The sequence below is a fragment of the Hetaerina americana genome, unplaced genomic scaffold, assembly GCF_022747635.1.
Source record: "Hetaerina americana unplaced genomic scaffold, ioHetAmer1.1.p SCAF_4, whole genome shotgun sequence".
NCBI classification, from domain to species: Eukaryota; Metazoa; Arthropoda; class Insecta; order Odonata; family Calopterygidae; genus Hetaerina; species Hetaerina americana.
Window position 1 is genome coordinate 66,700,575 of NW_027286985.1, and position 72,089 is coordinate 66,772,663.

A 72,089-nucleotide genomic window follows, 5' to 3' on the forward strand; every position below is an offset into this window, starting at 1 on the left:
TAGCCCAACAAATCGAATGCGTGAAAAATATATTTGCAATTACATAATTAAAAATTCCAAGAAGCGATATTACCATACATCAGTGAAATTTAATGAATTTCGATTGATGTATGTGCACTTCAGCTTAGAGATTTTTACGTATCCACGAAAATACGAGGGTTCTTTCACTAAGTTTTACAATTAAAACTCATTTTCAAATTTAAAGAAAAGAACCCCCGATTCAACCTTAAAAATATTCTTTAGCCCTTGCTTCGAATAATCTATTGGTGAAAAATAAAAGAAACACAATTGACTCTCTAGTAATTATGGTGTTCTAGGTTTACTGGTTTTAATCTGAATAATTTTGAATTTCGTATTTGAATATATTCACCTGTTCGTATTGGCTGTTTTTCAAGTGCTTGAAGTTTAGGGCGCTGGTGGTGTCTAAAAAGAGAACTAAGCCACCGACAGACGAAGTGTCAATATTGTCAGGATGAATGTGTAATGCGACGGAAATATTGAAATGTGGAATTTACACGAGGGTTATTCTCGTGATAATTCTACAGATATGTTGCCAAACAAGTATTATTCTAAGTCAATTTGGTAAATAATTTAAAACCTAGACGTCAAAATTGTGTTCATTAAGAAAGAAGTAGCAAAATGGCTAGCAGGTGATGTTTTTACATTCCATTTACATCTGTCTTACAGTAAAAAAGTTTTATTCGATGACTTATATGTGAAATGTTTTCGAAGGTATTATCTGATTTGGTAGATTCATACTCAAGCTGTGACAGTCTTCGGGTTCACATATTTCTGAATTCAGTTTGATAGCAATTTTTTAGCTCTTTGAGCAGCTGAATTGTTTCTTTTAAGTCGTCATGCAATGAAACGTAATGAAGAACCGGAAGATGGTGTCTAAATATTATTTCTTCTTGTTAAATTCTTTGCTGTAGATGTTCGTTGTTTTGTGGTGTGTTGCAGGAAAAACAGGGTCCTGTAGGTGGAATATGTTTGGAGAGCAGACTGATTAATTATTTTAATTTTTCATTTCAAGGTATCCATACCATCACCAAAACTTCCAGTCCAGAACAAGCAACATGGGAATGCCTCCAGTAACAATGGGATTGACAACTCAGCAGCCTCATGCTGACATTGGGAATATGGCAAGATTTCCAGGTCTCGTGCCTGGATTGTGGAATCAACAAGTTAGTTAATATTTATGCGTGAATAATTTTTCATATTAAATGTAGTGATACCTTACAGTCGCCTAGCCATATCGTCTTTCGGTAGTGAAAGAAAACTTTGGCAGAAACCATAGACATAAGAAAGCAGCGTTCGTTAGTAGAAAGATGTCAGGCTTAGTTATCATCATACTTTTCACCATGCTAACCATGTCTGAACTAAAATAAAACTAATTGAATTGAAATCGTGAAAATGCCCAGTGTGTGACGGAAAGTGGTTTGTAAGCCCGCGATTCATTCGTGTAATGACCAATAAATGAATCACTTATAATGAAAATATGACTATATCTAAAAATATAGTCAGTCTGATGCTAAACTGCCATCTGTCTATTCTCGTGCATAGGGCTACGTATGATATAACTTCTTTTCACCCAGGGAAATCAGGGAAAGTGTCTTATGTCTATTTTTCAGGATTGAACCAAGACCTTCACAACCAGTATGTGTAGGTCGCTGTCTGCTTGATCTAGTCTGTGTAGGTTATTGCATATGTAGTGAATTAATAATACCCGAAGATATTCATTGCCATAAAATCTGGAAATTAATTAGTACATTCTTAAGTGCGGGTCACACTAAACATTAAAAAGGTATGTTAGCATTCATAGTGAATGATATTTTTACTGATTCAACTATGGAATAAATACGGTGTATTTTAGCGTTGATTCATCTTTGAATGTAATTGATTGTGTATTCATTGACTTTATAAACTCACACTTTAAAAATCTTTTTTGCATATTGGATGAAACTGCTAAAGTGATTACGTTTTCCTGAAATTATTTAGGACAATACCAAAATTTTAAAATTATAAGTGATCTTGAAACAGTTAAGGTTATGTAATAGGTCTTGGAAGCATTTCAATTTTGGCAATTTCTTCTCTTAATCTCAGTCTCATTTTACGATGGATGATCTTATATTTAATGATAAAAATTGGTATAGCTTTGATGAAATTTGTGCAAAACAATAATACAAGCCTTTTTAAATATATCTATTGTTAATCATTCATCAATCCTTTTTTATGGCAATAGTCCAGGTGCCGTTAACGAAAACTTACATTTTAATTTATCCTCTAAAAAGGGAGATGAAATTGTGCAAATACATGTATGTTTTTGGATAAAGCACCACCAAACAAAATTTTAAATACTTTTTACTCCAGGAATTATTATTTTCAGTTCAAATCCCTCATTTGTATTCTGTACTGGAATGAATGCATGGTCACAGTTAAAATAGTATACAAGATTATTTTGATATTAAATATTTTTTATAAAGCTTTGACTATATTAACTTGCCCAGAAGGTAGCATTCTTTAAAAACACTAGTTTTCATTTTCAGTCAAAGCGTACAGGCACTAGTTGAATGGATTAGTTTTAGTCTCAAAAAAAAAAGAAATCAAGTCATCCATTTTTTGCAATATGTGTGTTTGGAGAGTGTAAAACAGGAACTGAGGCCAAGCACAATAATCCCTGGAGGAAAAGATACACTAGAAAAAGATTCACCTCAAGTTACTAGTGGTGTAGAGTTAACAAATAAGTACCTGAATAAATGAGAATCAAGAGATGTAAGGGTCACTCCACCTGAGATTGTAAAAGAAGTGCATAAAAGAGAAGGGATTTAATGGCTCTTACATTAAGCAATTAGAATAAGATTTATAAATATTTGAATATGGAGCACATTTGTGTGGTTCAGAAACATGATCTTTGAAGCGAAAGATGGGAGTGGATTATAGGTTTTTGAGATGCATTTATGAGGAAATTTTGGGGAAGTAATCAGGGCACTGAGGGAGACTAGTGGGTAAGTTTTAATTAAGTTGGGAAAAGAGGTAGTTGTTTGGTGAAAGCTGACGGAAAGGAATTGAATGGAGGAATATTGAGAAGCATTGGGGTTCTGGAAGCCATGATTGGATGGAGAATATTAATTTGGTATGTGGGGGAGAGGAAGGTAGAAAATGAGCTAGTAGATTTTTGAATTCCATGAAGGCTGGTGGAAACTGTGAAGAATTGAAAATGGAAGGAATGTTGTTGAATGAGCAAAAACCTTTCAGAATATGGAAAGTAATATTTGTTAGGAACCTTTCACAATCTCTACCACTTTGATTGGTTGGTTGACCGCCTATGATGATTATGTACTTAAAAACAGAATGTAAAATAAATATTAATAACAGGGAGCCACATATCTGGATAAGTTTCATTATAATTGCATAATAATTTATTTTGATACATTTATTTAGTTTATTATAATCATTATTTTTGTTTATTAGGATATGTTTTGCTTTTTTGTCAACAAAACAGCTTTTTACAGGGACTAACTTACCTTCCTTGAGAAATTCATGAAAAAATAGTTTAAACCTGTTTGCTTTTGACCTCTGGTAAAGAGCAATACCTATTAGAGTTGTTCCCATAGATAAGATGGTTGATAGTTGCTCCATTGCCACAAATGCATGAGAAAATAATTTTGAGGTTCATCAGCTATTAAAATATGTTTAGGAGCATGAGGTATGCAGAATTAAGGTTACTTCCTACCTCTCGTCATTCCATCCAATATCCACTTGCTATTCCTACCTGTTTTTTGCTCACGTAACATTCTCCCCTCAATCACAATCTTCATCATCCCATTGCCAATCGAAATGTTCTGCATCTATCTTTCTCATCTTCTTTGGAATCTCTTCCTCTGCCAATAATGCACTGCCTCGTTTATTGTTTAATTACCATATTGTTCATTATAATTTAGGTAATGTTAAGATATTATGTAAATGCAGCTTACTAATATTTCACTAAGTGTTTTCAATGCATAATTGCTGTTACTGTGCTTAGTCTATACCATTTCTCTGATTTTCAGGGTCCTGTTCAAGGTTGGATTCCACCTCAGCCACAAAGGGCTGCTTGGAATGACCAGCAACAAAAAGAAAGAGAATATCTGAAACAACAGCAGAAGTTACGTGCTATGTCATATTCCAGCAAGGTTAGTTTGAAAATAATAATAACACAGTCTATTATGTTATGGAATAACCTTTGCCATTTGGTTTGCTGCTCCAGTTCTGATGAATTAAATTGCGTTGCTTTTGCTGACATCTTCAGTTTGGTGTAGTATATAGTAAGCATTTTCAATATGATTGAAAGTGGATATTGCTAGTAGTTTGCCTGAGCCATTCTGAATCATCATCGCTAGTATCAATTCAAAGATTGGTTTGTAATATCTATCTAAAGTATCTTGTTCCATGCCATCCTCTCTTTCCCTCATAGCTCTTTGAATTAGCATTTTCCATTACCTGCCATTCTTGTGTGTGGCCATCCTTTGTAATTCTTCCCCGTATATTTTTCCTTAATTTATGGCCATAGTTAGCTATTTTGCCTCATGATATGCCAAATTATTTTTCCCCTTCTTCTTGTGAGTGTCCTCCACAAGCTTCTCTCTCCTCCTCATTTTCAAAGTACCGTATTTTCCCATCAATAACGCACACCTTATGTATAACGCGCACCCAGAACTTAGTTATCGTGGACTTGTGCAGATGCCGCATGCCCAGGGCTTCATAGTTATCTTGAACGTGTATAGATGCCATGCATCAATGAAGCTAAATTAGAATTGCCTGTGGCTATATCTACCACAAGTATACAGAAGATTAGAGCCAGGTGATTGAAATTAATTCAAAACAGCAGAATGATAAAAAAATAAACAATATTTACTAGCCAATGCAATATGCTGCATAATTGCTTTTTCGCTATGGTTCGTAAGTCGAAACGAGACATAGGTTTGATTGCCCTTTTATTTGCTATATAAATCAACTTTCAGAAAATCAAATATAAAAAAATAAGAGAATGAATGAAATGGAATTTTCTTGTCTTGTTTGCTTTACTTTGCTTTGTTAGTATCACCACTCAGCTTATTTAGACACTGTCCAAGTTCTATGAAAGTGCCGCCTTCATGGTTATTGTTTCAAACCTGAATTGAGTCAAGCTTTTGTAAATTAGAATTTTTTCAAGAAAATTACCCATGGATAAGAAAATCGTATACAGCAATGTTTAAACTAGAAGTTGTCAATTTTGCAAAAGAAAAAGGAAATCACGTGGCTGCCAGAATTTATCCATTAATAAATCTTTTGAATCAAAGTTACGTTCTAGTCGGGAAAAGTGGATGATGTCTGGTATGAAAGACACAGAATCAGAAAGGATTAAAAGAGTGTCTTATGAAGAAATAAGCCGGTGGATCCTGGAAAGTTAGCAGGGTGTCAGAGTGATGTGTGTAAAAAATGGATTTGAAAAAGCTTTAGGCAATATTTCAACGCCAGTGCTAGAAGATGAGGAAGAGTTAACTTTGGAGAGTGAACTTGCTGATGTGCCTGAAGAAATAATAAATGCACTTAATTCATTTAATTGTGATTCAGATGATGAATTTCTTAGATTCAAGTAATCCACCTATCCTATCATATATTTGGATGCACGTGTATATAATACGACGTACTCTATGATTACATGAAGTACTACGTATTAGAATAAATGAAGTATAGAAATTTTATGTTTCTTCTTTTTCTCATGGAGTTATGAGATGAATAACTGTAACAGTGGCAGATCTATATAAAATAGAATGCTTCTGGACTAATTTATTTTTGTGAGATTCTTCCTGAAATTATTGTGTACGTAGGTATGTAAATGCTTGGATTTTTTCAATTTTTATAACTTAATGTGCATTGTCATTTTTCTTGATCCTCTGAACATTTCATTTGTAGGCATAATGCGTGTTATCGGTGGGAAAATACAGTAATTCTTCATTTTTTATTTTGATTATCTATTTTATTTTCCCCATTTTTTGTTAACGCCACATTTCCTTTCTCCCCTATCTTCTTTTCTCTGCTATCACTATCATCCACATCTCAAATCCACGGAAAGAGACCCAACAAAACACATATTTTTTCTAATATGTGGTTTAAGTACATCGTTGAGTGATGCTAATATATTTTTGGTTTTCCTTTTCCAATGATAAATGAGTACATGTATGGATGTTTGCACTTAGCTGGCAGTTTAGATGGAACAAAATGAATATTCTGGATAGGACATGAGGATAAATTAGAAAGGATTTTTTAGTGTTGTTCCAGATTAGATTCATTAGATTGAAGGCTATACTTTGTTCAACTTAAAAAATTCTTTTCTGTTAGTGCTTTCACCTTCTGCCAACTGGTAGGTTGATTTCTGTGTTGATTTAGGGGTGTCAATGATGAGTGTGACTTTGAAAGGGAACATGTTCTAATTTGGAGAACGAGGATTTAAAAACTATATGTATAAATCTGAGTTCCAAACTTTCACAGCAATTTGGATCCAGAATCATCTGGTATTAATAGGCTACATTGTAATTTGACCTTACCATGCTAGTTGTTGGCATGTTAGTTACCTTGTTTTTGCCTTGTGCAACGTACGTATCATCTTAACTGAAAAATCACCCAAAAAGGACATCGACTATCATTTTCGCTGAAATTCTCTTAACACTGCTGGTAGTGTACTTGGTGCAGGTGATTCTGTTGGCTTAAAATAGTTAGGCACATACAGTAAAATCTCTTCATTTGCACTTTTCTAGGAACCCCAGTAAAAAGTATATAATGCAGGAAAATGCAAATAGCAGGATAAGGAGAATTTTCACTTTTACTTGCATAATTACTGAAGTCATTGTCTATAGTATCGTCATCATTATAAATAACTTCAGTGGGATTTTTTTCATCACAATCAACATAAAATCCTGTGCTCCTAAAACAGTTACATCTTGTAGAAAATCATTCTGAAATAAGTGGGAGCTCTACCTTTCACATTATATTGCTATTTTCTCAGACTTAGTAAGTGCTTAGTCATTTTACAGGATAAGCAATATCCAAGCTCCTTATATGAGATGTGTTGCACTGAAGATGGTAATAAAAAGGCATCACATCTTTGTTCTTTCCTTGTGGCCCACAAGGTTTCTTCTTGGCGTAGGGTCTACTACCATTTAATTATGTGAGTCAGTGGTGAAGATAATGATGTACTACTGGTCTTCCTATTTCATCTTAATTGAATGAGGTCTTTATTTCTTTTGTGAAGAAATTCTAAAAAAACCCTCGCTAATCTGGATTATATGGGACCGGTGTTTGTCCGGATTAGGTGAAATCTGGATTATCTAGGGTTTTGATGCATATAACCCCATGGGACATTTTCTACCCCTAAATCTCTTTGCGCCATTAATTGCTGAATACTTTAAATAATGCCATGTGACAAATTTAAGTTCCAATGTGTAAGACCATCCCATGTTAATATGAAGTAAATTTGCATTAATGAAATATATCACCGATTTTCTTCTAAAAATAATTTAGTAGTCAATCATAAGTATTTAAAAAAACAATGTGATAAGTGCTTAAAGGAAATATGTCATTTATCAAATTATTAAGATAACTAACCAATCAGGTTTTGAAGTTTACCATCTGCAAGCGAAATATATTCAGTCATGTACAAGTAATTGATTGTTTTTGATAAAATATTTAAGAATATTACAGCTAATGTTTTGTAGTTATGTGATAAACACATTGAGTTAAATATATGTTCTTAATTAATTATATTTTGATTCATAATTAAATTTATCACCTACTTAATTTATTAATTCCATTATATTTTAGTGACTTCTGTGGATAAATGTTATTAATGGAGTTTATCAGTCATTGGCTGGTGAGCATCCCCGCTAGAGTGTTTGTTTGCTATTTTCATGATGTATTATTTCCATGGAAATGAATGATTTGTGATTTTCACATGGTAATTATAAAAGAACACTTTTATTACTTCCCTAGAAGTTCTCAAAACATCAATTTGATATTTCCTAACACAGGGAATGAAATGATTATGAAGTCAGTCTATTGTGATAACCATGGCAAACTGCATTTATCAACATAATTGAAGGTGGAGATAAGTCATTGTTAATTGTTTTAAGAGTTTGAGGCTGTAGGTTTTATTCAATGGCAGCACTCCTCAACTCATGGCTTTGATTAGTATTGCCACTCAGGACTATGTACACCCTTTCTTCACCAATATTTAACTGGGCAATCTTGGCTTCAAATCTTAAATCTTGCTAATTTTCTGTCAAAGTTCTTCGTTATGCATCCATTTTGTTTGTATTATAATTCTGAGGTTACTGTAAATTTATTCATTCATCAGCATTTGAAAATCTTCAGTAAATTGTTCAATGGTGTTTCTACCAGAACTTATGATCTGCCTTAATCTGAAATAACCTGCCACCTTAACAGTAATGGGTGTTACTGACATAGTTTCTGCATGTAAATATTTGGTAATTTTTTATGCAGTACTTTGTATGTCAGTGGCATGCACATGTACTCACTCGATGTGATGTTTTATGCATGCATACAAACTGTTCACAGGCTCTTGCTATCTTTCAACTTACAGTAACATAATTTCCTGAACACACCTTTCTATTTTACAGAAATATAAGTCAAATTTAGGGGTAAATAGATAAGGACCTTAGTTTCCTTTACCTTGGATAGAGTATAGAGTGATACCAGATTCCCATCAGAAATCTCCACATCCATTTTCACAAGAAGTTTCACCTTGCTTAATGCTCAAAGTTACATTTTCTTTAACTGCCACTTTTCTATGGTGCTATTGTCAATAAGTTACCCTAGTTTTTCTGCCACAAGATCTCATAATCATTGAATATTTTGGGACATGAAGATTTTACAATGGAATGATGTTTTTTTCCATTTGTTGCACTTGTTTGTAAAAAAAGTATTGGTGGGTGTATTCTTTATTTGATTATGATTCTGTCTGATTCAATTAGTAAAACATGTAAGTACGCTTAAAGATTATTTTTACCTCCAAAATGAATTTTGCATAAACCACCTTTACATTATTTTTTTGTTTCCTCAGAAAACATTGAGGTTTCACTGTTGTGATATGACAAATGGCATTCATTAATAATGCATCCTTCAATAATGCTACTAAAGTAATAGTTAATGTATGCTAATGATAAACATTCTCTTTCAGAAGTCACCTGTAACAGCAGATGCTCTTATAGAAAACTTGCTCGGCCAGAAAGATACTTTTGTGCTGAAGAAGAATGACGAATCTCTGGCTGAAAAGAAGGTATCATTTTAATTTTAAGAATTCTCATCATAAGTCTCAATTGACCTACTGGCTACTTATCATTAAAAATATTTTGGTAAGCGTTTTTATTGTTCAGTTTCTTTTACTGTTTTATAATGATTACATTTTATAATTAATCATCATATTCATTTTCATCACCATATCGAGTCTAAAAACACTATAAAACTCTGTTAAGTATTTGATGATTTTTATGTCAGAATGCTTAGTAAATCTGGCATTGTAGATGAGTGACAATTAATTTTGAGGGGAGAATTATTTTGGTATTCATCAATCTTAAATTTTGGTGTTCACAGTTTTAATAATTTTGCACACTCTTGGTTAAATTTTGAAATGTAATAATGCTCCTACAGGTGCTAATGATAGAATTTAGTTTTGAGTTTTTGATAAGGAATGAGTTCATTTGTGCGTATTAGTTTAGGTTCACGACTCCATTGCTGGTAGTGGCATAGTAGTAAGGTCACTACGTGCATGTAGTAATAGTATTTGTTGGAGGCACAGAACTGAAACATTATTTGCACCATGTAGAAAAGGTGGAAACTTGAGAGTATGTAAGAAGAGGAGTGGAGAGAAATTTGTATGCTCTGCTACTAGGTAACCTGCTTATAATGAATAGTGACCAAATGGCTGCATTTTATTGTTGAATGACTCCATAAAACACTCGAGAAATTTATTTTTTCTGGGATTCAAACAGGAGAGAGAAAAGAACTCTCCTTGTACTGAGGCATACGACAAGTGAAATCATGTACATCACTGCACCAATTCTTTCCTGTGCCCTGATGGTGGGCTCTTAGATGGCCAGAATAGGTTTTTCAAAGGCTTGTTGCATTTCTATAATTAGACATTTGAATTGAAGCTCTCTTAAACTGCAGTTACATACCTATTAGATGACTGAATCAATTTTCAATTTCAAAATTACGTATTTAGTTAATTATTCTTCCCGTACTTCATAGTGTATACTAATAGCAAGGTATGAAACTAATTGGAGGGAGAGTATGGCTGCTTTATAGAAATGCCTACTCAGTTCATATGAATCAATTTTATTGGCATTAGACTATTGCAAAAATCAAACTTTAAGTCTTTTAAAACTCCCAAAATGGCTGCTTCTAGGCAGATTCCATTTTTTGGCATTTAGTTGTCTCATCGGAATAGTGATTGTGTAAGTAAATTTATAAATTGCTTGAATTCATTAAGAAACAATATCAAAATGCTTGTTATCTGTAGAGGAAGAAGATTTTTTAAAGGAGTAGTTTATGCTGAATTTCATATATTGAATGCTATAAAAATTAATTTTGGCCTGTTTTATTTTAAAGTATTAGGAATTTTAAGGTAGTGTGACTTCATTATAGTTGATTTATTTTACTGCATATATTCAAATATATATGAGTTGTATTTCAAAGCAACATGTATGCATAAAATTTTATCCTATGGAATATTATTTGGCAAACTTATTATTTGGAAGACATTGTCTTTTGTTGCTTTCTTCTCGCTTCAAGTTTTGGTTAATGTTTGTGTTGCTCATTTCATTGCGTATATACTTGGTTCTACCAGATCATCCCTGATGGAACTATTGCAAATGGTTCCACTGAGATCAAAATGCCAGGTAGAAAAACTCAGGCGTCTAACCAAACTACAGCTTCTCATCATAGAATATCACAACCCAAAGATTCAACAGCTGTAAACTCCAATGACAGTGATAAAGAGGTGAGATTGTTTTATATTTTTTTTAAGGTTTATTTATAAAAGATAGCATATCTGTTCCTTTGGCATTGCAGTAATTTTGAACTCTTTATCTATAACTAGTGAGATGTAAGACTAAACATTTGGAGCTGAGTTTCCTGAAAGTGCCTGAACTTTCAATTTGCTCCAGTTAAAAATATTATGCCTAATGCTGTTGGCCACATCATATTTACTTTTTTGGGAAGTGTTCGTCCATTCAAGAAAAATAAATTTGGTTGCATTTTTTTTCAGTGCTGACCTACTAATCAACATATATCTAAGGGTAGAATAATCATAAAGAGACAAATTATGGCTAACTTGTAATATCAAATTTAGTAATGACCCCTAAATGTTTTTAATCAATTCTTTAATAATTATAATGCTAGACCATATAATACGTAAATTTGTATACTGCCGAAAATTTTATTGTGCTTATGATAATAGAATAAAAACATATGTCCCTTGACTGCTGAGTTTTCAGAAATTTGGAATAACTATGAAGAATAATTATGTGAAATTTTATGACAGCTGTCAAAATGGCCATTGTTGGCTCTTTCATGGAAGACAGCCTGAATTTCAAAAACATGACCACTTCAGTGCTTCTAGTGTTAACCCTCAATGCCTTATCCATGAATTATGAAATATTGTGACATTTTTAATCCTCCTCCTCAGAGATAAAAAAATGTCTTCATGATTAACTTTTTAAGATTCATTGATTTCATATGTGAGTATTAAATTGTGATTATATTTTATCTTTCAAATGCCAAAGAAATTCATCGATAAGCTAGGCATTTAATTTTTCAAGCTATTTTTAGGAAGGGAGCACTGTTTAATAACTGTAGATTGTGTCAAATTGTGAGAACATTTTAGGCATATGATAGTAGGTAGACATTTTAGATCATGCAATAGGTAAATTTGAATGAGTCAATGATTTCAGGGAAATAATGTCTAGGTTGGCTAAAAATATATTCTTAGATATATGTGACATGTTGATCAATTGACAAGATCAGATGAATTGAAAATAATAGGTTTGGAGTGACTTGTTATCATAGTTCATTTCCATTTTATGCTTTAAATCTGTATGCTATAAGTTATGAAAGTATTATTATCCTGATCTGCTTTTATTATTCATCAACTTTTAACTAGTTTGATAAGTATTGTAACCAGTGACTTTTCAAACAATCTATTGTATCTAAATAAAAGAAGTAAGGAATGAAGAATTTAAAATAATTGATGAAACTAATGGGTATCCTGTGAGAAATCTTCCATTTTTGAAATAAGATAATTAGTCAAGAGTGGCCTCAAATTTAAGATAAAACACGGTGAAAGATCTTTGTTTGGTAGAAAAAATCATTATTCTGGAGAAAATCCCCAATATGAATGCTCATAATTTTTCTTTTTGACTTCACCTCTCATTTTGATAAAAAACCAATGATTGAAACTTTTCAGTGAACTAGTCATTAAATACAAACCCACCGGTATGTTTTCACAGAAAGCATATGTATTCTTAAAATATCCCAATTAATTGAAGACATGAGAGATGTGGTGGCACTGAGACCTTTTTTCATAACCAGAGGGCTAGGATCTGGATGAGGCTCCAGCTTAGAGTTCAGTATTACTTAGCCTTTGGAGGTGTCTATTAGCTCAAACAGGAATGATATGTAGGCTCTTTGGAGTACATGCAGTTTTTAATGTGTACTGGAATATGAAGAACATGTTCTTACTTTGTTTCCTCCATTTGGGAAACATGGCAGCTGTCCTATTCCCTCCCCTCCACTTTTAATTATAAGGAGATAATACATGGATACTTTGAAATAAAGAAATTGCTGACTCTCATTCTCTGACTGCATGCGGAAGCATTAATATTGAGGTCTCAATATGGTGTTGGAACTAGATGACATAAACAGTTTTCCTTCACTATTCCTGTTCTGTCAGGAGGCTACCAATTCTTCCTCCACCATTTTTATTCCTGCTGTAAGCGTTGTGCATACAGTGTAGTTCTTCAATTCTTTTTTATCAACCTTATGAGCAAAGCAAGGAACTAATTGACTAAAATAAGGAGTAAAATGAAATGCTTTTTAACCCAGGTAGTTAATAGTTGACTTGTGTGAGTCTATGATCTCTATTCACTCCCATTGACTGAGCCTAACATTCATGTGGACGATGGATAGCATTCAGCACTATGCACTAAAAGCATAAACAAAAATAATGTCTAATGATTCAAGGTTAATATGCTGCTTCATATTGTATCATATTTAATATTAATTCACTTAGTAGGTGAATTTATGAAGGTTGATTAAGTTTTATTTGCCCCTAACACAACTTTAGCTTCCGCTCTTACCCCTGTTGTTATCCAAAGAAAATATTTTGAAATATGAAGCATTCTATATTTGCCAAATATAAGATGCACTTTTAAATAAAGTTAATGCTCAGAAAATAAACCCTGAGGCTTACCTGAGAAGTGTGGCCTTAAGCAGACTAATGTTATCCCTGCTGCTCACTTCTTTAGCTTATTTGCTTAATTTGTCCCAGGCTGTCTACCTAGCTCAACTCCACAATGTTATGTGCTTATAAATTTGTTATTATTATTATTGTCAGTATTACTGTTTTGACTTGTGACAGGGTAAAGGTAAAGTACATTGCTGAAAACCTCTTTCCTAAATATTCCCTTCTTATATGCAGACAGTTGCCATAATCATGGCCTTTCAAGATTTCATATGGTAGGTCATCCATGCTCAAAAATGTAATTTAGCATCAAAACCGTTTCTCAAACATTCCTTTTATAAAAGTAACTAAAATTATCGATATTTATCCATTATCAAGTCTTTTAAAAGCACATGTGGAAAATGTAATCTCATTATACCGAACTAAATTTGTACATAGTTGTAATTACCTCTGGATAAACTGATAATGGAAGGCTTTCCAGAAAGGATTTCATTTGTGATCTTTTATTTAATAAATCCTAAAGAGAATAAAATATCTGTGCAAAAATGCACTCACTATACCCCAAGGTCAGAAGTTCTATTGGTCCTGTGATATTTGTCTCTTCATGGTCCTGACACATTCATTCTCACTCCTAAAAGCCAGGCAAAAGAGCTTTTTGAATTATAGCATATAACACATCTGGTTTGAACTTACAATTAAATAAAAGTAAAAAAAGTAAATGACCACCATGATATGCCATCTGATGTTATAACTTGTAGTTTAAATACTTCATGTTACTCTGTCCTTCACATGTAAAAGCATGTAGATTTATGGAAATTTTATGCATAATATCAATCACTTAAGGTCTAGTATTTCTCAACATGTCTTTGGTAAAGGTGGAAAAACCAAAAGTTGATTAAATATTTGAGTATCGAGGAAAATTTTCAGTGTTTCATATAATACCAGTCATAATTGTGATTTCAATGGGGAAATAGGCTTTATTTATATTGACTCAATTAACATTATGATTTTAAGGAGCACTTTCTAAACATGAAAGATGGTATTACTCTGCCCTCATAATTTTTAGATTGAAATATTATTGGACATGTTTTATACAACAATAACTCATCATCATGCCCATATATCATGAAAGTTAGTTTAATATTGTAATTTTGGAAAATATGGTATCACATTGTTCTTTTATCCCCTGGCAGGGTATGCATCCTGTTGTAGGCTCGATTCTTCCAAGCCATGGTTTCCCAGTATGGGCATCTGGTATGTCCGGGCTGCCTCTTCCTTTGATGTATGATCGTATTTGGGAAGCTGTTGGTTGTCCAATGGGGACTGGTTTGGCAGACACTGGGCTCCTCTTCCCTCTCTTGCTTACCAGTGGTTTGCAAAGAGAAGTGCTGGGACACATTTGGGCTCTGTGTAATCGCACTGTTCCTGGAAGGCTTACACGACCAGAGCTTAATGTTTGTCTTGCACTTATTGCCCTTGCTCAGGTATGACGTGTATTCAATTAGTTAATGTAGTGGTGTGACTTCATGTTTATGACTAGTGACTAGTTTTCTAGTACCATAATCATCCCATAATATATTTTCAAGCAGAAAGTTAATATTGTTCTTAAAAATTATGATCCTGGAGATAGTATTTTTCTTTGGACTTATCATACTGGATTGTAATTGTGTGCTATGTTAATTTTGAGTACTTTTTGATGGATTATGCTTTTCATTTCTTTTGCTTTCAATTTCTGTTTGTGGCTCCATTTCAGAATGGCCATCCATTTTGCAACCTCTCTGTCCTTGAAACTGTATCTCAGCCACCAGTTCCAAATTTGGACCTCTCAACTCTACCAGTTCCAAAAAGAGCTGTGGCACCAGAAGTCACAGCTCCTGTCATGACTCCACCCATTCCAGTATTTCCCGCCATTTCTCGAGCAGATCTGAATGCACCTGTCTTATCTTCTGTTTCTCCTGTGCCGTCATCCCAAATACCTCAGAATTGTTCCAAAGTGACCCAGGAGGATGAATGGGATGATTTTACTGAATTTCAGAGTGCATCAGATACAGTTTTGGACACTCCAGTGGAACCACTAAGTACTCAGCTTACAGAATCTATTGCGAAACAGCCTTCTTCCAATGCATTTACTCCTCCATGTACTTTAAATAATAAGAGTGAGAAGCCCTCTGCCGTGGATTCTGACCAGCAGAACTCAGTCATATCTCCTCCAGCCCCTTTGTCCTTACCAACACAGGGAAACCGTCTGCTCTCTGCAGAGTCTTCTCCAGTTTTGTCTTCAAGGTCTTCAAGTGAAAGGCGAGGAATTGGCAGTAGACTAGCCAACCACACGTTAGGGGCTCCGAAAACATTAAGTCAGAGTGCTTCTTCCAAAAGTCCAGAGCCTTCAGAAGATGATGAATATGATGATTTTTGTGAATTCAGGTCAGGTCCTCCTCCTTCAGATGGCAGTGAAGGTGGCTCTGTGAGAAAATTCCCTGAGCAAGAAAATGAGATAGTGGATGATTTGTTCCCAAGGTGCACAGTCCGTCCTCCCTTCAAAACAGAAGTATTGAGAGAAAGCGCAATTAGGTCAGAGGCCCCTGCTGGTGATATATTTTCTATACCAAAGGATAGTAAAAGCAGTGGTAGCCAGGAAGCTCCTTTAAGTGGTCTAGATGGCTGGGCTAATTCACTTCAATTTCCTAATGCCCCATCTACGGTACCAAAGAAGGGAAGTGATGCCAAGATTCCAGCCAAAACAATTTCTGAAGCTAAAGTTACCTCACCCAATGCACCAGTGGAAGAAGATCGTTACAGTGCTTTAAGAGCATTGGCTGCCGAAATCAATCCACCTCAAAATGCACCTGCCAAAGAGGAAGAAGATGAAGAAGAAGAAGATGATGATGATTTTGGTGATTTTCTCTCGGCCCGCGGCACACCTGCTGCTCCAGTCAGTGAGGACTCTTTTGGGGAGATAGCACGAGAGAGTGTGATAAACAAGGAGAATGAGTCAATGGATGATCCTTTCAAGGCTCTCACATCTGCTGTAGCAGACACACAACCTGTTAATTCAACTGAGTGGAGTGCAGACTTCTCAGCCTTTGAGGTGGAGCAGGTCCCCAACCGCGAGATAAACAACAATGAGGCAATTGCTGGAAATGATGATGACTTTGGGGATTTTGTAGGAGGTGACAGGGATGAGGCAATTGATTCTTTGCGGATTGAGGGAGGGTGGCTGGGCAGTGAGAGGAGAGGAGAGGGGAGCATTGGGACTGGGGAAGCCTCTCCTGACTCACGTTCAATCAATGCAGTTGCAATCGAAGGAGAGGGTAATCTGGGAGGTAGGGGCAGGACAGGTTCACTGCCCAGCCTTGATCTGAAGGGATTCTCAATGCTTGGTGTTGGGGAAGGTGAGGGTTCTAGTGGGGAAGAGGGTGAAGGGGGGATCGCTGGTGGGGAGGGCAGAAGAAATTATTGTTCTCCTGTGGGAGGGGACAAATGTGACCTAGAGCAGTGGGAATCCTCAAAGGTAAGGTCTGCTACCAAGTAAGGTTATTATTTTTTCTTAATAGTTTAGATAATTAAGTTTGCTTTATTCGTAACATGATGTTTTATGTCCTAGCATCACCTGATAATGGCAGATAATTCTTCCCAGATGTTCTAAAATTAGGCATCTGAGTGCTTTCTTTCGAGTTTAACCTCTGAGGAGGTGCCACAGATATTATTTTATGATAAATTTTAGTGTAGTTTTTGTTTTTTCTCTAATAATTTTGTTAAAGTTTTCTAATCTCAATCAGCATGTTTTATATTAGAGTATAGTTGCTGTGCATAGGAAAATAAAGGATGAAATTTTCTTCCTTATCAAGTGAATGATTCTAATGTGGAATTTTCACTTCATAAGGTCTGATTTAGCTGCTAGTTAAATATACAAGTATCCCCTTTCTGATCTTTTATTAAATTTGTTTGCATTTTCATTAGTGAAGTATTCACGTTTTATTTTAAAATTAATAAGTTTAAAATAAATGACAATTTCTCTATGGTTGTCGAGGTATTATATTCCCAAATTGCGGACCACCCATAGTTGAGTTAGTTCATGATTAGCATAGATAAGTCCATGACGGAAGCGACAAAGATGATACATAATGTATGAATGAGGTACCAAAATGTTGTAAAGTGTTACATTTTGTTGAGAAAATTTTATATGTAGTTAAGTCCTTCAATTTGTTTGTAGCAATTTTAAATGATGTCTTAAATGTTAAGGATCCCCATAAAATAGAAGTATTTTTCATTCAATTTTACAGTCTGCTGGTCAGCACGCATATGAATGGCGAAGATGCCTGGCAAGTTGTCTCTCTCTTCTTCAGTCTGCGTTATTGATCTTCTCATCAATTTCTTCTGGTGAAGTCATCGAAGAAGTGGTTTCAACTGAGGAGGGTGAAGATTATCTTTCCAGTAAGTATGATGGAGTTTTCAAGGAGACTTGGATTTGATAGCTACTGTGATCTCATTTAATATTTGTTTACACATCATTGACTCATGCATATTGTTAGATTATCCAATGGCCCCTCAGTTAGCTAAGGGAATTCCTTCCCCCTCTACTTTATTTCCCTCCCTCACTTACTTTTTCTAGTCTGCAGTCTACTGCAATGGTTAATCTCTAGAAAGGTTTTTCTGCCTTAAACAGGTAATTACATGCATAATCCACAATTTTGAACGTAGGTGAGTGTATGTACTAAGGCACTGTCATCCATCTTTATGGAATCAAATTGAGTGAAGGCACAAGGAAGTATGTATTGTTAGATATTTCTGTGAAACTTGAATATGACTAGGGATCAAATAAAGTTGACAGTGGTGAATTTACCAGTGGACTGTGGAATTGATGTAATTATATTGTGTGGCTTATTAAGAAGTTAAGATAAACTGATGGATTCCAACATCTCGTCCAAGTGGACTTAAGAATTAAAAAAAACAATCCAGGTGTTGACCTACTGCTGCCAGCTAGCACAGTTTCGATGGATAATTGAAGATGTGCCAAATAATTCATCTCTGCTGTGTAATTAAACAAGTTTTTCATTAAAAGTTAGGAATAAAGGAAGCATTTTTCGGTATCTGCTGGTTAGGTGGAAAGATTAAATTATGTCCATGGCATTGGAGAACTAAAAATGTTTGACGAAAGACTTAGTAGGGACCAGTGTCCTACAAGTAGCTTTAGAGAAGAATTTAAAAAAGATCAAACTCCATATCTGGTGCTCAGTGACAATGAAATTGGTCTTTACTGAAAGTGTCCTCTGATTAGAACATTAACATAAACAGAGAAATCTGCTCTTGGCTATGAGTTAAATAAATAAATAATTAGCCATCTGTGCTATGCCAACACTCATGGGAAGTATTAAATAAAACTAGATTATGTCAGAAATGTACAATATCCCCTCTCATTCAAAGATTATGAAGTTCAATATTTGCCTTACGACTATTGCAGCACCTATTCTCCTTGGGTGATAAGAAATATTTTTATTCCTGGTCCCTCTCTTTGTTAATTTTACAAAGGAAAAATATTTCTAATTTAAAGAGCAAACCTCAAAAAGTGGTCCTTGGCTTAGACAATGCCCTCTTTCACTTAAGAATGAACTAAAAAGTACAGTTGGTCATATATTTTCTTCTCTTTTCCTCAAAATTTACCTTTATTTGACACACATTAAATGTGACACTCAAAATGTAAATGACAGTTTTGTATTCAGGTTCACTATCTCTTTTTAGCCTGTCATGAAACACGTCCCCTAGTGTCAGCCCCAGGGTTTGAAAACAGAATGCCTTGGGAGAAGGTGTGTGTTCTCTCTCAGGGCAAGCCATACCAGATGCCATACCATGCCAGCTGGATGATAATTAAAAACATTAAGGACAGAATTTGCTTAAAGACACATGGAATGCTTCAATATAGTATAATAATAAGGCCTTAATCACCTGAAAATTCATGGCATTAGGATGAGTGGTTACTATAATTTTTGTTTCGTGCCTTTGCCTTTATTATCATGGATAATCATGATTTTTCTGTATTTGAAGATTTAAGATAATTCAAATGGTGTTCTTTCTTTATAGATCTTTTAGAAGTGTATTGGGTTTCAAGGCGTATTGCTGCTTCCTACCAACAGCTTGACCGAAGGGATTCTCAACTAGACAACCTCCTTGATGACATTGGAGCAGTTTGGGAAGGACTAATGCCATTCTATGAGAAAAGTGGCATCATGGTGAGAGTTTACTATTGATAATTTCATAGTGATGTTTGCCCTTTGTCCTTCCTACTGATGAATTGCTATCGTATACAATGCCTGGAAATAGACACAGAGGCTCAGACAATTATGTGGTCAATTGGTTTCTGTCTGTGATGTAATATATTATTTTTAATAATAGTTTAAATGCTCATTATACTTTCCATGACTTGCGTGTTGAAGATGGGCTTCCAGTTGGCATTCCATCCTTTGTATATATTTTTAATGGTAAATGAGACAAATTATTGGTGTTCCCCAAATGCTGTGATAGTTAAATTTTTAGTGCAGTTTATTATGATTGCTTTGGTAAAGTGTATTTAACACTCCTCAAAGTCAGGATAAATGACTGTAAAAGGAAGCTTTGGAAGGTTTTTAATGGGATTTACATTTTTGTCTTATAAAATACTAGGCAAATAACTTCACAGCACTTATTCCTTATGCACTACCAAGTATTTCATTTATAATTTTCTGAATAAAAATAATTTGTAACTGGCCTATCTAGTATGCCTTACAGTTAAAGTCAGGCAATAATTTGAATAAATCCAATGGCATTAAATAATACATATTTGTATTCACCTGGGTGATAAGTGCAGTTCAATCAGATCATAAAGCTTGATCTTTGAAAAGTGAAGTTTATGAATAAAAATACACTGTCTCAAAACTAGAGTGTTTTGGTGCGAGTGAATATTCACTTATATATTTTGTTGTCAGAAGGATAAAACTGAATTGTAGTTTGAAAAACATAGTGATAAACTAAGTCCAAAAGTAGTTGCGTATTGCATTTCCAATGTGTGTAGGGTTTTACTGAAATAGTAATAACTTGGGGCTGCTTTTAAATGAGTACCTAACTGTCAATGTTATTTATCATTCTGGAATGCATGGAAGTACTTAATGTGAGATGATGGGATTATGGACTCCTCGTCCACTTTAAATAATAATTTTTTTTAGGATGTTCAATTTTACTTCTCTTCTATGCTTTAAATGTAATAGTTTCATTCTTCTCTTTGTGGAAGTTTTAAATATCCATAACAGAATTTTCGTGATGAGTTTTTTCATGAAAAATATCATCTAAACTTTTTTAGTCCATATATCACCCTCCTTTTTACCAAGGTGCAAAAAAGTAGCTAATTTCACTGCCAATTTCATAAATTTATTTACAGCATTCTTAGGTTTGGATGCAAACTAACAATTTAATTGTTAAATGCCATTCATCTTTTTTTATTCATATTTTTATTTGTCTTTCAAATAGCTCTGTATGATGTATTAAAAATTTACAGTCATGCAGAACTAATCTCTTTTTTAAGTGAGTGTAGTAAGGATTTTGAGGGAAAAGTTAAGCTATAAACTCCTACCCAAAACCAAAATGCCAGGTAATGTACTCAAGGGCACTAGCGGTCGAACTACCAGTTTATGGAAGATTTTTAGTGTGAACAGCTGATAATTACTAATAAGCTGATAAGTAACTAATGGTCCATAGTCACATGTATATTATAAGCACACTTTACTGTAAAAAAATTGATGTAATTACCATAGGAGTATTTGATAAAGCAAAGCTAACTTCACTATTTTCTAAATGTCGCCAGTGTAAAAATAGTCTACACAATCCTGTGTGTGTGGTATTTTAAGATGATGGCAATATTGTACGCTTCTGAATCAAAGCCATTGTAAATTAATTTATTTTTCACATTTATGCTTATTGTAAATTGTTTGATAGCTTAGGTTCTCTGATTTTATAAGTAAGCAATATTTTATTGTATTATAGATGTGAAATAGATAAATGCAGATGAAATTTGATGTTAGAGAGTAAGATGAAGACAATGAAATCACTGATATTGAGAACTTGGTCATTTGGAAGTTAGCTCTTGAATATCTCAAAATGTTTTCACATCCTTTGGTGGATTTTTCCAATAATGCTAATGCATTTCAATCTTTAAGAATATTTCCTGCTGTTCTGTGGGATATTTCGCATTTCTTGTATGCAGTTGCAAGCATACATTTTTTTAAAGATGTTATATTCCACTGTGGCTTCAAATTACACTTTTCAACACAATCTCACATGTTTCTAAGCTTTCAGTGCGTGAAAGTCACATCTTCAGATTATCGGAGGATAGTTACTTTCCTTGCGTCACCTATGATTTCCTAGGAAGTTAGAATATCCAGAAAATTAAACATAGCTTGGGTTTAGCTGGGTGTGTCCGATGGCATAACCTGGATTTTAACCAGAACCCTTGGTTAATAGGTGACTGGTCTACCCCTTGGGATATCATACCACCTGTCATGCCTTCTGCAATTAGGAAAAGCCAGCTAAAATGTATATCAATGCAATCAAAACCTCAAATGAATGTTCCTGAAAATCTGAATTTTTATAAAATATCACCACCCTAGGGAGAGGAGGAGTTGATTTTCATCGTATTTTTTCTCAGGTTTCATTCATAATATAAATTTGTTTCTTTTATGGGTATTGTTTTATTAAAATTCAATTGCAATAAATTTTGAAAATTATTTTTGTAGTTCTAAACTATTGGGTGATTTGAGTTGTGCAAAATGTTTTACTTGCTTATTCCTGTCTAAGAGGTTTCTTTTAATTGCTTAAAACAGTGTCCCAGCTATTGAATGATGGTAGATGCATGCCATTTAATTTTTATTACTTTTGCTTTATATGTTTGAAAGGCAATAAAAACATCAAGCGGTTGTTGGAAAAATTTGCAAGAAGTGTATGCAAATATAGGAAATCTTATGGCATATAGGAAACCTTTCCATTTGAGAATTCATGCTTGAAATTTTTCCGTGTATGTAATTAGTAGTAGTCTACTGGGCTAGGGTAGGTTTTTGATGGACCCTGACAATAATAAGGTGCTCGGAAACCTTAACAATTATGCTAAAAAAAATCTTCATACTCTATACTGAAAATTACAATAACTAATTCTTTAGCTCTGCATTCTTCTTTCCTACTTCCCTTAATTCCATCCAAAATGCCCATTATTTTCTGCCCTCTACCTCAGTCTCCTATTCCTTTTCCCTCTATTGCTGCCTTCAGTATCTTACAGTATCACGTGCATCTACTTATCTTGCCTTCTTCAAATTTAACCTAGCAGCCATTTCTCATGCACTACAATGTCTTGTACTTCATTTTCTGTTTTCCTTTCATTCCACTTAATTTTCACTATTCTTCACGTCCGCTTTTTCTGTCAATAATTTTTAATTAGGGGTTTGGCATTGTGCAGTGGCTAACGTACAGGCTTCCCACCTAGAGAGCCCGGGTTCAAATCCTGGAGACGACAAATACTTCTCAGTGCTATTCCAATCCCTACTTGAGGTGCTTTGTGGAGAGCACTTTGAATGAGTACGACGTCCATCAGATGGGACGTTAAACTGTGGACCCCTTGGTACCTTTTAACAAGAGTAGGCTAATGCCAACACCAGGTTTCTCTCCACCCTTCCTTTCCCATTCATCCCTAATAGTGCAAATGTCCTAAGCTGTCAGTCGTCTCCCCTAAAACTACCTAATGTTTCACTAATATATATATAGCAGCCAGAATTAAGGAAGACGATAGCAGTTTCCTGATCACCTTTGGCTTGTTTCCAAAAGTTCAGAAACCCATTAAGACGGAATAACAATAATTTAGATTTGTAGTCCCATCCATGGCTACATATTGAACAGATTGCCAAACTATATCTAGTTGTATTGAATTGGCAGTCAGTGGCAATTTTTAAGGCTCGGAGTTATTAGTCCAAAAAGAATAATCCATTAACTTCCTAAGTGAAGGACATCACCTTTGCTCAAACTTCAAAATAAGCCCCATTTTTACTTACTTACCTTGTCTTTGCCAAAATATTCCTGAAAGAAATGCCTTGGCAGTTAATTTTAAGAGTCATTCATGATTTGCACCGAAATGTAGAAATTTCACAATGTAGGATTCACTTGAAGATGGCAGGTTTCCAATGAGGACAGAAGTACAAATTCGAGGAATATTTTGTATAAAATAAATTGCTCTGAGCATGCTGATAATATATGTACATCAGAAACAACTATAAATGTAAAAAGCACTAGAGAAAGTTCCTAAAGTAGGTAAATAATGCATTTCAGCACCAGCTGTCTTAGTAAAAATTGGTGAAAGTTGAAAATTACTTAGATAATAATATCAAGATAGAGAGACCATGCATGCAAGAGATGCCTGCAGGATCAACTTGCATGATTAATTCTATGAAGTTCAAGAACCCCAATGTGTTACTTTTACTGATAAATGTTAAGCAACAATTTAAAATGCCTGATATTGCACTTTATTAATTACTGTTCAACATGTGTAAACTGAGAAGAAAACTAGTTTGATTACTGCTGGCATGGTATTTACATTTAGCTTCACAATATGTAATATAACTTGGCATTTCAGGCAGGCTAGGTCTATTGCATATAAATTTATGCTTAGTGAAATATACTGGTACTGCTACTAGACAATGACTGAAAAGATCAGGAAGAATATTAAAATGTGGGAAGTTTATTAATGATGATCCTGATGGAATGTTATTCATTCGTTGCCATTGTGTAATTCATTAATCAAAATTATTTTTCCTTTTGAAGCTGTCAAGATTAGAGCCATGCAAAGAAGCTGTTGTAAACAAAAGGGATAATTCCTTTGATTGTTTCTCTTTTTATGTTTGCATTGGGACAAATGCAATTAAATTCCAACTTAATGAGTTAGTGGTGGGGGTTGCCGGAAGGATTTCCAAGTTGTCCGTTATTTAAATGCAGAAACACCTTAAGTGGATTGGCTTAGTCTATGATATAACCAGTTTGCAATTTTGTATTAGAAGGAGTATTCTTCTTAATCAGCAAAACTCAGACTTATTTGTGATGTCTTCATTTCACAATAAATTTCATATATTCCCAGTGAAGTATTTAGTCCTCTTGGTATTCTATCCGATCTTCCCAGGAAATGATAGATGGTATAGGGAAAGGAACTGTCCCCTAATTACATTTGAAGTACACATATTGTTGGGCTTAGTATTAGACGAGGTCAAGCTTCATCTATTCTACAAATCATTGGGTTATTTCTGTGTTTGGGGGGGGGGGGATCCATCTGCTATTTATATTAGATTATTCAGATTTAATGTTTATTTACTTTTAACAGATTTAATATAATATTACATACATGGCAGTGAATTTTAGAGTTGATTATTACTCAGTTATGTTACTCCTAGATTTGATAAAAACAACATAAATAACCCTCAACAGTATTAGCTCATCTCACGTTTGATAAGTTTTTCCTCTTCGTGAAACATTGTTTGTATCTTCTTATTGTTCATTAGATGTTGGGTGTTTGTTCTCCTCAGGGAAAAATCAAAGATTGAATTGCAAGACAAAATGTAATTGTGAGACAAAACTAAATACTTGCATTCAAATTTACATTTGATTGTCCAAGTATCAACCTTTGCTTTTGATTTTATTTGTTTTGCATCAAATGTGCTAAAGGATAAAGTAAAAGAAATGCAACATTACATATTCCAAAATGAAATATCTCGGAAACCATGGGCAGAGGGTGTTAGTGTATTGAAAAGGAGAATTTTGCATGTTTTATTAGGAGTAGTAAGGGTAGTACCAAAACACAAAAAAAGTTTTTGCTGACTAAGTGGCAGATAAAACTACTATTTATTTAGATATTCCTCTTATATGAAAGGTTGTCCTAAGATTGTAATGTGCTTATTTGTGATAGTGCGGATAAATTTACAATCTTTTTAACAAATCACAAACTGCATAGGCTTGCAAATTTTTGTTACAGAAGATTAATAACCGAGGATGGGGTCAAAGTAATCCTCGTTTAAATCAAAAGGTGAGGTCATTTCAAAAGTTTTGAAGCACATTGTCTCACACTCTGATATGGTACCTTGTGGTAAGGTAAAAATGAATGTGATAGAACATAATGAAAACATCAAATGCTCAAGATATTGTCTCAGAAGGTTCTACTTTATCTGATCTCACATTTTTGTTTGTAGATGAGTAACCTAAGGTGGCAGTTAATTGTTTGATGATATTTTTTTTAAATATATGTCATTAATTTTAAAATTCAGCCCAGTGTGTGACTTGAACTCTGTGAAGCTTAACATCAGCAGAAATTAGTTGATTCCCATATCATATTTATACTCTAAGGATGCAATTTGTTGATAAATAGATACAAAATGGCTGGAAAATAGGAAATTGCCTAGTAAACCAAGTTCTTTTCTTATAAAAAGCTCTTTTCTACTCAGCCATTAAACTTCTTGCTCGGAAAGTTACTCATGGTGCTGAATATGTGCTGAGCCATCTTTAGGACATACTGGCAAATTATTCTAATGCTGTAAAGAGTTTGAATATGATGTAAAAAAAAGGTGGATAGATTATTGTTATTATCTCCTCAAATATGCCAGCAATTACAGTTTCTTTCCAATGAAAATTATGATATTTTTTGCAAATTTTTCAGTAATATAAAATTTGTGCTGCTTTTGATGCTAGATTGTTATGAATCTCATTGCAGATTTAGATAATATTATATATTTTTATAATGATTCAAAAAAATAATTTTTTCTCTTCAATGCTGTCTAAAGCACTTCATAACTTATGCCTTGACCTAATATGTACATATTATATATTACCTGTCCCCTTTAAAATTTTTGTTAATTTAAAAAAAGATGTTTTAATTTACAATATTTATATGTTTCACCGAGCCAAGTGTAATCTTGATAACATATTTATTTGTAGTAATTCACTGCAGATGATCTTTCAAGTCATAAATGCACTATTTAAGTTTTAAATTGTACATTTGGTTATGTAGTGCTGTTCTAAACAATAGGATTTCAAGAAACCCATAGGTTATAGGAGACCATGTTTTAAAAAACTCAATGCATCCAAAAACCCATAAGTTTTACCAATCCATGCATAAATCGTCAACGCAGTAAGTTAGATACAAAACATGTCTGTGATGCTATTTTTAACCTGAGTTTGGAAATTTTGTATGATATTTAACACAGGAGTAATTGCAATGCATACTTGATTATTTTCTGATGTGGAATCCGGAAGCAATATTAACTCAGATTGCATAGATTGCAAACTTTCCCGAGGGAAGTGTAATCATAATGTTAGTGTTCCATCATAAAGTGAACCATGATCTTCTTTGCAGTGCACATTATGTAGCTTATGTATTATAATGTGAACCCATTGCAATACCAAGACCCCACTGTAGTATTTAATGATTTCTCAAACACTGCCCCTATTTCACCTCTCAAAGTTTACATATGTACACTCCTACATATATACACTCATATAGAAGTGTCTTCTCAAACAAGGTCCGTTCAAGTTTGGCCATAAATTAGAAAAGTGCTGTGAAAAACAGACTTAGCGTACTATTATGAATTATTGTACTATTATAATAGCAATGCAAAACTAAGGTTAAGACTAAGACTCTTGGATTTTTATGTATAGAGTAATGATTTCAAGCTGAATCATGCTAAATAACTGTAAGGTAAAGCATCTTCTAAGTGTTTCAATTATCATATGATTTTCACACATTTTTCTTACAAATATCAAATGAGTGAGGGTCATTGCTTGCTAAATATTTCACCTTGTGCCGTGACGAAGCATGCCTCTGCCTCCAAATATCTCCTTCCAGGATTATTTTCTTCATCCGCATATTACTCTGGTTCAGTCTGCTATATTTACAGGTTATGAATAAGATTCTATTCATCCAGCATTTCTCTTAATTCTGTAATAATTTCATTTCACCTTACATTCCTCGTTCATTAACGGGTTGGTTTATTACATATCTCACAATTTGCATTATCTGCTGTACATTGGCTCCTGGAATTTGATGTTTTGTTGGAGAAGAGGGAAGAATGCTTTTTTTTCAAATGGATATCATAATTTCGAAAAGAATAGTAATACTTGATAATAATGAATTATCAGTTTCCATGAACATAGTTGCAACATAACACAAAGACAATCATTATGAATGAATGGTAATATTTTCATAGCACTTCAATCAGTGTTCAATGATGAATGATCACTCAGCATTATTTGCTATTGCCACAGTCCAATTGTTTTCAGAATTTTATCTCTCAGCATACTGATGTCTGAAAATTGCAGAATGTCACGTATTCTTATGATTGTAGAGCATGTTTATTTTGATTCCAAGTATTAGGAATTATGTCCTAGATTTCTAAATGCAGTGATCATTTTGGTTTTGGGTATTTTATTTCAATTTATTTGGTGTACTTGAAAAAAGTAAACATTCACCTTCCGTCAAAAATGCGATGAAATTATTTCAGTCAACTTGCGGGTGTGAAAATTTTGTGTAAAAGTTATTTTGAAATTCATGTTATGTTAAGATAAGAGTTTCAGGTTTAACTTTGTGGAATTCCTTCATTATGAGGGGAAAAAGAAACTTAACACTTCCACGATAAACTTTGGTTTATCGTGGAAGTTTTAAGTTTCTTTTTACCTTCATGTTACATATTTATGATTAAAATTTCTGATGTTGTGCAATATCCATCATAATCATATGTGTAGTCTGTTCGTGAACTAAAAAGGAAAAATTGGGGTATATTTTTAGAAACCTATCACAAAGAATTGAAATATTATTTGAATTACAGGATTGATTAAATTTTTTCTGCATCAAGGTTCTAGACAGATTTACTTTCTGAGAAACTGTTCCTTAAAACATCATTTCATATGAGAACTAAAAAGATTGTCATTAAAAAGTCAAATGAATCGAAGAATTTCTTAAATCGAAATGTTTAAAAGGACAAATTTGGGAATCTCAAGTTGTAGAAAATTATCTTTTTAATATTTGAGTTTGTTGTCACTTCAAATTTAGAACTGTAGCCAGGAAAAGTTTACCAGAAGTAAGTACTCAGATTGTTAGTTTTGGGTATATTTGTCCTAATATCCAAGTTAGGTATGCACCATATTTTCTGGACCATAAGACTGGTTCCCTGGCTTTCATGGCTCATAATTAGCTCATCTTTTTTGACCTACTACCAGTGAATAAGATGCAACATGCTTTTTCAGGTTAGAATTTATGAAAAATACTTCTATCAAACAGATAAGGATCAAAGTATTTTGATGTTAACATTTAATGCTAAGAAAATTGATTTGTTACATTAAAAAATAAGCAGCCACACATATATCAATATTTATTCATCGTAAAATCCCAGAAATTCAACCTCACTGCTACTGAACCATTTCCAAAGTTATTTTCACTGAGGTTATCTCTCTCCTTTTGCACAATGTGATCTTCAGTTCCATTTAGCACATTGCTAATATCAAATTATTAAAAAGACATTAGTAGAGTCTCGCATTTAACTCTCTACCAGGACTTTTTCTATCACAATTATTAGAAATTGACATCCATTTCATTCTGCCCATTGGTATGACGACATGAGTTGGTGCCTGATAACCTTTATTTCATATTCAAGTGGCAGTTTCCATGGAAGTTTTGACCATTTAGGAGCACATGAATGCAAATGTTTTTACTCATCTGCAGATGCTAAATTCTTCTTCTGCTCCCTATATTCTCATATCATTTTCTCAGTTGGCGATGGGCCAAAATGTCTTTCAGCTGCCATAATGGGTGTCCTAAAGGGTAATTGACTACTTCAAGTTCAAATGCAATACTCTATGACAATTTTTTCTCTTAAGATCCCATGAGGCCGTTATTTGAAGTTTTGAAGTGTTGATATTTCGTTGAATTCAACCAAGTATTGAAGCTATTTTGCTTACTACCGACTCAAAATAGTAATATTATCAAAATTTGGTGTTAAGGCAACCGTTATTTATGCTTGATGCAGGAAAAAATTCTTATTAATGAGTATTCTTTCTGGCGAATCGGCTTGTGCTTATAGGTAAAAGTTAACCCCATACCCAAAGTTATACCTTATAGGCCCATAAGATGTAGGTTGATTTTTGAGCACATTTTGGAGCAAAAGAAGTGCATCTTATGGGCCAGGTAATATGGTATATGCACGCACACATTAGAAGCACGTGTTTTTTTAAAGTTAAATATTTTATGAAGACAACAGAATGTCACATACTTTGCATAGGTTGAAAAATAACATGAGATGGCTGTTATTTAGTCAATAAAATTATAAAAATTTTGTAATTTGCCTCCGCGTACCTGGTATAGAATTCTTAAAAGTTATCTGTTGCTTATGTGAATGAAATTCTAAGCAAAAGAACCTTGTACAAAATTGTTTGGCTCCATGCATGGCAATAACTTCTTAAACTGCTGGGCATATTTTTAGCGTACATTATGTCGCCATGGCTTTTCATTGCAAGTATCAATTTGTTAAAAGTATGTTTATAACTTAACATAAGATTATCTTGCTGTTGAAATGTTCAGCCACTGGAAGAAATCAAAAATGAATATTTATACCACGAATTTGTCATCCCAGGTTGTCAGTTAACACAGTAATAGAGTGAGGTATCATTTGGGTATTTTTTATTGTTTGGATACATGTTTAAATTATGTAAGTTCATGAATTTTCAGCTAAAATACTTGGTGATACAATTGAAACTCCTTATTCCTGAGCCTGGTTTGAAGGTCAATTCGCAGCATTATAGTGACATCAGATGCTATTTTGATTAACTGCCACTTTGCTGGTATCATCTTTACAATCTTCAATAATGCTATGTTTTGTAGATTGATGTAACTTTTACCCTTTCATTATAAAATATATTTATTCATTCATTAGTGAAGTTATCTGTTAAAATTCACTATGCTCTTAAATTTATCATTAAATGTACATGTGATGTATTTTATCAGATATTTTTACTGGGATACATCCATACATGTTCTTATTTTTGCTGACTCATTAAAGGAAATTAACTTGGATAATAATGGAATGCACTGCTCATTGAAGTGAGAATGTTTAAATAGTTACTACCTGATATTCCAAGGTTGTGTTTAGAATTGTGGGAGGCACACAAACATATAGGTAAGACATTTAAGAGCCCAAGAGAGGGGATTATGAGGAAGGAATCTGGTCTTAAATATACTGTATATGAGAGGCTCCGAGGGATCTTCAGCTTATTCTATTATTTTATGTGTAGGAGCCAATGCTGGTGTGTCCTTTGCGTGTAACTTGAATGTAGAGTGAAATATCACTGAAAATGCATGATATATTGGAAGTAAAACTGGGGACTTGGCATTTCAGCCCTCCTTATCAACCTGTTATCCCAGAGCATTAATTTTCTCGCCATAATTAATGCATAATTCATGGTAGAAAAGTCACTTCAGTGGTTTTGTTTATACATTTTAAAATTTAATATTTGTATTTACTCGTGAAGAAGGTGGACTTTTTAAGTTTCTGTATGTAAGACATATAATGCTTCATTTGGATTCATTTTGCTTCATATTTAGAATTTTGATTTTCTCTAATTTTTCCTTATTTACCAAATATATTTGGCAAGTCTGCAAACTATTGTTACTTTTCTTTGTAGTTTAGCGTTTTTATTTGAAAGAAATGCTATTTTCAATATTCTGTGTAATTGATTGCGACTAAACTAATTTTGGTGAATTTTGCAAAAGAGATAAATCCACATAAATACTTATGTTGTCATAAAAAGTTACCATTGTTGTATAAATGCATAGGGATTAGGGAGGAAGATCCAGAGCAATGTATTTTGTTAAGGAAATATTTTTGAAACTAATTTTTAATATAGTTTTTTACCCTAAAAAGTTGCAAAAAGATAGTTTTGAGTTATCACTCTGCATTTTGTTTTCATAAATTAGGTGAAAAATAACCACAATTCATACTTGCAGAACAAGTGTATACATTTTAATAGTTTTTATGATGCTAAATTATAGCCCTTTTTCGTTTGATATTTTATATCTTCAGCAAAGATCTGGGTTACTGTACAAAGTATGCTTCATTAGATCTTTTCGGCAATGCCACCAGTGCTAATGTAAATTTTTATGCCTCGATGGATCTTTTTATACTGATGTAATGTATATGGTTGAAAATATGTCCTTTTTCTGTTTAGATAAGTATTCTATCAAAATAACATACCTCAGCATTTCCATAATTTGCCTTCTGCGTTCATGTGTGAAAACTGCCAGTGTAACATCTTCAAATAATGTGGAGAGTAGCACACATGCAGGATTGAGTAGTAGCTATCATTTCTGTTTGTTAAATCATTATCCTCCCAGGATATGATGAAATATAAGTAGTAGTTGAAGTTAGACCCCCCAGATGTGCACTTGAACCTTTTCCTGTCTTTGAATGTAGGATTTGTAGGTCTCTGTAGGCACATTGATGTTTTTAACCTCTTTGGTGTTTTTTTTTTGTCAAGTGGATATCCTTATTCCACTCTTCTCTTGTCTGTCTCTTTCTTTCTCTTGCCCTCATTATCTTCTTGTGAGCATATTTGGAAATTCCAGAAAGGAGATATTTTTAAGGTAAGAGAGAGGTATTGGTTAGCATTTTCTGATGTAGGGGGTTGTGAGGCTTTGCTTAATTTATCTGTTTCTACTCTGCATTAGCTCTTCAGTGCATAGGGCAGCCTTTTATCTGTCGCCTGCTATTTTGTAATGTTGGCAATGTGAGCATAGTATATGGTGTAAATTATTAGGGAAGTGAAAAAAACAAGACCGCCAGCTCCAAGTAAGCTTCTTTTTTTATAGCTCATGTAAAATTATGTAAGTTGCTGTAACATACCATCTTATGTAGCGTTTTGTTATGAGTAGTAGCATTTCATTTCAACGACTGTGCCGGAAGGTGTGTTGTAGAATAGTGATATTTGGCAGTATTTATTAGTTGCCATAATGTAATATTGTTTTTATGTATTAATCATTGATACGTTAATTTTTTAATGCTAGCACAAAATTTGCGGGGTTTTATACTCAATAATATTAATTTGATGCAACACTAAGCATTTTTGATGTCATCTATATACTTTTGTTTAAATAAGCAAATGTGCTTGTTTTTAAAATTATTTTAACCTTAATAAAAATCTTTATCGTTCTTTGAAAGATTATATAATTTAATAATTTGTTCTTGCTTGTTTTAATTTATGGAGATAGTTTCAATCAGTGATAAAGTTGATGTGCATTCCAACATTAAATATTACAATGCTAGATATAATTTATCCGTGAAAGAAACTTATTGTCATATCAAAAATGGTTTTTAATGTGCCTGTTAAAAGGTATATGTGTTTGAAAATATTTGGAAAATATTTTGACATATTGTTTAAACTTAACACATGCCCAGTAAATGCAAATGTCACGTTTGATAGCTGAAATAAGCACCTTCACGTAGGGGAATGCACCTATGTATGTATCTGCCATTTTCTGCAGTCACATGTGATGGTAACAGCCATACATTGTGCCCCTTCTCATTTTCAATTGACCCAGAATCAGCTCCTAGTAGCTAGGATATTCCCAGTTTCCTGCACACCCCTTGTGAACATCCTGATTTATCTAGAACTGATAGATATTTCCCCCATCCTCCTAGATTTTTTACATTGGTTCAGCTAGTTCATGTATAAAAAAGCAAGTGCTATGCACCTTAAAATGTAATTACAATATTGGGGTGAGCAATGAAGGTTTTAATCAACATAATCAAGCTTGTAATTATAAAATTTTTAATTACTGCATTAATACATGTACTCCCTTTAATTATAACATCCCACGCCAGGTGAATATGTTTTTTGTGCATTAAAAGAGATTGGTTCAGTTATTTTTAATATTAAAGCTAAATTTTTTAAACTTTATTCTACGTACAGGTATCAAATGTGTTGCATGTTGCACTTGCTCCCGTGCAGATGCAGTATGGATAACATTTCACAAATTATTCACTTTTAATGTGATCACCATAAAGATATCTTTATCATCAAATAAAAATTCTATTAATAATTTACCTACTTTCATACCACGATGAAATTCTGTTTGTATATGCCTGCCCAGGAAAATACAAACATTGTTCATTTCCTGCATACTACTAGTGATATCTCCAGATGACATTAAAACTGCCATGTCAAAAATAATTTTTTATGTTTAAATTTTACCAAATTATGGAACTATAAAATTATTATAAAGCTGCAGGGATAAATTTTGCCACTATTGCTGGAACTTATTTCAGTATGATGTTAATTATGTCAGAGTAATCATATTTTTATTCATGTATATAATGATGGAAGTATGTATCAGATGTGTTATCCTGAACCATTGTAGCATCTTCTCGTTCACATTAGATTTTTATTTACCCTGAAGTTTTTAAAAGTGTAACTTGGCAGTACCTTTAAAATGGAGATTCTTGTATTGTTGTTTCCTGGTTGATTAGAAGTTAGACATTATTAAGGGTACAGAGGCCTTCCTATTGCTGCATCTGTATAGCATATAATAGAGGATAGGTCAGGTAGAAATTGTATTTTAATTGCTCTCACCAACCTTTTTTTTGACTGTTTGAAGGTACAAAAATAATTTTAATCTCCATAAAGGTCATTTCAGAATTCATAACAGGCTGGTTCTCAAGCTTTGATCATTAGTTAGAGGTGGTTCTCAATTATTTTAAATTAAGAGGATCAATTTTCATGGAGAGGGCATAACGAGATCCCTCAAATTCATGGCCTTAGACCCATTATTAAGTCTGTTTAAATTTAGTCTCAAATATCATAGCTAATTTTATTTGATAATTATGGTAAATTTTATATGAAGTTATCGAGTTAGTATTGGAGTACACTGTAGTCTAGGGGTAAAGCATTGGGACTAATAATTGGAGGGCCCAGGTTCGACTCCTGGGCAAGTCCCTCTGGGCACTCTTGGGTCCACCCAAGCTGTGTGATTTTTTGGGTAGCAGATCTTTATGGAAACCATAACCAGCGCAGGGAAAGGAACTGGCCCCCCTACCCTGATGTGTGAATTTCACATGGCGTCGGACTTATTACTGGGTGAACTCTACCATTACCTACCCAACCAACCTTCAGGTTGATTACTTAGTTTATGGTTTTTCTTTAAGTATTGCAGAATCTCAGCTATCTGGGTTCATATTTTCTGAAGTTCTGCATTATGTGGGATGAATTTCAAACATTTATCCTTTCTGATCTCCAGTCCTTGTTACCTGCCTCCCCCTCCCCAGTTTCCATATTGGTTTTCCCTTACCCCAGCTACTGCATGAGGGAAAGAAAAAAGTTGTATAGTTGTTGGGCTGATCTGATGAACAATTTTTATGTTATTGCATAAGAGTTTTAGTGAAGGAGGATATGATTGTATGTCCAGTGTTGGTTTGTTGTTGAACTGTTGAAAAAAGGATTTGGAAAATGAAAACGAAATGTCACTGGAGAGATATTATTTGTGTGGAATAAATACTGTTGTTTACCACTAAAGTAGCAAATGTTATAGGGAAGAAGATTTAAGTTTGGGTGGAATTTACAACTAGGATTAAATGGGCTTACATCAGCCAGAACAATAATAGATGATGAAGGAAAAATTAGTTCTAACGTGGGCATTTTAAATATATTCTAGAATATTGCAGGGATATAAATTCATATGCCTTATATACCTGTCTCAAACTTGGCCCATGGTTATTGTATTAAATACTTATATTCCTCTGATATTTTTGGTGCCCTGTTTGTCCCTGGCATCACATTAAGCCTTAACCTATCACATATACCGGAGAGCAGTAGAATTTTATTTTATTAGATTTAGCTATTTTTATTACCTTATATGACAATTGTTATCGCAGGACATAATTTTTATGTCCTCACAAAAATGAATTAATTTGTTTGGTGCATTTACCTTTTTGTTAATTGATTTTTTCCATTTTTCATCTTAGCACTGCAAGATGTTTTTGTTTCTGTTGTTTAATTATTTATTATTATGGCCTTATTTGTCCTGCCATCTGTTGAGAAAGAGATGTTTTTATTGTTTCAAGCTGAAGCTTAATAGAAAATGAAATTATTGAGCCAATGAAGTTATGAAATATGATCCTTGTGCATTGCCTTTGATATTAAATGAATACACATGTTACATTATTTAATTGAGAAGTGCACAAGAAGTAGATGTTTCCCTCAAATGAAAAGATGCAGGAATAGTTTTTAATGACGCGTAATATAATATTAATCATGTTTTGCTGTATTTTGCGATAAATCTTCATTGACTCCATTAAATAAGATTGCTTGTTTGCAGGTAACAATTAGGATGGAAACTGGGTTTGTGTAGTCTTCAATTCTCCTGGCATGCTTTTCTCTTGTTGTAATATAATTTGCCAATAGGATTTCTTTGGTGATAACTATGTGTTGCTGAGTTTTATTGTTCTTCTAATGGCAAATGTATTTTTCTTTCAGGAAGTGGAATATAATTTGGATTTGAGGTCACCTGAGGGTGTTAGGAAGGCAGTTGATAGTGGCGTAAACTGTGGAGTTTGCCTGGCTGTAGTGCCTCAGGATGGAGATGAGGCACTGTCTCAAGGCCTGGTGTATGGGGGGCATCACTACCACACTACCTGTGCCAATCTGTGGGTCAATTGTGTTGACCGTCTACTTCCATCACTGCAACATAATCCCAATGCAGCCTGAGTTAATCTCGGAGTAAACTTTGTCTCTGCTCTCAAAACAAATACTGCCGTTTAGTATCTTGGTAGCTTTTTATCTTCACTTGAGGTGGGCTAATGGTAAACCGTCTTGCGTCTCCATGGAAAGAAGTCTATTCCTGGTGTTAGTAGTAATTTGTTTCTTTAAAATGGAGATTCTTGTATTGTTATTTCCTGGTTGATTAGAAGTTAGACATTATTAAGGGTACAGAGGCCTTCCTATTGCTGCATCTGTATAGCATATAATAGAGGATAGGTCAGGTAGAAATTGTATTTTAATTGCTCTCACCAACCTTTTTTTTTTGACTGTTTGAAGGTACAAAAATATATATATTTGCTGAATCTCGTTGTATTATTTCAATCTTGATGAATCTCATTGGAATTTGAACTATTCATCCTGATGTGTTAATCTATCAGCCAGGGTAGTAGTTGTGATTTTTCAACTGTATGTAAAGTAGTTGGCGTTGATTTTTAAGAGATTTGTGTGTACGAGCTAGGAGAATGCTTGGACAAGATTTTGGTGTTAACATTCCTTAATGTAAAGACTGTCTCAGTTGTGAAGTGACCGAATTATGCAGTTATTTGTACAAATTTACAGATATGTGCTATTTATATGGTGTTGTCTTTTTGTTGTCTGTTGTTTTTGGTGCTTTCAAAATGGCATTTCTTCACTTTTTCACTATCATTATTACATTCTGAACATTTGTATATTTATTTGATGCCTGCACTGTAAAAAAAAAAATTCTTGATTGAATTTTGATAACAATCCTATGACAATGTCTTTCTGGGCATTGCTTTGAGTTGTGTACTTAATTTTTCTGAATGTATTTTTTTCTATTTGTGTTATGATCATAAGGAGCCAATTCTTTTACCCTTAATAAGATAAAAACTGGTATTTTAAAATACATAATAGAAAAGAATGGTAGTGATCATGTAAAGGAATGTGTCTTCATGTGACTTCCATGTAGGATTGCACATCAGTAATTTAACTGGTAGGCGTTGATTTTAATTTGTATACAAAAGATTTGCAGCTAACTGTTTATGCTCACGTGCTGTTAAATATGACATTACCTGAATTGTGAGACTTGGCTCATCAAACTGGTCAATTTTTTTCTGTAAATGTTTTTTTTTCCTCTTTCAGTGTCAAGTTAATTTCATGGGGCCTTGGTGTAATCTAATAATTTATCGCCCCTAATTTCCTTTGCTGGCTGTATCGTTTTGGAGATAATCTGTTTGCAATTTCCTGAAGCTGTAAATAATGAAAATTTGATTACTCTGATATGTATATTTAAATTTGTTATTCATATTCTGTTTTTATTGCTAGGTAAATATAATTTACTTGCAAAAAGACAATAAATTATTCTTTAACATATTGCTACATGTGATGTTTTGTTATATAAATTATTGTGTTCCATTATCAATCAAAGCTTAAGAGTAACAAGAAGATTGATGTTGCATTTCAGGAATTTTTCAGTGTTGGTTATTTACATTCTAATAATGGTACATGTTTTTTTTAAGGAACTCATTTGCTTATTATTAATGATAGTGTATTGGCTAAGTTAGGTTTTAGATGGACACACAGACTAACACCTGCGACATTCGTCTAATCTTATATGATAGCATAACATCCTAGAGTAAGTTAAACTGTTCTATAAATCTGCATACTTTCTGCTGCCTTTCATACATTTCAAAAACATAAATGCTTGCTGCCAAATGAGTTAGAACACTTAAGTCCCGTTATAAAATATTCTAATAAATACTATTTAATTTTATGTTAGAAATGAGTTGGGTGGAATATTTATTGTTGGTCTGAAAAGGATAAGTGACTTTAGTAGAGAATAATGCAGGAAACAGGAATGCCACAGGAATTGATGGAGGTAATGGTGGTGCATGGGACCTGCCACTCAGCAGAACACCTTATGATGATGATGATGATATAATTAATGGTCATTGGCTAATTCAATGGATTCCACAGTTCTGGAATCCCTTGCTAAGGTTCAGAGAATCAAACTCCACTGAAGAGGTTTCAAAGGTCTTTGAGACTGTCCTTTGGATATTATCCACTTTCTCTTTTGCTCTGTGATTGAGTTACAGCGCATAACATGGTCACTTTGTGCACCTAGACATGAACCTCTCTTTTTAGACCCTGGGACTGATATTTTGACCCCAATGTTGTTCTCATACTTAGGTTGGCACTTTGCTCTTTGCATTTACCTGAATGAGCACCAACTTGAATCATGCATTGTATCTTTTCGAATATTTTGGACTCTTTCAAGTGCGGTGCAGGTAATTTGTGTTTTGGTATGATGGGATTTTTTTAATACATGTACATTCATATACATAATTCTAAATTTCTCAATTTTCAAGAAATGCAGACTGCCCGAAGCAAAACCCAGTTTTTGCGAATATGTAAAGAATTTTTATTCAAATATGTATGTATATGGATTTCAAGCATGAAAAATCTTTAATTAATTATTGCATTAAAAGAACATTTAATTTTTTGCATTACGTTTTCTGTCTATTTTACATCCATTCTCATGGATAGTAAACTCATCTTTCTGGAATTAGCTAGTCCGGGCTGCTGGACTTGGAATCATGGCCATTGTTCACTTAACTTTTGGATTTGACCACTTTGTACTCCACTAGGGATTAATGTACTTTTTTGACAAAAATATATTATTACTTCCATAGAGTTGCCATAGAGTTCTCAATGTGGTCTTGCCCTCTTCTACTCTACGATATTCTTGCTAATTCCACACTTTGTTTGTCCATACAATTTTCGTGCAATATTTTTGTCAGTCGGGATTGATAAACATAAACTTCATCCATTAAAAAAATTATTTTTTCAGCATTTTGATCATGCGTCATTTATGCAACGTGACAGTCGTCACGTTGCATAAATGCAAGTTTCGTTGTGTTGAGAATTCAAAGATCTTTTATTTATTACTGTTGTTATGCTTGCAAACTAAAGGCTCTTTTTACGATGCAACTCTTAGCCTAGATATCACATTCCAGAAGGCACAGGCACAGACTGAGAGTTAATAACAGAGACAAAGACTATTATAATATTCCACTAAATAAATTTTACACTTAATATTAAGTTGAAAATTGTAGGAGCCTTCGTCTCTGTTACTATGGAATAGTTCCACCACATCACACCTGAATCTGCAATTTATATTAGACTGAGACTTGATTAGCCAAGTTCTCTTGTTCACACGAAAAATAAAAGAGAAAAAAATATGTGATACGTTAAAACATCAGTTAGTGACGAGGTTACATGCAATTGATTAGTCCCTGAAAAAATGAAAAACATATTCCAATATACCCCATTATTCTAGGCACTGGTACATTGCAAGAATATAAAACCATAAACCACAGTTATCAACCAACAACATAAGGTCAGTTTGATAGTTTAGGGTAGCACTCATGACTGTTGATCCCAATGACATGCAAAATTCACACATTGGTATAGGGGGTTCAGTTCCTTTCCCGGTGCTGCCTATGGTTTTGCAGGAGGGTCTGGTATCCAAAAAACCACACAGTTTGTGTGGAGCTGGGGGGATGCCCAGGAATTGAACCAAGTTCCTCCGGGCCAGTAGCCCAATGCTTTACCCACTGGACTACCATGTCCCCCTATAATAATATATGCATATTAATTTAATAGCACAATTTCATGATTAAGGAGACAGTTTTAACTTTTTCTCAAATTTCTTAGTTTTGAATCCATTGGGCTCCATTTGAATCCAAGGGGCTTGGAGAGAAAATCTGCAAAAATATGTTCTGTTGGAAGATACCCAATTCCAATTTTCTTAGCCTTCACTTTTGCAAGGAATAGTAAGAAACACTTCAATTCCACATTTCACAATTTAATTACACACGACTGTGGTTTTGCTTCCCTAAAGTGTCATCAGGTAAGAAGTAAGTGCAAGGTGGTGTAGTATAAATACTATTCCAATGAGGTTGGAAGGGGATGGGATGGAAAGGAAAGGAACTAGGAGCCAAAACAAAAAAAAATAGTATGCCCTACAATGTCAGCAGTGTCCTACAACTTGCTGACAGTGAATCATCAGCTCTGTAAAGAGCCATCATAGCCTTTACATTCAACAGGTTTTACCCTGAAATTAGCTACCACAAAACAGGAACACTGTTTTTACACATTTGTGCACAAAATACTAACTTACTGCAGTGACTAAATCATCATGGGTCCATAACCTAATGTTAATTTCACATGTTAAGGGTCTTTTTACCATGGAACACATCCTAGAAGGTACTAGAACATACTGGGGCTTGAACTACTTTATTTGCCATGCACTATCATCAATCAAAAGCAATGTATGGACCATATAGATGTAGTCAGTTGTTGACATATTGATACTGCAGCTTACTATTTGTTTTTTATCTTAGAAGGTTATTAGCATTAAAGGCATTCATATAAACTTCTTCCAAAATTTTCCAGAATTGAAGGACATTTGAACACAGAAGGAGCTCTGGGATACAATACAATAGTATTGTATCCCAAAGACTACTTCACTACTTCACTTAAATTTGGGTTTAGAGGAGGTAACCAAAAAAACTAATTAATTGACATTTGGCTCAAATCCAAGTATCAAGGTAGATCATGTACCTTATATCATGTATACCTCAATTTGGATTCTGATCCAAGTTACCAGTTGGACGTCAGTGAAGAGGTCTTTGGGTCCAAGCTTATCTCCTGTAAAGCTGAATATTAACAAATTCATTTTTATGCAACAGATTGAATTCTCAAAGGAGACCCTGAGTTTATTTTATGCAACATTGAGAGGCTAAAAGTAGACAGCAATTCACTGACCATCCATTAAGAACAGATGTGAGCATAAGTCTTTATTTAGATTATGCAGAATTTATGTATGCAATCATTAAATGAAATTTATAATTTTGATTCAATCGGTATCTGATGGAAAATAGGCACTCTTAATGTTATCGTAACATCTCAATTGCATTGAAACTTCTTGAAGTAAAGGATTCAATTTTAGAGAGAGGTTTTGAGAGAACATAGTCTACAAGTTTGCATGGATTAGGGACATATTCAAAAGTTGAGTGATTAAAATGAGAGACTGAGAGAAGTAGTGAGGATGTGGATGAAGTCATTCAAAGAGCTGATTGTAGTGTAACCCACGGAGGAAGCATGCATGTGAAAAGAAAGATTTCTCAAGCCTGAAGTCAGTATATGAGAGATCATTCGAAGGAATTAGAAAGTGCACATTAGAATTTGGAAGTTACTTGGAAGAGCATTTAATAGTGAGATGCATGATTTGGCAGGGGTTGCTCAGATAAATAGTGATGCTCATTGGAATGTTTATGCAAAAACTGCTGTGAATGACTTCTTGTGAAAGAATAATTGAGAACAAAAATGAGATGCAAAGGGAGAAAATGATAGATATGCACAGGAAGAAAATCCTGGGGTGGGTATCATGAGAACAGAATTAGGGATTGCCACTTCAGATAGAAAGCAATGTAGCTGCGATATTGGCACTGGCACTTAACTACCACTACCAAATGTGCAGATCTTAGGTAATTATACCTTGGTCCCATCTAGGACAACAAAACTGGGCAGATATTTATACAGTGCTAGAATCCTTAGTAGTTCTTGGTACCTTTAGTGCTATTTCTGATATTTTAAAAGATCTCATAGATTGGTACCTAGGAGAAGAAAAAAAGGTACTACTAATGGTACCTCAGGACTAGCATTTTGGGCACAAATCTTAGATTTTTTAGTACCAGGGATCAGTACTAAACCCAGGTATAGAGCATAGTAATAAAATGTGAATAGAGTAGTTCACATGAAATAGGATGTAAATTCTTATTGAATGTGAAGAGATTGAGAAATCATTCTGTGAAATAGTATAAAGAGCAAATCAGAGTAAAAGTAAAAGTATAAATGGAATTTGGTACAATGGAGATAATTTGAGATGAAGTCTATTAATGCATACAGTGTTGCATAGAATATAATAGAGAATGTTACAGTAACAGTTCAAATAATCTAAAGGAACAGAACATCTAAGTACATGAATACAGATTATAAAATGTTATTATCAATAAGGGAATAAATATTTTAGCATTTCCACATAATAATGCACAGGCATCTAGCTGGCCTCGTTGTTACAACAGTTGAGTTGCTGAAATATGACTGGATATAAAAGTAGGATGCTTGTAAATGAATTGCATGAACTTTTAAACTAATGTAGCCATAAGAAAGATGAATGCTGTGGAAAAAAAGAGCCGTGAGTGTTCACATATACTAAGGGAAGAGGGACAAGAGGAGCAAATTTTAGAGTGATTAGTTTGCTAAGAATTTAGGTAGAATTCGAACAGTTGTAAATTCATTCGGGACAGGCAAGACTGGCTCTCACCTGAGGATGAAATAGTCAGCTGCCATGACCACCTAAATTTGATGGGTTTGAATGGTAATCTCTATGATGACATCTTCTAAGGACATAAAATTGGGGAGATCCTCTGTAAAAAAATCAACCTCTAGGGTAGGGCTGCCAAAAGAGAAGTTTATATAATATATGAAAATTTATATTTTTGTCTCTGAGTGAGGATGATACAGTGTCATGCAAAGGCCTCCAGGGTGGAAAAATACTGGATTTGATGGGTCCTGTGTGCAGCATGGGACAACTAGAAAATAATTTGAGTTTTCGTAGTGGGTTTAGTGCGTTTAGGATTAATAGTAGCTATTTTTGAGTTTTACTGTCGAGGTAAATTAAAAACCTGTAGACCAATAGAATCGGTAGAGTTCTGAGGATAAAAGTAGATGGGAGTTGAAGTAGGTTCTCAAAAAAGTTGATAAATTGACATTGACTCAAATCTTAAAAAATATAAAGAGTGGAGGTTGACTTAAAGAGTCCGTGGGGTAGTAAAAAGATGGCATATTTTTCTAACGGTGCATGGTAGCAAATTTTACCATAAATAATTTACTTTAAGGGTCGAATATACCCATTTTGGTCACTCATATTTCACTTTCTCAGGCTTACTGATGGATTAGATGATCTCAGCAGGTTCATTCGACCGTACCTGCCCCTTCGGGCATGCAACCCGCAACCCTAAGTTTGACTTTCTTTGCAAGCCCAGCCTTTTACGCATGCACAAACCCACACATATGCACACTCACACATACCTATATACATAACATTCATTACATTATCTATGGCATTAAAAAGCATGGGGATCGGGATGGTGCGGTGGGTAACGTACTGGCTTCCCATTCACAGGGCCCAAGTCCGAATCTCGGAGGCGGCAGATGGTCAGTGTTATCCCGATCCCTACTTGATGTGTGGAAAGCACTTTGAGTGAGTACGCCGTCCGTCGGATGGGACGTTAAGCTGCGGACCCCTTGGTGCCTTTCGTTAAGAGTAGGCTAATTCCAACGCCGGGTTTCTCTCCACCCTTCATCCTTTCCTGTCCATCCCTAATGGTGAAAATAACCTCATCGGTTGGTCGCCTCCCATAAAAACTAATACTATAAAAAGGCATAAAAAACATACATTATAAAAAGTGAAATTATTTTTAGTGGAACTAATTGCAAGTTTGAAGTTATATATGTTGAATAATATGAGAGATACCTTCCAGAATAAGAAAGAACTTTAAAGCCATTCATTCATTTCACGTTAAAAAAATTTTAATCCCGTATTGAGGTCAAAAAGTTGATTAAATAGGAATGTCGAAGAAAAAAAATAATTTTTTAAGTATGCAGTGTTCATAGAATAGTGGACACTTGTCTGGTTTGCCGGAGAAATTTGGAGGAACACGGAATTCGCTCGGATAAAATTACATATTTGCTAACTTGGCTGCATTGAGAAAGCATACGAAGTGATATATTCGTAGATAATGAGGAAGAAGAGAGCACATTGCTGATGGAACTTAGAATACAGCAGCGCAAAGTAGATGTGGGGGTGCATTGTTCGAAGGTGTCGGAATTCGCCAGATGAAACACAATGATGACAGTGGGAGGACGAAACATCGCGAGGCAGAGAGATGCTAAAGGTAGGAGTAGAAGGGGGTATATAAGGTAAGCAGCGTACGGGAAGGAAGAGAAAAAGCATAAATTCAGATAGAATATAGTAAGTAGAAACTATTTTAGGCAAATCAAAGGAAGCGCTCCTGATGTATAATAATGCATAGTGGTTAAGAATAGTTCAAAAGGTGTCTATAACAGGTTGATTAGTTTTGTATTGGATTTTGAGGGAATTTTGAGTCTTGGGACGTTGGAGTTCGTGATGAAGGGAAGAAGGTTGGGAAAGCAAGGTAGAGGGAGTAAAATATTAGGCATATGACGGCATGAAGGGAGGTAGAAATTATGTGGTACTAAAAATCGGTTTATTTAATCACAGAGTTGGAAGGTATTTAGTGTCATTTTAGGCGGAAAAGGAAATGAAGCTACGCTTAGTCCCTAGCACCATCGAAGGCGTACATTTACTAGAAGAATATTGCCAATAATAATGAAATGTGACTCCTAGGATTTTTAAAGTCTTCCTTTTCTTCTTTCTTCAAGTAATTAAGCATTTTTCCTGTCACGGCCTTCATCATTCTTAGTCTTTCCGTTCCTTGCGTCGATATCCCAGAGATCTTCCGCCTCTCACCGTATATTTCCATATTTGCTTGGGTATTCTCTCTTCGAGGAAACGCATTAGACGCAGACTATTCTATAATAAAATGTTGTAGTAATTATTTAAGAATGCCAAACGGGAGATCTGTAATTTGTTTGTTCGATTGTTTTTCATTTTGAGTCAATAAGGTTTCGTCGGTTTAATGCAATGGGAAAAGTGCCGTCATAAGATTGTTCTTAATAATACCATATGAAACGCTTGAAACGACATCGATTGTTCTTTGTTTTGCTTCCGAAAAATTGGGGTTCATTGACCGCCGTTATTTAACATTTCAGTGATTAAAATAATTTTCTTAATTTAATATACCACAACCTCCCTTGGGAAATTAGATTCTTTCAAGTAATTTAGACGAAGAGGAGTCAATCACCGGGAATATGCTCATTTATGTTAATAATGGTAGTACATTGTGCGAGTAAACACCAGACAGTAGCGCAACATTGTCACTTTTTTCATATACAGGATCGCCAATGTCATTACTGCATCCCCTCCCTGCATTGCATGCTTATCACAAATAAATAGTGACTGTGTGTTGTAATTAATTTATAGTCAATAGATGGGCATTTTCTTATCTGAGCTACCATCTCAAGTGCAAGGGTATTGATCACGATCCTCCATCTTTGATGAAAATAATGAATTTAAGTTATCGTATTATTCGTACAATAAAGTATTCTTGAGCTCGACTGATTGTGATATCATTGCATCGGAATGATAAGGTGAGAAGAGTCAACGCATTTCGAGCAATGCTTGTTTTATGTAATTCTTGCCTTCGAGCAATGCTTGCCTTCATTGCCGCATCGAGGTTTTATGTGACACACTTCTAAAATTTTTCTAGACTCGGGGTAACCATTCTTGTGGAGTTTTTCCTTTTAATCTTTCTCTCTGGCAAAGGGTGGAACTTAATAATTCATATCTTTAATTTTTTAGGACCGTGGCCTCCTTTTCTGTGGTTACATTCCTTTTTAAGTACGTAAGGCATTCTAAAAGATTCTTGCGAGAAAATCTTTCTTGGCTTTTGAAATTCCCTCAGAGAAGTTTATAGTACTGTTTTTCAGCATCGCACATTCTTATTTGTCATGTTCGTGCATCATCTTCATGAAGTTTGTTTTAGACGAACTGAAATGGAATGCGCTGCGAACAGCTTTTAAATATTTCATTCGAAATAAAATTCTTGGATTTAACGGGGACCAATTGCTCAAGAAGACTTTGACTATAAAATTTAAATGAAGAATAGTCTCTGTTTTGTTTTATAAAATGTTAACCAAGCCATTAACGTTTAATCTATATCCATCATGCTTGGCCATAGAGTTGTCTAGAATAGATGAGTTTCACTGTAATTTGTAGTAATTGTAAGTAATTTGTTCCACTTGTCTTCAATATTAATCTCATCATTTGGAGTCTTGACGTCAGAGGCGGAGGTGTGAATTTTGTTGTCGGTTAGAAACAACTATTTTACTCGGGAGATTAGTAGCTATGGTCATTAAATCAATGCTGGGAAGTTCAAGAGAGATTTTAAATACTTTATCAATAATTTTGTGTTCTAATTTGTTGCGATAACTGAAGATACAACTTTTCATGTAACAGAAGATTTAAATTTAAAGGTGTCTCGAAATATTGCAGCAGCAGCTATGATACATTTTTTTCCGTTTTGCCTTTAGACTCACATGATTCCTTAAAATCCGGAAATGCTAAATTAAAGCGGGGTGGGCAGATCATGTAATCAGTGTTTTCAAATGAGAAAAACAATATTGGTAGATCAATTTGAGTGGCGCAACGTCCAACAGTGGGAAAGAGGCTTGAAATTCGTGATAAGGACTGATTATGTCTTACAGCGTGGCAGTCAATGAAACAGAAGAGGACGAGGTATGGGAGAGTAAAAACATAAATAACATAAATAAAATAGGGTGACATATTTCTGGACGAGGTCTCGGCATGACATGTACAAAAACGAGAGGCAATGGAATTGATGTCATCCCGTCGTTAGCCCGACGTCCATCCTGTCTTCCACCATTTTGGGTAATGCAGGAACGGTAGTAGGAATTAAGTGGCCACGAAGTGCACTGAGAGCCTGTGAATTATGCAGGAGAGGCATTCCTGAGTATGCTGGACAAATTTTATGTTGCCGGTCGAATATAAAATAAACTATCTGGTGTTGCCTATTAACTACCTATTACCTTAGAATTTAATTCATATGTAATTCTAACCGAAAATTATTTATACGACATATGCGTCTATGTAAGTAAGTTTAAAAATTTTCCCAAGTCCTATTTGGGAAAGGAGAAATGGGGAGTACATTAGAACAGCTTAGTATCCCTTAGAGGAGCACCTTGTTAGCACTGTTAAGCAAGCCGAGTGAAGTTCAACTTTGGAGGCCCTTCCAATGACGTGCCCCTTAAATTGTATTAATATTTTGCAATAATGGGATGAAGGTTTTGAGGTGCAACCTAGTTCCTCCCTAAAATAGAGAAAGCTTTGCTATTATCGTGGAAAATTTCTCGTGAAAAAATTCCCCTCTTCGTCATGCATAGCCATTCTTCTTGAGAAACCTAGTTGCTATCAAAATGTCGTGAAGAGTTAATTTCGTAATTCGGAGACGGACATTTTTTCGTAACAAATGTCCGGTGGAAGGTATGCGTTTACGTAGAATAGATTTGCATCACATAATATTGTCATGCCATTGTATGCGAAAGACAATGCAACTTTCACTGCACAAGATATTTCCGGGATAATTTCCATAGGGTACGCAGGGTGTCTTGTAAAGGGAGGGCAAGATTTAAAATTTGAATATATAACCTCTGGGTATGGTCACGGATGTAAAGGCATTTTCAACAGATCACCGTATTAAATGACTCTCACCCCATCAGCCGTTGAAATAATGAAGAGGGCATTCCTTGTTCGCCAATCTTTTCTCCAGAAATCGCATATAGTATTCACAGTAAAAAACGTTAGATTTCCGTAATGAAGAGCAAATAACTCATCAGAATACGCACTATTTGATTTAATAATCTACACGATTTTTGTCAGCAACCAGAAACGAATTGAAAATGTCAACGATCATTTGGCACTTACGCATGGCTTTCTGGTTATGATGCGAATACCTAGCACCTCTTGGTATTAAATCATTGATATCAGGGTAATTATCCCACTATGCGCAAGTTGGTCTCCTCGCTCTAGGCACTCCAATGAAGTGATGGACGCAGAAGCACTCCCAGGAGTATGCTCAGGGGCTTTTCAGCTTTGAGGGCATGTCGTAACATAACGTGCGTGTACTGAGCTGTATCTGTGTCCGTGAGTGAGTATGCCTACCGTATGATTCCTTGCTAAGGCTATTCTACGCTTGTGTTTGGACTAAAATGTTTTGGACGTAGTATTTAATATTTAAATTTATCAAGCAATAAAGTAAGGAAAGAACCAAAATAACACTTTGTCGTGAAATCATTATTTTATATTCATCGTAAAACCTTGCTTGTGTCATTATTTATCATTCCTGTATGATTTTACTTCTTAAGTCGTTAAATCCCTTAAAATTACGGGAGTATACCGTGAGAGGGAATTTTGTCCTCTTGTTTCGAAGTTCCAAATTCATATTTTAGGTTTGGTCGTTTAACCAAGCGAGCACCTTATATGAAACAGGCTTGGAGATCGTCGCTCTAAACTCTCCCGTAATAATATCCGATCGTGTGGGATTTTTTTCACGAACAATATCCGCTGTGAGATTCCGTAGTGGCAACGCTTTTTCAATCCAGTCCTCGTGTCTTTGGATCGAGGATATTGCTCCCGGTTCGAACGCCATTTCATATGCATCCATATCATCAAAAGCCTTCACATAAAATTAATATCCGGTTCGCAGTCGCTTCCCGGCAGTTGCCAAATTGGTTGTGATTACCAGGAGGATATCATCTTCTTGCTACCTGTTTCCATCAAAACTCCATTCAGCTTTGTTTTTTTTTGGGCAATCTTTAGTTAAAAGCAGCTCACGATTAATCACTTTTTTCTTTTTCTGATCATCACTCGTAAGTTATTATTGTAATGGTGGAAAGTCCACTAACGTCTCTCTTTTTACATCAAAGCAATACATTTATATCTTGACAGAATATTTCTTTGGTACTTTCTAATTTTACATTCGTATATTCTGAGATAATTTTTTCTTAGCCGCTGAATTAAGGAAAGGAGGCGGCGGCGCATTTTTTTGAAAGTATGCATGCTTGTATACGCTAAACGCCGTGCATGTTAAATCCTAATAGCCCTAACGATACTGTTCAATTTAACATTTCAGAGGTGTCATTAGTCAACGTATTTTGCAATACATGGCCAAGGCATGATTCGATCTTAATAAATAGATCTCGTATGGGATTTGAGGGAACGGGAGCCGGTAGAAAATGGTACATAGAATGTCGTGAGAAGATAAAGAAATAATCCATAGCATTGATAAGAAGAAATCCCGTTGATGCCATTTGTTACGTATCAATTGCTCAGAATAATTGACTTTTGTTTTGTTTATTTGCTTGGTTACTTCGCCGGTCGAAAACTTGGCCTTAATTAAAGAAAAAAATATGTTCATTCTTTCCTAGTGAACCGAGCACACATCCATCGTTTATTAGGTCATGTAGAATGGTCTACATAGCAAGCAGTACTGTGGAAAAGATTGATTGTGGCTGACCAAGGAGAATGGAAGAAAGCATGCTCATTGCATGCATTAAAATCGCATATCCGACCCAATGCCAGTGATGAGCCAGGCAGCACAATCAAACGCAGGGAGCTTCATCTGACGAGGCTAATCCAGGGTGGGAGACCGCTATGCGCCTTACGTCAGGACCGAGGAATCACCGAACGGACGCGAGGTTTCTCCTTTCTTCCTTCTGGTGTGGGCGTGCAGGATCTAATTTAAAAATTGAGGTTGTTGTAACCAGCCCGTAACCTGTTCTCATTCAGGAGTTCACGGAGGCCACTCGTGACTCGACGGCCTAAGAACGCATGAGAACGTCTTCGATGTTGAAACTTTTGTGAATGTAATCTCAAGTTATTTGTATGTTCTGCGTTTATAAACCGCTTGGATTGAATAGCGTCGTTGCACCCAAGAGGTGAATTAAATACTTTTCTCCAGTGAAGAGTTTTTGGTCTGGCCATTTTCGTTTCCACGCACATACTTAAAAAAAAGTTTCGGTCATGTGCAAGGTGGTTCAAATTTGTCGGCTCTATGAAAATGCTCTCAGCGTAGAGATTCTGCAAATTTAACCTTCTGTGCGCAGTGAAGGTTAACATTTTATTTGCTATGAAATTCAGAAAATTAATATTCAAACTTTAATATGTTTATATTAATGTTAATTTAGTTGCTTTTCTGCAGTTAGAGTCGGTAATAATGTCACGGTCAGTGACATCTCGTTCGCAGAAACCAAAGGGAAGTACTTTAAGTCATCAGGCTTTCTCTCACGAGAAGTCCATTTCGAACTTTTTATTCAGGTAAATTTATATCGCCTATTTTTTACCTTACGGTACTGCACTGATTATAAACTTTTCTAATGACATGATATGCTGTCCAGATATTTCAATGAAAAAATCTATTCGTCCCGATTGAGTTTTATTCCTCGTCTTAATTGGTTGTTACCTTCAATTTTCTTTTCTCGTCCTGATGGATTACCATGATTCGTAAACCCCCAGAACACTGTGGCCTCGGATAGTGTCGATTTTTCCAATTGAGAGAGATGTAATGTGGTCTCACTTGATTGTTCAGACATCAGCGTGGGAATAGAGATTGAGGGTAGAAAGATCTCTTTGAAAGTGCTATAATGCTCTGAAGACGTTTTATGATCTTAGTTGCGATGTCTCCATAGGCGAAGCAAAGTGGAGGCGAACGTATGGTACAGCATGCAAAAAGAGAGTTAAATGGAAGTTTAAAACCATTGGTTAAAGCTTATATTTCGAATATTATGAGAAAATGCTAAACATAATGTTTTGGCAACTAGGCATTAGGCAAATTAGGCAACACCAATGGGCGCGGCTATTATTCAGACTCTATTAATTCGGCATATTGGGTAATTGTTAAAAAAGTGTTTATTTAAATGCTTTTTTGTCTTAAAATCCTATACTGATTTTCACCAATTCCAGGCCCTCTTTTCTCCACAATTTTCCTCTGCTAAATTAATTACTCTTCGAGACATTCTTCAAGGGGGGCCATGTTTTTTTGCCACGGCAATAATAATCTGTCGAGTTTTTAATTGTCTACTGCTATAGAGTTTGCGCTTAAACTTCGCAGGAAAAATGGCATTGGAAGCATATCCACAAGTGAAGATTGAGGTACATTAAATATGGCTCGTTCTTCCTCTGCTTGGAAGCACTTCTACCTCTCTCAATTTGGAATATTTCAATACTCCATTTAAAATTGTAAATACGAGTATTATTCATTACATAACTTTAGTGTAATTTCTCTTAGCTATTTTTGGTGCTATTTCTCTTAGCCGGCTTCTCCCTTGAATTTCCAGTAAGGTTCGGATCAAGGAGTGACCCAGCCTCGAAGCTTCCCCGATGGCATTTTTTATCAGGACTTACAGCGTGGCCGAGCACGTCCAGGTCACCACTCCATATAAGATGCTTTAAAACACTGTACGGACAGCTTCCAGGCTGATCCGACCCTGCCTGGAAAGCGTTAGCTTATAAGGCACCTTCACACCAAGAGAGAAAGGAACAACTTTGTAATTCTACTAGCCTCCTTACGGTTTATTTTAAAGTACCCACAGTAATCAACCCAAAGGTTAGTTTGATGGGTTCCGTCAGTAGTTAGGGTATAGCTCATATAATACTTAGCCCAACAGCGTGTGAAATTCACGTATCAAGAGGGTCGGGGGTGCAGTTCCTTTCCCTGCGGCGGCTGTGGTTTCCCAGGAAAATCTCGTACCGGAAAAATCACTCAACTTGAATAAAGCGGAGGGTGCACCGAGGCGTCACATAGAATCGAACCCGGGACCTCCGGTCAGTAGACTGGCGCTCTACTCACTGTACCCCACGTCCCTAATTAATTTCAATCACTGTAAAATTTCCATGAAGCCTATTCTAAAGCAGTGACGTTGGTGAAAAATAATTTCTCACAAAGGTAATTAAATTACTCATTGAAGTATAAGTTATTTGCAAAATGTTTGGCATTGTAATTAAATGAACATCGACAACGTAAGCAAAGTATTCGGAGATATACTTTTTTGTGATAACATTTTAATTTGAATTTTCCCTCTGATTTAACTTATATATTGAGATACAAATCACTCTGGACAACGTGAAATAGGAGATATCGAAAAAGTATTCAGGCGCAAGCCGTCTCCAAATGTAGTCAGGCAATGGGATAAACTATAGTATCAATTATATAAACTATTTTTTATTGAAATTAATGTAATTGGTGTAATAACTATTTCCTAATTTTTAACAATACTCATACAATATATATACTAAATTTTGTATACTTATTTCAAATTGATTACTGACATCGAAGTGTATCGTACAGGTACATAATTATAAACGAAGTAAAGGGTACCATCCACTAGATTTTGATTTTAAACATCTATTTGATATTGATGGATATTTATTTGAATGTTAACTGCATAGATGATGATAACAGATCTGGTGAATTATATTTTTGAAGTAGTATTAAGGTACGGATATTTTTTACCGAACTTATTTGGTCACTAGTTGGACGCACGCAACCAGTTCTGGTTATGAATAGATACGTCGCAGAGAGGGGAACACAAGGAAAAAATTTCCCGAGTCGTCAAATATGAATGCTCCCAGTTCGCTTTTGTAAATAATTTAAACAATTTTGTGGCTCATAAATGTGGATAGGAGGAAAGACATGTCGTCGTCTATAATTAATAATCGATTGAAATCCACTCCGTGGTTTGTTACGCTGCTGCTAAGCTAAGCGGGGCACACGCTCACAACTCTATCGTTGACCATTTTTTTCCACCTGCGTTGACCCTTTGACCTCCAACTCATTCCTATGGATCTGTCTGACTCCCTTGTGAGGCTTTACATAATTTTCCGGTTACTCCCTCCTCCGCAACAGGATATTGAAGTGAGCGTCATAAAAGTAATGTCGTGCCGCTAGGTTCAAGCATACACCAAATTGGTTAAGACGCCACGATGTCTGGTTTTTTTGTATGTCATATTAATTTCAGGTATCGTGAAGGTCGGTGCTTGGCCGCGTACTTAAGAATTAACTTCTAGGCCAATGTTTTTCAAAATTTTTAGTCACGGTCAGCGTTTGAAATTAGCAATTCTTCAGGCGACCCGAAATTCAAATTCCCATTTACCTCGCGACCTAAATTTCCGCCGGGCCTCTCAGGTCAACTGCCGGAATTTCTTTTTTAGATAAGAGGCTTTTCTTTTACGACCTAGACGGCCACTCAAAACTGGGGTCATGACCCGTGATGTTCGAAGCAAGTGTATCGATGAAGTTTTAATAGTGCCCGTACTTGTATTTCGATATTGGTATCCGAAATACGTGGATAGGATTTGGGAATTTATTTAGAGACCTACATTCGAGAAGATGGGAGATTTTCATGGATGAAGTGGCATTGATTCAAGAAGTCTCGAAGTGTGTGTGTGTGTGTGACATATTTTTGAATCGCATATGTATGATTTTAAGTACCTCAGAGGATATAGGTACCTGTATGTTGATCCTTCATAAATTATCATTCCTCGACAGATGGGTGGGGTAAATTTGAAGGTATTTCGTATAGCAACAAACCCTGGCACAGTCCATAAGAGTCTAAAGGAAGCTTTATTTTTATGCGAATGAATCGGATTACTGTACAAGGACTTGATCTTTGACCTAAAAAACCCATGAGAAAATAATGGAGGTTCGGAGCGTACTTCACATGGGATGGATTTATGGAGATTTCCAGCTCACTTCATATAGGATGCATTGTTAACGCTATTGTATCTTTTTATGAAGGAGTGGCAACGTGAACTTTGTCTCCCTTCCATTTTTTCCTCCTTCTCAGCCCACCTTTACCTGACTAACGCTTACCAGTTGGAAATAATTTCAGCCTTCTTTCACATCCAATGAATTTTTCTGATGGATCAGTTGTGTAAATTTAAATTTTACGAACACATTACCGGTAGACGTCATAGAAAATTGGTACTCTAGTGTTTATTCAGAGTGATTTCGGACGCTTCGTGACCAGGAGATTGGCCGTGACCCACAATTTATAAAACGTCGATGTATTCGCTTACATTTAACTGTCATATCTGAGCTTGTTCCGATTACCCAAGCGAACAGACTGCTGAGCTCTGAAGGGGGTTTTTGAGCCCATCGGTTTTGATAACTTTTTCGGTCAAGGAATGAGCACTGCTATCGTTCGAAATAAAAAACTGCAGGGCAGCTTCGCAAAGATTTGCTTTGTGCAAAATAGGATTTTGCATCTGTAAGCTACTAGGCCATAGGGATCATAGTCTTCGAGTCAATCTAGGAAGGGACATGCATGCTTTATTTAAGTAGATAGAATGCCATATTTTTGTAATATTGTATTTTTAGGTACTTTCACTTTACACTTTATGCGGTCCATTTTTTGTGCATAATAGCGCGTTGTGAATTAATGCAAGTTATAATTTTGGCGCAGTTCTTTGCCCGATAGAAATCGGGTTGCCCTAAAGTTTGCGTGTAATGAACGCAAAAAATAAAGGCGCGCAAAATATTCGCAAGGGATCTACTACTATCTTATATTATATATATATATATATATATATATATATATATATATATATATATATATATAAAATATAAGATAGTAGTAGAGATAAAAGCAGAATCGAAGAACTTGTTATTTGTTCAGGTATACATGCCACGGAGCAACCATCAGGAGGAAGAGGTCGATGGGAAATACGAACAGTTAAAGAGGACATAATCGCGTGTGTTCCTGCAGGGAAATATTTGATAGTGATGAGGGATTGGAATGCAACGCTAGGCGAAGGAAGAGCTGGTGATGAGGGGGGGGACTATAGTTTAGACGCGAGGAATGACCGCGGAGAGAAAGCCATTGAGTTCTGTAGAAGACGGGGATTAGTCATCACCAACACCTGGTTTAGACACCACAAAAGCATAGGTATACATGGAAAATGCCAGGTGACTCAGAAAGGTATCAGTTCGATTTGATTACAGTTAGGCACAGATTCGGGAACAGTGTGCTAACTTCGCACAGCTTCCCGGGAGCGGATGCGGACTCTGATCACAATTTAGTTGTTATGCAGTGTAGCGTCCGTAACAAATAAAGCAAAAGAAGCATGGCGCAAGACGCCGAGCGAGGATATGAAAAGTTTGCAGGGGAAGGGTGAAATGTGTATGAATATACATAATATATTTTAAAACACGAAAACCCACCATATGGCAAACAAATGTTCATTCAAATGGAAATAGATACGAGGAAAAGGAATAGGCACACATATAAAAGACGACCACAGGAGAGGTGGAGAAGGCAGAATCGAGCAGATCACAAGTGCAAAAATATTTCCTTGACCTGGACTTGAACCACACATCTTTTGACTTGTCGGGCCGATGCCGGCGATACCACTTGATCTATCGCGGAAAATATAATAACGCCATCTCCTGGCCAAAGAATCGGGTACTTGGATTGCAACCCACAGCAGATTTCAGTGTAAAATACGTTTCCTCGATAGCTAGGACGGGCCTGCTTTTACCGAGTCTGTTTTCGCCGGCCACCGAGGCCTCGGTCGACGGGACTCGGGCGGTGGCACTGCCGGACTACCTCGAAGTTCGGGATTCCGATCGTGTTTTTTTTCGTGCCGCGGTTGACCACTAAGTTTTTCTTGGGGCTTAAGGTATGACTCGTCTTCTTTTGCCGGGAAGGCCTTGCTTCATTCTGGGTACAGTTTTAAGACGGACCTTATCTATAGGTTTAGATACTAGGCTCCTTTTTATTTTGCTACCGCCGGGTGTGTGTAGCGGGGAGGGAGTGTACGCGAGTGTTTTTTCCTCTTTAAAGTGCTTCTTTTTTTGGTGCGCTTCCCTTCTCCACGCAAGCATGTTGAATTTGATTTTTTTAAATGGCTGTGCGACGCTTAAACACGCTAGCTTGCAAGTTTGCGAGAAGGCGTGCTCCCCCTACCTCGTGGAGGTCCACCTCCTCAAGTTTGAGTCCTGGGTCTCACACCCGAAGAGATAGTGGCGATCCAATTGGTATACAATCGCCAGTTGATATTCTTGAAGTTGGAACTGTTCCGAAGCTAAAAGGACTAGGATTTTAGACAATACTCCGCGGAAACTACCATTTCCGTCCTTATGTGACCAGAGGACGACAGTTACTATTGACGAGACTTCCGGCAGTCCTTGTAAAATCAGAGTCTTTGCCTTCCCGTGGGAACCCCGTTGGAAGACATAACAAGCGAGCTCAAAGTTTTGGAAAAATCCGTCCCTCGTGGGAGAACAGGGAGACAAGATGGCGCGTGTGCTGACTCTCCAGGGTGGTGCGGATGACGGTCGAGAGAAATATCCCCTCGTACCTCCACAACAGCGGCAACCGGGCCATCATCATCTATGAGGGTCAGCGCCGCAATTGCTAACCAAGAAAGCCACGAGCCCAAGACCTGCCATCGGAACCAGTGAGAGAAGAGCAATGTGGAGGCGATGGCGATGGCCTCCTACCCGAACGGAAGTCGACACATATACCAGTTTCCCGACGTCAAAAACCCCAGATACCCCATCGTCCTTCGCCGTTGAGGACAGTCAAGGTGTCGATGGTCTGCCTAGCGCCCCTCTGGAGGCGGACCAAATCGAACTTTCCCGTGATTTTTCCCGACCACACCCCTTCGGCATATGACCCCCAGTCCGCCACTCAAATTCACTCCCCCCCGCCGAGGCCACCTCCTGCCCTGTGCCCTGCCCGAGGCCCTGCCCTGCCCCTGTGGAACGCTCCCAAGTGACTTGCTCTTCTTGGAGATCACGGCTGCCTCTTCCTCTTCGGACGAGGTCGGGGGAAGGATACGGCGACATTCTTCGCCCTCGCTCGTTGACCCGCCGGACGAGGCCTCCCGGGAAGCGGCGAAGCACTCTTTGCCCGGGGTCGAGCCGCGACCGGAGCGACGTTATCCACGACCAGAACTCTGGTAAGTGATGTTCGGTACCTATCCCGTGCCGGGTGGTTAGAACATCGGCTCGGCAAGTCAGAAGATCCAAGGTTCAAGTCCCGGTCAAGGGAATATTTTTGCACTTGTGATCAGCTTAATTCCGCCTTCCCCACCTATCCTGTGTTTATCTTTAATATGTTCCCATCTCTTTTCCTTATATGAATATGCATATGAATAAATATTTGTTCGCCATATGGCGGGTTTTTCTTGTTTGAATGTGTATTTGGCCAAAATTGCTCGTCTCCTCCTTCTGGCTATGCGTGCCACGAAACACATTGATCCAATCCTTTATGAAGTTTTATGGTTGCTTTCCCTACTGTCCTATCTCTCTATTATCCTATTTCTATCTTTGAAACCAACCATTATGCTTTTTACAGTGGCTCTTCCAAGTATGCGTCGGGGAAAGATTTTGGGAGGTTGTATCCTTCTTAAATGCCTTAACCAACTATAATTCATATATTTTCTCTCTTTAATTCGCATTGTGGTGACTTGGTTCTTACAGAATTGAATATTCATTAATTGGTATTATACTCTCCTTCGCTATATACCAATATTAACATATTTTCCACCTGACGTTGGCAAAGGCCTAAATGACACAGAGAAACTTGTTTAAATACATAATTTTCTCTACCAATACCTTTCAAAACAGCATGATTCCTTTGTGTCCATTCTTTATGAAACCTTTTTGTTTCTCTATACTTATTCACGTTTAGGAAGAGTTATGTTTGTTTTCTGTTGAATATCGAACCGTCATTTGCGGTCATAACTGTGTGTTTCTCTTTCTCCTCACCATTGAATTTGATGCCAAGGAATTTTCTCGATCTCCGCGGTCTTAAGTCTTTTGATAAAGCGGCTGCTTCTCACCAATGGCTCTTCTTAAATGGGTCGTGGGAACCATTTCTCTTATACAAGTTTCAATGCCGCGGAAAATGATTTTTCGAATGGAGAGAATTTTTTTTCGAAATTAATGCTCTTTTAAGTTTTGCGGTCAGATTTTTTGTCCATGGGCCACCTCCCGTTTCTACTTGTACGTGACAGATTAAAACGTATCAGAAACGTATTTTGGTCGATAAATTTCACGAGCATTTGGCATCATGTACTCAGTTGAAAAATAACTCCATGACCGTTTTATTAGCGTGAACCTCAATTATTTTTACGTGTTTCACCTCACACGTTGTGCGGAAAGGTTCTTAGAAAGGAAATCGATTTCTATTTGGGTTGATGTGATATATTTTGGTTCTTACCCTAATTGGAATTTCCCGTTGCGGCGTTCGCAACGCTGGAAGATTCATAATGTAAAATAAAACTCTTATATTCAATAATTCGCTTAGCCATATCTCTCCCTTTCCCTCCCCTCTCCCTCCGTCGCTGCCCTCTTTACACCTTCTCCCAGGGGCCTCAAACACCTCCTTCCCCCCCCCGTTCACTCCTTCGCTGTCCACCGCTGCCTTCCTCGCAAACCCCTCCCCTCGCGCAGGACATGCATTAGCCTGCCCTGGGAAAAGTAGGTCGTCGCGCAATCGACAAGGATCGAATGGAAAATGAGAAAATAAGCTCTCTTGCCCGTGTCTGTGTGTCCATTGTTCGTGGAAAATTGGAGCGCGGTGAAGGAGCCCTTATGTAGAATCGCGGCGAATCACTTAAAGGGGAGATTGAATGAGTAAACGCAGGGAGGAGAGGCAGGGGAGGGATTGTGCCAGTTGGTTTTATTGCAAAGTAATCTTCCTCAAGTCGGTACACGTTGGTGTTATCTCGCTTGAATATAATAGTTGAGACAGCCCAGACGCTCGCTGACGTAATTTCCCAGAAATGGTGAAGTTTTCGTCTATCATTAATACGACAGCTGTTGCTTAGCCTTGTATCAAAACTATTTACCACAATACTATTTCAGAGTTTCCACTATTACTGGATAACATTAAACAGTTGGTTATATTACAGACGTTAAATGAAACTTATTACCCATGAGGGAGAAATATGAGAAGGGTTATGTGGCTTCTTATTTATAGGTTGGGAAGTAAGAGAGATGGAATGGCTAGGCATGCTGGTAGGAGGGCAGGGAATGGGAATGTGGGCGGTGAGTCGGGATGAGAGTATTGTTGGAAAGGAAGAATGACCAAATATCAAATTTCAGATACCATTAGGGACAAGGGGACAGGGAGAGTAAATAGTGGGAACAATTACAGGAAGTGTCGTTTATCAATTTGTTTTTTTTAAGCTCTTCGAATGGATAAGAACTTCATAGTCTTATAGATAGTCCATTCTAGCACCATTGACTCAAATATGAGAAAAAAAAGGGGAAATCTGAAGAATATGAGCAAGTCACCAAGGAAGGGTTAGCAGAGAAAGAATTATTGCCATAATTTTGAAAATATTGAAAATCTACAGATATTGTTGCCTTTACCTTTTTGGTTGACGGACCAATATGGAAGCAGTTACAATCCGGAGAATTTTAAGTTTGTAAATGCACAAAATATTTTTAAATAAATTTTCGCACTTTTCCTTCGAATTATTTATTATTTCACCAATTGCCAAGAGTTTCTTAAACATAAATTTAACCGATATTTGGGGAATGCTCCACGAAAACTAAAGAAAAGGTTGGTGACAAAAAGTGGTTTTCACTACTACGTGTATTTGGGTTTCGTGCCGAGAAGAATTAAAATGTGGGTGAAGCAGCTTGTACCTGTATACGCTAACTTCGGGACAACAGTTTACCAATGAAACCTTTCTTATGGGCGTTGCTAGGCGGGATACCTGTACGTTTGATCACACTAAGTTATTACGAAAATTTAGCTGTTAGACAATTAAACAAACAAAAAGTGAAAATTCGAATGCATAATGATAACAAACGGGTACAAAATAACTTACATTCGATGAATAAGTTATACACGAGGCGGTTCAATAAGTACCCGTGTTTGACGACAAAGGGCATTCCTGAGGGAAGTATATGTTATCATCGTATGCTGCCATCTATCAAACGATGGTAAAACAAATTTCAGACTGATTCAAAGGTTAGTTTGGATTTGGCAGCCATTCGAGTAAGACGTGTTTCGTGATTTTCGCAAAGATGGGAAAAGAGCAGTATCGTTCGGTAAATCGCTTTTTGTTTTTGGATGGGATGAAATGCGAGGAGATAAAAGCAAAGTTGGATGCTGCTTATGGGTACACTTCGCCATCTATGACCACAGCTTGATATTGGTTCAACGAATTTAAATGTGGGCGAACATCTGTTTTTGATGAGGAGCGACCAGGACGCCCGGCAGACGTGGTTCCGAGGAAATCATTCAAAATGTCCACGCCATGATTCTCGCTGATCGACGAACGAAAGTGCGCGAAGTAGCAGAGGCCGTAGGTGTGTCGACCGGAACGGCTATTAATATTTTACATGATAAGTTGGCGATGAAAAAATTGTCGGCCCGATGGATGCCGCGATTGCTCACGGTTGACAACAAGCTGATCCGGCTGTCATCCGGAGTTGTCGCCGCCAAACTGCATGAACTACGTTATGAAAAACTGCCACACCCCCCGTATTCACCCGATCTGGCTTCCTGCGACTTTTTCTTATTCCCTAACATGAAGAAATGGCTCGCGGGAAAACATTTTAGCTCAACCGAGGAAGTTATCGCCGGGACAGAGGCGTATTTTGGAGAGTTCGACAAATCCTATTTTTTAGAGGGGTTAAAAATGGCCGGAACGTTGGGAGAGGTGTATCTTTCTAAAAGGGGACTATGTTTAAAAAAAAAATGTTTTTGAAAAAATGGTTTCTTCATTTCTAACACGGGTACTTATTGAACCACCCTCGTAGCTCTCGATTCTTAAATAATTCGCACATTCAGGAACTGAAATGTCTCTAGTAATCTCTCTTCGCGGTTCATTTAAAATATCAGCAGTGAAATTTCCGCTGCAGTCGAAAATAGTTTTTCAGCAAAAAAACTCACATATGGAGTTGATTCTGTATGAGGAAGACTTGCGACAAAAAGCGAAAAGCATTGAAGTCTTTGGCATTCAATATTTATACCAGAAAATGACGCGCAGTATCGGAACCGATCGAAAATAAAATATATTTTGCGGAACGACAATATTTTGTTCCCTTAGTATACAGCATTTATGATATTTATTATTAAATAACGAAACTCGTCGTCCTGGTTTCAGATACATATTATTGTTATTTATGGACGCTTTTTTCCAAACGTATTCCAGTCGTATGAGTTCTACGTTGGTATATAAAAATTTGATTGATGGAGAACTGAAAAATTATTCTGAATATTCTATGAAATAAATATTTTTAAATTCTAACTAAATTTCTGGCTGATTTTTTTAAAATTGAAAAATATTAAACTGAAGTATTATAATGATAAGAGTTTTTCACAGTCTCAATATTAAAATGTTATTAGCAATACTATTAACTTCTATAAACTGATGACATATCTCGCAGAATTGCTTCGAAAGCATCAAAATTTTTGTTTTTTGAACATTCACCATTTCAACTTCATTTGCCTCTGCAGAAAGTCAGGAGCACATCAGCAGAGGTTCCGAGCGTTTTCCCAAAATATTATATCAAACGGTAACGTTAATCGAAAGTATATGGGCACCGCGACAACCGTAAGCTTTCTATTAGTTGAGTTTGATCCTATATTTGGATCAGGGGAGCACTGCGTCTTTTGACATACACGTTTTGCATACCTTAGAACAACAACCTGTTAATTGCCTCGATCTCTTTTTGCATAAAATTTGATCTATTCCCCATGTGCGTGGCACACTATAGAAGTTAAGGGCATAAACTGACATTTTGGATATGGTATTGAGATCCAACAACGAAAACTTGGAGGTAGTAATACACTTGGGTTGAAATCAGTATCTGACTGATACCTGCTACCTCTGATTAACCCGCAAAGAATCAGGAGCGATGGAAATATTAACAAGCAAGAATATAGGGCAAAATTAGAATGTACTGGCCGTTTTGTGTTTATCGCGAAGGTTTGCAATGTTATACAGTGGATAAAGATAAAGTAAAGAGTAAAGACATTTGATTTAAGATTTAGTATTAAGAATTATCCACTGAGGATTTTAGAATAGGAAAAACAACCTCTTGAACACGTTGAGTTGATGAAGGGGAAGGAAGTTATTACGCCGCAGAAATAAATTAAGAAATCGACAATCGTTTTAATCCGTCTATCGACCGTCAAATTTTAAATACAAAGTGTAAATTGGACCTTTTACTTGAAAATATCAGCAGCTATTAACCTTAAATTATTCTTAAAATACTCCTGATTATTATTAGTATTTTAACTGTATTGACCTCTCCCTTAAAACTAAAACGTCCGTCCGTCACACGAATGTCTATCTAGTTTAAGAATTGCACGTAATGCATATTATGTGCGTTATCTGCGAATCGTTCTGTTTTATTAGGTAAAAACACGTACTCGATATATTTTACACAAAGAGTTATCATAGCATCGTCCGGTTAGACTTGTTTTATTCCTTGTTATATATTACAAATGTCTAGCATGATTTCGAGGGCTACCAGGTTGGCACGTTTGCAAGCAAATTTATCCAGCTAATCAGCTGTTTCTGAACCTCTACAGAGGAAAGGTCGCAAATCCTGGAGACCGATTTTTCACGGCTTACGCAAAATCGTCCGGGTCGACATGGAGAAACTGAAATTGGCAAACTTTGCGCAAACGATACTGAATATTTCTGGCACTTGTTGGGATGGATACATTTGGCTTACGACTCAGACCTACTCTACTGGCTTCAGCTCCACATCTATGGGGTGGTATATATTTCCATGTCAAAAGTCATAATTTCAAACTCGATATCTAATTGTGAGTTCAGAGGAAGGTTTATTGTCCGTATGCCATATTTCTCATAGGCACTTGAGTGGACGAAGTTAAGCAAAAGTAGTGTTCAGCTTTGCCAGATGTATCATTCACTCGTCTAGCCCGTACATTATTTTTTTATATGAATTACATACATATTATTTTCAATCGATTATATACCCTCGTGTTTGATAGAACTAAAAGTGGGCTCCATGTATAGCTGTGAACTACTGAACTTTTTTACGTCCATGCTAAGTATTATTTGTCATAAATAGCTACTTCTTCCAGCAGAATCTTCTTTGTCGTCCATATTCTGCCAACTATATCCTACTCGTTTCTTTCAATGCTGGTAATCTTTCTGGCTGAAAAGCAAATCTCTTTCAGCTATTTCAGTGTTTCTTTTTATGGAATTTGAAGATTATATGTCCAAGCATTCATTTTCTCTCATTTATACTTTGTTCATCTGCTTATCAATGTATGGTCGGAAATACGGCGCTTGGTGGGAAAAGTGTATGGAAGGAATATGAGAATAAGATGAAGGAAAAGATCAGAGCAAGAAAGTTCGAAAAAATTGATTGATTGGCATGCAAGAGTAGCTTGGGGAGCAACTTCAAAAGGAGGGTGGAAATATTGAGAGATAGTGAGATGTTGGAAGCTTCTGATAGAGGAAAGAATATCTACTAAGCGGGGAAGAATGAGAGAAAAGGGAGAGGAAGAGGATCGGAATTTACAACGGCATACTTAAAGGAGGTTTAAAATACTAAATTGCAAAGAAAGACATTATATATATATATATATATATATATATATATATATATATATATATATGTGGCATAAGGGTTTTAGTTTATGAGGAATTACTCTCAAAATGTTTGCCATTGCGTAGTAATTCTTAGCGAGCCTCCAAAACTTTGGGTGGAGTGACTCTATTCCCTTCTCGGCGGAGTGATTGTAGCGGCATTCCATGGCATTATTTTCATTAACAAATCCTTGGATAACTGGGTATTTCATGCTTTGAAAAAGTATCCATGCTTTAGCTATGAGAGACTTATGATGCTATTTTTATTTCCATTAATTAAACCATTAGTCATAATAATTATGAAGCTAAGATTATTATCAACGTTAAGTCGATGGCTGTACAATTCATGCCTTAATACTTTGAAAATATAAGCGTTAACTTATATTTCGCCTTTCGTCGTAAAAAGCTATTGCATGATCGTTTCCACTTCAAATGGCATAATTCAATTATGAAATGCGCACGGTGATGCAAATATAATGAAATGACGGTGATAAATCGTCATAAATGTAAGCTGTAACGTTACGAATTCACGGATGTTGTATTGCTAATAGGATGTTCATGGGAAAATATTTCACCGAAATTGGTTCCAAGGGGTTTTAGGATGCCTGTATCTTAGGTTTATTATCATGAGGAATGGAACGACTTTTGTGAAGAAATTCCAGTGGCATATTGACTCTATTCACTTGGTATGTTATCTTAGCCTCTGGTCTAGTTTAAGGAATTATTCAATGCATCTTTTTTTTATATTATTATCTAATTTAAAACTTGAAAGTTTGAAATACGGTGAAAGTAAACTATAACATATTTCTGTATCAAGTGTGTGATCTCTGTTCGTTTTTTACGTACCTATTTATGGGTTGAGTTCCAATTTGTTGTACAAATGGCAAAACCATATGTGGGAGCGTCAAAAGGAGGCATTTGGGGTCTACGCCATGACTCAAATGGGCATTTGCTTTTGTGACCCGTTTTACCGGGGAAATCGGCCAGCTAACAAAAGACGTTGTCTTATACCTGTGAACTCGGCTGTGAAAACGACATTTCCGACACTTGTTCTGTGAAATTCGGAAAGTTTATTATTTCTTTTTCTTTCAAACATCTAATCGAAGATCTATTTTTACACTCTGTAGGAGGATAAAATGGTCTTGTAAAGTGTGCAGCATCATTCAGTATCACCAATAACTTTTGTGGCAGATGAGGTAGTCGTGAGGATAGGAGTTGCTCCTGAAAACATGCTATTTGGAGATGAGGGTAAGTGCAAAATTATATACATTTTATAAAATCTTATTTCCGATAGTTATTTGATATCATTGTGTCTTCCGTTGCTACCAATTGAATCACTGTACGTTTCTCAATAGTTTTTAGTGCAGTTCCTTCCTTTCCAAAATATATTCATGAGCAATATTTTCGAGTGAGTTATGAAAACCTTAACTAGATAGTCATTCTATCACCAAAATTAAATCAAAGGGGTCATATAATGTCAGTGGAGAATTGCTATAGTTAAGGGTACATTGATACTTGGCATACAAGCAAAAACATTCCTGTTCATAGTAAAAAAATACCTGCATCACTTACTCAGCCTCCTCACATTAACTTCTGCAATGCACAAAACCTTTTAGAGGTCATTCATTCCATATTGGCGACAAAAAATTTATCAGACCCTTGTTAACACCCTGTTGTTCAACTTTAGGATTAGTTAACGAGTATTGCCTTTTAAAATTGTTCGTGGAGTTGAATATCCCGCAGAAAAATAGAACATGGCACTCACTTGATTTAAATTATCCGCCCGAGGGAACAATTCGTAATTGGCTAAATAAAAATGGAATCCACGATTTGTTTTGGAAGAGCTTTTATTTTATACCAAATTACCTTTTTCCCCATAAAAAAGAGTTTACCTAAGTTGCCTATACTACGTTTATATATAGTATAGTATAGTTGGTCCTTATAAAATCATATTTCTTACAACAACAGTATTAATTTTTCATATCTATACGTATACGTTATGCATAACGTTTTTTTAAATGCATATCGTTATTTCTTTAAATTATATGACATGTTAACTCGCACGAGAATCGCAGATTTGAACATATTTCTGGAAAAGTTTTCAGTGTTTCTTATTGTAATATGCTCAAGTAATGTATTACTTTGAGAATTTTTTGAATCCATGTTAAATTTGACTCTCTATACTTGTGATTTTTTATTACTTTGTCCCTATAATTTTTTGAAATTTGAAGTAGTGAATTGGAGAAGAGATGTGCTTCATTAAAATGAGACCAACAAGATTCTTCCGCGGTGTTGTACGTGTGGAATAAATTAGAGTAAAAGTGAACCATCCTGTTGCATAGAATAACAAATTCGTTCGAAATATATCCAAGTGGAAAATATTAGATAATAAAAGTAGAGAAAATCGAAGAGGAAAAAGACTTGAAAAGCAAAGATAACAGAAGAGATAATGGATCTTAAATATCAGCGTATGGAGGCCACATTTTGAGACTGCATAATTAGCTTTGCGATTTTGAAGGCGTATTGTACATAATACAAATGAGTAAAAAGATAAGTTTAAAACATTTTCTCTGTAACTCGATTTCTTCTAATAACGGCATAATGTTCTCGAAACTGGTAACGATAATTGTAAATATTTTGTATCTAGCATATTGATGTACGTATTACTCCAGTCTTTTCTGATGGTCAAAATATTTGTGAATGGAAAAGTGATTTGGTAGTGCCAAAACAAATTTGCCTAGGCAAATTTCTTAATGCAAGAATGCTAGTAAAAATAATTCGATGATTATCGTGGCACTCCACTTCCTTAAAAATTTTTGTTTTTACCGTACTTGTTCCTTCACGTTCGCTTGTCAGCATGGCCCATCACTAACTTTGGGGAGATAAGATTTTGTCGCTTCATTTGTCCCTGCCCTAGGAAAAGGGTGTTTCTGGCGATTGCTTACTGTCTTTCAATTACTCAAACGCAAACATTCGCACGCATCTATCCATCCACGCGCACACACAGGCGAACACACAGGCGAACACACAAGCGGTGTCGTCCTCCAATGGATCGATAACATCGCCGGTGAGGCGCATTCGACGGCGAAAAATACCAAAAATGGCGGAGATCGGTCTCTTGGCGTCTCTTGGAGCCGAGCTTAAGCGAATCAGCGCACATTGCTCGAGGGTTAACCCTAATATTTTCCGTATTGACAAAATATGAAGATTTACATTTCAAACTTGAATCCTCAAACTTCGTTCTCGCCCACTCAATTTCGTACCCTTGCGGGAAATATTTCCATCTACGTACACCTATGTATGTAAAAAGAACTAATAGTTAATATCAGAGGAACGGGTCCACCAATAATTAACAATTATGCACCAATAAAAATATTATCATGATTTTAAAATATTTTTAAAAAATTTTTAATTACTCACAACCAGCTTAAAGTACATTTATTGCCATAGTGTTCGTATTTCCACACAAGGCTTCATTTTATAGGCTTCTATATTTAATCCTCATGTATATGATATCTTGTCACACCAGATGAAATATCTTACGGATTAAGATAAGCGATTTTACGTACACACGTACATCCTATCTGTATTTTAAAAGAACGTCAATTAGTCTATACTCGTTTGCTTGCGTGACATAACATTTTAACACAGTGTTCTGACAAATACAATTATTTCCAAGACAAAGTCATTAGCCACTTAAAAATAGCCACTTTTACCTATGCTAAAATTGATTAATCCTGATGCATTCATGAGAGAAATTCATGGGAGATATGTTTAGAGAGTTTCATCTACCATGAGAGAATGCATCACATAGACAGTAATCCCAAACTAAACCTCTATTTTCTCAGTGACAGGATCCATGATAAATTAGCCGCATCATGTCCAGGCGCTGGAGAATGCACATGCACACGCACTGGAACCTTCTAGAATATTTACGTCCCGGCAGCACTTCGGCCCCGGTTCATCAACCCTTCATTCGTTCAATGAATAAGTAAACTTTGTATTTTTTCAAGCTAAACTTTATTTAAGTTTACTTATTCAGTGATCGTGAATGCTCACAGAGTATAGTCTGAAACCATCGAATTCATCATGACCTCCTTCGTTCTTCATCTTCAGTCACTTGATCGTGAGTCATTATTCATATTGATACGATTGTTGATAATAAATAGACATTGTAATCAAGTAAATATAATCATTTATTCTCAGTCGTTTGATAATTGTTTGGAATTCAACTTGACAGTTTGTCCAAGGATGAGCTTGTTTTCGTTTCTTAAGACACATTTGAAAGTATTGGTAGCATAAAATTAATTGTATTAAATCGAGTAAAAAACCTTTAATTAAGGCAAGAACTCCTCCAGGTTACCTCTGACTCTGAGGGAATTATCAATGTATCATCATATATAGGAAGGCAGAGAAAACAGATAAATCAAGAAAAATAAGAACTTCATACAGAAGAAATATACTTGTCCCATCTTCCCTCGAACATTTCGCAATCACAATAAAGCCCAGACTTAACAGTACAGATGCATAAATAACGGAAAGGCATTTGTCATTCCATGAACGAAAGCTTCGTAAGTGCATGAGTAAATGATCGTGACCATTAGAAAATATATATTCAGTAATATCCTGTACTTTACAATTCTTCATTGCATATCTGGAAATATTCTGAAATAGTGCGAGAATTGAAATTTTGAAGTGATGTAACTTCTAAATTATGAATGTTCCATGAGCATTAATAATTCAGAAGTTTTGTAGCACAAACCCATGACTTGTATATCATATTTCACTTGTGTTATAATGATTGAATTTTCAACTTGTTTACGTTTCTGAGAATATATTGATAGTGATATTCGAAAAACTGAAATAAGAAAAGAAAGAAAATTTGGCAGTGGATATTCAAACTTTTTAATAGTGTTTTCACAACTTAAAATACGAACATATATGCTTCTTTTTATGGGAGCAAATTTTTTTGACGAGTAAAGAGTTGAATGTATGAGTTGTTGAATACTTAATATTGAAGACCTCTCAACTTATTTCAATTTAAACTTGCGGTTGTAACGATGCACAAATTCGCCTAATCCTTTTACAACACAAAAACGAAGTTTCTCTCTTTTTTTACTCTTCGATAATGGTCGCAACGCGTACCTACTCTGATCCACTTCTTTGTAGTTTAAAAATGTTAACATCAAAAGGATTATGATAGCAGCAGTAATTTAGTTTTTGACCGCAGCGAAATTTATCAAATGCAATGTAACGTCATCGAAATGTTCTAAACGAGGAAAGATTCTGGAGAAAATATAGGTGTGCGCGAAATATTTAAGAGAGAGACTTACTTTTGTAAATTACTTGTTCATATTGGCTCATATACTTGTGTGACATTTTTCACGATATTTTTTTATATTTTTCTCGTTATTAATTTATATTCCTCACTTAATAATTTTCCCACTCGTTAGGCTTTCTATTGAAGGATTGAAAATATTTGGAACAATACTTCGATGCGTCTTATGACACGGCGGGCGTTATTACGGTGAAAATGAATCTTGTCTTAGGCTTGTTTATGCCGCTGGAGAATGGAAATTGAATGCATTTCTTGTTTTCACTGTCTCTGCTTGCGTGCCCACAACTTCATATACCATTCTAGGAGTCAGTTACGGCCTTCTCTATAGAGAGAAAATGGTTCTTTAGAAATTTCAAATTTGTGAATGCATTTCATAACTCTGTGAAGATTCCTGAACATGAGAAATATTACTAATCATAAAGCTTTCAAGGAAATTTCATATAGAATTGCATGCAGTCGAGAAAAATTAGTATGCATGTGGCGCTGTTTTATTTCAAGAAGCGGAAATGGGGATCGCTTCGATGACATGCACGCATTGTACAAGTTTAATCATGGAGGGGCATTTGATGGCTGAGGGGTATTTGCCTAAAGATCGATTTCAGAATATACGTTGGTGATGTGAGGCTATTTGTCGGAAAAGGAGAATGAAATTAGGAAGCGAACATCTAAAAAAAAATTCGATGGCATTACATTAACTACTCTTTTCTTTTTTACGTTAATTTATGTGCATTACTGCAGCTAAGAAAAACGAATGGGGTCGATCTCATCCTACTTCTACTCTTCTTGAATGTATTTTCAACGGTAAGGGAAAACATTTAAAGCAAGAGAATATTTTTCATTTATTCATCATATTCAGGCGCGTTTGCTTATATTGGCATTCATAGTAGTTGACTTGTTGCGAGCATCGTATTTTTTTAGTTCTAAATTCCGTATTAAATTTGAGCTTTCCCCTGGATTCCATTTATTTTTACGAGAAAGTAATATAGTTGCTATCTGAGAGATGTAGATGCATGTTTAGCGCTCTGAATAATCCGTTGTCATTCACGCATTTGGCGTCTTGGCGAGTCTGCAAATAATTAAAACAGATATACATTTCGTAGTAAAACGCGGTATTATAGTTTTCGGGATCATCAAATTAAATTTTTATATATAAAGGAATGTTGATTGTGAAATATCCGTAGAGCTATGCTGGCTCATAATGCCTCAGTTTCTTTTGCTGCCTTTGCATGTATGATAGGATGATGAAGATAATCGATTCTAATTTTATACACATCAACTGTACGGATTAGTGAACAGAGTAGCATGACAGCGTATGGACGTACTTTTTCTGGGTAGAAAAAAATTTCCCACCCTGAAAGAGCTATTCCTTTCGCAAAATAAAATGTGGTTCCTGCCGAGTATAATTCTTTTGTCATTGATTGAGATTATATTTTTTATGCGAAAAGGTTTTCTGCCGCAAGTCTCTTGATTTTTGGTATATTTCTTATGCCGATGTATCCTTTTGAATTGGCACTGCAATACGTTGATGACCCGGATGCTGTGGTGAGTGACATCTGATATTTTACATTTGATGGCAAACTGATGACCGTCTAGAATTCAGTGAGGAAATTTTTTCAAATGAGTGAGTGAAATTGGAAAACTTTTTCAGTTAAGATTTCCGGCGCGTCAAAAATTACCAATTCCGATTTTCAGAATACCTTATGCCCGATATTGGTTGGAGTATTTTTGCAGATATTAGAGCATAAATTGAGCCATCATCAGTTTCCTAAATTTACAGTAAGATTGGAACTTTGTTGAATCAAGATCCTACAAAATCATATATCTACCTACCTTTTTTGTTTCCAGCATCATTTTAGCTTAGAAGAATAATCCAAAAAAGGTAATTTATGTCGGAGTAGGTGAATGATTACGAAGTTTTTCGAAAGCGAATCGATACTCTGATTAGTTCTGGATAGCAATCTTCAATTTAGGGAACAAATAAAAATGAAAGGTTATACTGAATGTTGTTTTCCGGAGGTTGAACTAGGCTGTTTTGAAAGAAAAATTCCATGTAATCTGCCTTTTCTAAGAACATTGGAAATTTTAATGTTATTATTAATCATTATTCATTTATTAATATTATCAATAAGATTATTGGCTTGAGATCGATCATATTTTGTGAATAAGATCTTGCTGATCCGATTTTCATCTGTTCAAATTTTAATCGTAAGAAATTTTAATTTTTTAAAATCGTATTTAGTGATGGTCCCTTTGTTCCATTCTCTCTCCATCCAAGTATTGAAGTTTTGCGTTTGAGATCATGGAAAGGATACCATTGGGTTTTAATTATTTATCCATCCCTGTCATTTTGACCTGCGAATCTATCTTTATACTCAGATAATTTTATCGATTCAAGAATGGCGAGAAGTAAATGATTCCAGTCAATTGTTTGAAGATTGAAATTAGCTGAGGTGGCTTGTTTGAAGATGGAAATTAGCTGAGTACTCAAAAGTTATCAAGAAAATGAGAAACTCCCGTCAAAGCACTGCTTTTTTTCCTTGGTTTCAATTCGGAGATTGGATTCGGGTGACAACTAATCGTCTTATTTTCATCACGGTCATTTCCGATAAAAATGACTTTGCCCTAAGTGTACACGAATGCCTGCAGGTGGAAGAGCAGTATCTTAGGTACCTGATTGATGCACGCCACCCCGGGGCGATTTGCCTCGCGTATTTTAAAATCGGAGTTTTAGATATTTCTACCGTGGGCGAAAGCTATAAAACGCGGTGGCGATCATTGAGGTCACCCTGCTGTGATTCCAAATTGGGAACCGACAGCGCTCGTATCCACAGCTCCGCGAAACTTCCAATTACTACGGGCGATCTTCCAAAAATCTCCTCTCAGGCACATCCGCCACGTCGCCTCATATTCGTTATCTTTGTGTCACTTGGGATATACTCTGTTATCTCTGGCATTGCAGCCTTCTGCTTCAAATCTCTCAGAGTTTCGGCTGAAATTTCCTGGCGGAAGGAATGATAAAAGCATCAACGGTTGCCGCCAAAATTCCTCTGGTACAAGGTTTGTTTTAATCA

The 72,089-nt window shown here is 35.7% G+C and overlaps 1 protein-coding gene across 1 annotated transcript; it reads left to right on the plus strand.

Moving 5' to 3' along the window:
* The first annotated feature begins 457 nt into the window (after nucleotides 1-457).
* On the plus strand, nucleotides 458-37,691 carry LOC139692475 (synergin gamma-like). The gene is made up of 10 exons (XM_071590691.1): nucleotides 458-650; nucleotides 1,034-1,184; nucleotides 4,050-4,172; nucleotides 9,215-9,313; nucleotides 10,883-11,035; nucleotides 14,689-14,979; nucleotides 15,249-17,006; nucleotides 17,779-17,929; nucleotides 19,574-19,722; nucleotides 36,053-37,691. The coding sequence occupies exons 1-10, from the start codon at nucleotides 640-642 to the stop codon at nucleotides 36,281-36,283; spliced, it is 3,117 nt and encodes a 1,038-aa protein (XP_071446792.1). The 5' UTR covers nucleotides 458-639; the 3' UTR covers nucleotides 36,284-37,691.
* The last annotated feature ends 34,398 nt before the right edge of the window (nucleotides 37,692-72,089 follow it).

What these genes read in the sequence shown, in the direction of transcription:
- LOC139692475 (XM_071590691.1), top strand. An exon ending in CTGGATTGTGGAATCAACAA is followed by an intron (nt 1,185 to 4,049) that starts GTTAGTTAATAT and finishes TCTGATTTTCAG; the next exon opens with GGTCCTGTTCAAGGTTGGAT. An exon ending in CACTTATTGCCCTTGCTCAG is followed by an intron (nt 14,980 to 15,248) that starts GTATGACGTGTA and finishes GCTCCATTTCAG; the next exon opens with AATGGCCATCCATTTTGCAA.